This window comes from Cnephaeus nilssonii (genome assembly GCF_951640355.1).
Source record: "Cnephaeus nilssonii genome assembly, chromosome: 1".
Lineage (NCBI taxonomy): Eukaryota > Metazoa > Chordata > Mammalia > Chiroptera > Vespertilionidae > Cnephaeus > Cnephaeus nilssonii.
Genome location: NC_137072.1, coordinates 91,052,969 through 91,125,057, shown reverse-complemented (window position 1 = coordinate 91,125,057; position 72,089 = coordinate 91,052,969).

Below are 72,089 nucleotides of genomic sequence, written 5' to 3'. Positions count from 1 at the left end.
TAGAGAAAATGAAACAGTATTTGTAATCTTCAGGTTTGAAACTGATTATTTTTGTAAACTATATTATAGTTATTATTGTGCAATCAAAGATCCTGGTTTCATGTTTATTTATCAGTAATTCCTGGCTGAGAGCCTTACAATATATAAAAACTGCTTCTTTCTATTCTGCCAGCATAGTTGTTCATCAAATTGAATTATGAACAAATGGAATTTTCTCTATGAGACACACTTTTTCATTTTCTGCATAGCTGTTAGTCAATGTTTAGATAATTGAAATCTCCCATGAGCAGCATTTTGACTTTTTCAGACCTTTTCTGATCTATACAAATATTTTACAGTTTGATTTCACTAATGTGCTTTTGCAGATCAATTGGGAACCAGAAGCATCTTGTTCCCTTTTCTAATGTTACATTTTCTCTCTATAGAAAAGAGAATCTGTCAGTCAAGATGTTATGCATCCATCCATCCATCTGGCAATTCACAGTTTCCATCACAGACCCTGACAAAACGTCAAAATCCCCATGTCAGAGAATATAACACTCATTTAAAAAATGCATAAAATGTTAAATGTCAGTATTTATAAAGTCAGAATGCAAGTCTATCTTTAAGTTAAGAATATGTAGGTTTCCAAGCCCCCCAAGTCTCCTGAGAATGAGTTAGGGGTGTGATAGGTGTGCTGAGGTATAAAATATGGCAGGGATGTTGGCAGTGATGTTGACATGCTTTACTTGCATTTAATCCAGAGCTCCTTCCCTGACTCCTAGCACACGATTTTGGAAGGCGGTCTAGAGAAATATTTTCCTCCACAGCTTATTCCATCCTCCTGTTCTTTTCCTCATTTTGAAATGGCAATGATGCCATCAGCTCAGCCTGCTCTTCCAAAGGAGCCTATTTGTCTTTGTTGTAGTTTGCAAACTTATCCTCAAGAAAAGAGCAATAGTTTTAGGAACACCTAGGGTGACAGAAGGAAAAAAATGTGGATTCTCTCCCAACCTGGAACTCTTTTATATCTCCACAGCATGATATTTGATTTGAATTTTCATATAATAAATAATTATGTACTTGACTTAATGACCCTCTAGATGTAGGTTTCTGAAGAAAAGGTTTGATTATTGCCCCCAGAATCCCATGCATGCTGCCTTGTAATATATAGGTAACATATAAAACTGTGTTGATTGAGTTAAATAGTTAAGGTTTCTAGGTTTGATCGATACCACTCTTATTTCACTCTCCTAGACCAATTGCTTTCAACTGAGCAGTCAGCAATGTATTGATATGTATAAATTTAAATATATTTTCACATTTTAAGTATTTAATTTTTAATTATTAAAACTAGAGGCCTGGTGCGTGAAATTCGTGCACGGGAGGGAGGAGTGGGGGGGTCCCTCAGCCCGGCCTGCAATGACTCCAGTGGCTCCTCCCTCCCTCCACTGGACAGGGGCCTGGGACACTGGGCTTGTGTCTCCGGAGCAACTCCACTAGCATCCAGCCCTGGCCGTTATGGGTGCTGCCATCTTTGTGTCAGAATGATGGTTAATTTGTATATTACCCTTTTATTAGATAGGCTATTGTTTGACTATAACAATATTAGCTTTAAAAATATATACAAATCAGCCCTAGCTGATTTGGCTCAGTGGATAGACTTTTGGCCCATGGACTGAAGGATCCTGGGTCGGATTCCCATCAATGCCATGTGCCTTGGTCGCAGATTAGTCACCAGCCTAGGTGGCACATGAGGGTGGGAGGCAACCAGTCAATGTGTCTCTCTCATACCGATGTTTCTCTGTTTCTCTCTCTGTCTCTCAACTTCCCTTCCACTCTCTACAAAAATCAATGGAAAAATATCCTTGGGTGAGGATTAACAAAATACATATATATATATATGTGTGTGTGTGTATATATATACACATGTATGCATACACTTTGTGTATGTTTCATAATATATATAACATTTATTTTTATAGAATGTGTATAATATTTATAAATAAATATATATGTATTAGAGATATGTATTCATATTATTTACTAAAATGATCACAAAATTATAAAATATTGGAAACTATTCTCCTAGAATATAATCCATAAGGAAAGTGAGAGGTTGAGCCTCCCAGATGAGGACAATTTTATGGGAACATTCAAGTTATGTTTGGATTGTTATATCTATTTTATTATTTTTTCCTGGAATAATAAAAGGTAAAGGGCTTGAGACTGAGATTCAAAAAGAATTCAGATTGGCTTCTTTCATTTGGTAATATGCATTGCCAAGATTTGTTTCCTCTTTGTCTTTCATGGCTTGATAGCTCACTTTTTTTTTAGTACTGAATAATATTCCATAGTCAGACTGTGCCACATTTTATCCATTCACTTACTAAAGAACATATTGGTTGCTTCCAAGTTTTTGCAATTATGAATGAAACTGTTATATACATCCTTGTGCAGGTTATTGTGTGTGGCCATAAAATTTCAGCTCCATTGGGTAAATACCAAGGAGTGCAATTTCTGGATCTTACATTAAGGTTTATGATCCATTTTGAGTTCATTTTTGTGAGGGGTGTAAGATCTGTATGCAGATTCATTTTTTAATAGGTGGATAACAGCATTTGTTGAAAGACTATCTCTTTTCCATTGTATTTCCTTTGCTCCTTTGTCCAAAATCAGTTGACTATATTTGTGTGAGTGTTTTAGATCATTTAATGTTTATTGTAAACACTCAGTTTATTTACAGGCTTTGGATTTCTTATCTGACTCTTATCTAATTATTGATGAGGATATTTAGGCCTAGAGGTATTCTGAAACTCACTTACCATGGCCAATACATGAATCAATTTTTCCCCCTCTCCAGTCCATTTTAAAATCTGAATTCTGTAGTTATAAAAATTTATTTTTATTTTATGACCTGATATTATCATTCAAAATTTGAATGTTAGTTTATTGTAAATATAGACAAAAATGTTATATTGCTTTGGCTAATAAACAATTATTTCAAGAGTGTTAATCAGGCTGGTGTGAAGGCCTTCAATATTTCTAATATAATTAATTCCACAAGGTCTCTGATAAAGGGAAGCAGGATCATAAAGCTCATTGGACAATGCCAGCCATGGTCTGGTCTGATTTTTTTCTAGTTGCTGCCCTGGCCTTTGCTTCTCTCTGATTGAGGTGTGTAAATTGCATCTCTTTATGTAATCTTATATTTGAACAACACCAAATGTTCCTTCTTTTTTATAGTACTAAACATCTCCAAGGCAACCAAGGCCTTTAGTTGAATAGAAAGTGATGTAGAAGGAAATATTTAAAAGAAAATCACAAATATACATTTCAAAAAAAATGTACCCTTCTTAAACTGGTCATTCTCCACTTATCTGACACGTGGCTTCAGCTGGCTATGCTCCACCTCTGAAATCTAAATATCTCAATCTTTGACAGCATCCTTGTATTTAAAGTGAGTCTCAGATACACAGCATATTTTTCTTTAAAATCTGACAAATTGTTTTTTAATTGGATTATTCAGTATATTTACATTCAATGTAATTATTGATATGGTTGATCTACCATATTACTCCTTGCTTTGTTTTTGTGCTCACTTTTCTTTGTTTATTTGATTTCCCTTTCTTGCCAAGAACAATGCATGCATTCAATTCTTATTCATTCTCACTTCCAAATAATCCCTAATTCCTTCAAATATAACTCTTTTACACTTAAAATTAGGCTAGTTCCTCAACTATTATTACTACTTCCTTTGTTCAACAATTTCCAGTTCTTGCTTGGTTACCTCAGTAGACTTATCTTTCCTGCACCTTCTTTTGCCTTAATTCACCACATTGCAAGATCTTTCTAAAATGCCAGTTTTAGTATATCATCTTCTATATACAGTAATTATTCAATGGCTAAACATTATAACATCAGTTTTGGAAAAGCTTGAGTTACTTAGGAAGAGCTCAAAAGTTTATCTTCTTCCCACAACCTCTTCAAATCCTACACAACAAATATATTAAACTACATGATATATTTCATACATACCATGTTATTTCTCTGCTTTGAGCCTGAAGAATACTCTCATTTTCCTTGTTAGCACCTGTCCCCAAATCTTCTCCATTTAACCTTCCTCAAATCAGCTTCCAAAAGAAAGCTAATCACATTTTGTTCCAAACACTTTCCTTCCACATATATCTATTTTAAATGAAAATGTCTTGTCTGTTCCATGTTAAAGAATAATGGCTTGTCTGTTCCTTCTCTGAACAATGCCATTCTTCAGGACTTAGGAATGAATCTTGTATGTAAAACTCTTGCAACATAATAAGTATTGTATAAATAGTTGTTATTTCCTGTCTGTAACAAAAGCATAACACCTACCAGACAGGAGGGGCACATTAATGTGTTAAACAAACGTTTATATGAATGTATAAATCAGTAAAGGGTAAATAAGTGAAAAATGTGAGAATATGTACTTAAAAGATTACTACACCAGATGGTAACAAATATTTCACTTCATCTTTGGAATATCAGAGGCAATATCAATGTTAGCATGTAATCATGATAATATTTCTTATTTTGCATAGTTTATGTTGAGAAAGTTTTCCCTTTAACCAATATTTAGAATTGGAAAACAGCATAGGGCTCATGACAATTTTGGAGAAACAATCTTTGTTATATTGACACTGCATTGAAGACTTGCTGAGAATAGTTGTCAGTTACTTACATATAAATAAGTTTAGGAAATGAAAGAATATTTTTCCCTTTTTCTTTCTGAGCTGGAACTCTTCTATAACAAAAGACAGATTAACAGTAGAAGTACAAACAAGTTCATTAAAGTGTGTACTTAATATATACATAGGTGATGCACAGGGGGAAATTAATAACTCAGAGGTTTGGTTAGAACTTGAGTTTATATAGTATCTTAGTATAAAACCAATACATTTTTAGAAAAGTGACAAGACAAAAGAAAATACCTCAAGTTTCTTGGGCAACAAATTGTGGGAAGGCAAATATATGAAAAACTAATGGTAGATAAAGACTAGCTAATAAATTTTTTTATATAGATTCTGCTGGTGCTTCTCCAGGCTGATGGGGTCTAAAGTTGTCTCTGTTGATTAAATTTTGTACGTCCTGGTAGAGAAGGGAGGAAGGACCTCTTTGAAAATGTATGTCCTGCTTCTGGGCAAATAGGAGGAAGGCAGAGAGCTTTTCTTGTATCTGCTTCTCAATTGCTTGAGCTCAAAAATAACCCTTATCTCAAATTAGCATATTTTGTGGTGGCATAGCTGCCATTCTCCTAAAGAAATACACTGGACTCAGCTGTGTGTAGTGAATCCTTTTGTTAGCAAAACAGATAAAAGTAAAAATAACTTCAAATTCTCTAGTACATACACATATGTAGTTTCCTTCATCATATAGTCATTATACTTTTTTTGGCCGACTTACTGTTGTCTTTGCAAATTCATAAACAGATAAAATTACATTCTATATTTTAGAATGTTCTTGTTGGATGTGAGCACAATGTAAGCTAGAATACGAAACCTCTCTTTAAATATGAAAATTTTTACTAAATGAAGGAATTTGTCATTATCTTGACTTTACATAGGTCTGTCTTTGTGTGTTTTTTCCCCAGAGGCCACAATTTACAAGTCTATGTTTATTATTTTTCAGTGTAGATTAACACATATATAAAACTCAACTTCTCTCCCTCATCTTTATTTTTTACTATGTATCTAACTTTGACTTGACTAGTAGGTTTGTATTTTCCCGAGCAAAATATTTATGGAAAAATCAAAGTTATAGGCATATTCATTTATTTCTTAAATTTTAAAGAAATCAGATTTTAAAGATTAAAATAAAAAGGCCTTATAAAGAAAACATTGTTGCTAAAGTGAGAACCCTAAACTAAGGGAAAAATGAAAGGAGCTGGATTCTAAAGTCCCAAAAATTACGCATCTGACCTTTGCCACTCAGTAGCTGTGTGACATAGAAAAAATTACAGTATTCCTCTGACTCTTGGTTTCTTTATCTAGAAAATGATGCTAATGGTTCAAACTTGTTGAGATTAAATATTTATAATGGGACAGCTGAGACTGTTATCCTAGAACATACATAAGAAGAGAGACCTTGCCTCTCTCAGTCACTGTGTGTCCAACAGATAGCACATAAATAGTGCTCAATAAGTACTTATTTAATAAATAATAAATTTGGAGAGTTGTGGTGAGGCTTGTGTAAACTAACCAGCACACTTGTAGGCCCTTTACACAAGTATACATTTTCTTCTGGTTAATTTGAGTTGGCCCTTTCGGGTTTTTCACTTTTACCATCCTATACAATAAAAGCCTAGGTAGCATCGCACGACGCCCTTGGACAACATTGTCACAAGATGGCTGCCGCGATGACACCACAGGATGGCCGGCAGGGGAGGGCAGTTGTGAGCGATCAGGCCACCAGGAGAGGGCAGTTGGGGGCAATCAGGCTGGCAGGGGAGGGCAGTTAAGGGTGACCAGGCCAGCAGGGGAAGGCAGTTAGGGGCAATCGGGCTGGCAGGAGAGCAGTTAGGCGTCAATCAGGCCCGCAGGGCAACGGTTAGGGGGCGATCAGGCTGGCAGGCAGAAGTGGTTAGGGGCAATCAGGCAGGCAGGCAGGCGGTTAGGAGCGGTTAGGAGCCAGCAGTCCTGGATTGTGAGAGGAATGTCCAACTGCCGGTTTAGGCCCGATCCATGCAGGATCGGGCCTAAACCGGCAGTCAGACATCCCCTGAGGGGTCCCAGATTGGAGAGGGTGCAGGGTGGGTTGAGGGACACTTCCCCATGCACAGATTTTGTGCACCGGGCCTCTAGTCTATATATATAAAAGCCAAGTGACCAAATGGTGGAATGACCAGAAGGACTGGTGGCTATGGGTTGCACTGTGGCAGCCAACCGGCCCTATAGGGGGGTGAGGCTGGCCAGTCAACTGCCCATGGTTCCTCCCCCTGCCAGCCCTGCCCCCATTCAGCCCTCTCCACCCCAATCACTGAAGTGTGACCTTACAATGCTCTCCAGCCTTCATAGACCAGGAATCTGAATGACAAGTGATCAGGAGGAAAACTGCTCAAGGTCTGGACCATAAGTCAGGTGTGCAGGAGAGGTGCCCAGCACAAGCTCCATCTTCCTGCATTCTCTCTCCACTGCTTACTACCAAAGAGGGCAGCCATATCACACCATGGCCTCTCTTTAGAGGGTTTGTCAGCAGGGAATTAAACCACATTACCTGTCTAGGGAGAGGCTTAGAAACAGAAGCTCTAAGTGTCCCTTACACTAAAGCACCTTAAGCTTCAACTCATCCAAAAGCCAACAGCAAACGTGTATACACCCTGCAAAGATATTTGACATTAATAACTCCCCAAGGCCAGCCCTGCCCCCAATCGCCCCCCCCCCCCAACCTGAATGGGAGCAGGCTGGCCAGACCCCACCTGTGCACCAATTCAGGTACTGGGCCTCTAATTTTGTTATAAATGTGTTATCATCTTGTTGAGGTTGTAGCTTGCTAAAATTATTAACATTTTTGGACATGGCTGGTCATTGCAATGGATAAGATTATTATGTTTATCTTATATTGGAAATTTATCTTACAGTTGTCTACTGTCATTAGATCTTACATAATATAAAATTCAATAGGAAAAATAAAATGCATTAAGGACAGAAGAGGAGATTTTCATGGATTTTCTTTAAAATTACTGTACTGAACATATTATGTGCTCAGAAATGACTGCGTTCAGCATAAAGCTGCTTTTATTTCCTTTCCACTTCTGAAGCCTGAGGGAAGCTTACAGGTCTCCTGGCAGATTATGGCTCTATATAAACGAAGAAAAGAAGATTAAAACTGTGAGAGCTTTCCCACCCCATGAGCAGCTCTGTTTAAAGAAAAATAAATGGCTTTCCTTACTTGCATGTCACAGAGAAACAGGTTTCAATCACTAGAGCTATGCCATGTGAGACATGAAGAAAAAGGCCTTCCATTGTTAAGTAGCAGCATCTGATTAACACAGCTCTCCTTCTAAAGTGTCTAAATGCTCCCTTTACCTTAAAGAGAAGCTCAGATCATTCAAAAAGTTCAAAAACGCATGAAAGCTTGCTTTGACATCAATCCTTAAGAATTAGTTTTAAATTCAGTTCCCTTGTTAAACATGCGTATTTGCCCTCATCCTTGAGTTTTCTCTCTTCAAAGGTGTAACTTACTTAAATTTGGAGAGAATAAACTTACATCACAATATTCCAGGATACAAAAGGATTAACAACAGCTATGAAACCAAATTTGTAACTTCTTTTTTTTTTGAATGGACTCAACCATAATGGCCACATAAGATTTAGCACTTGTTTGCATGCTTCTAGAGAGAGGGCAAGCTCACTATTTGTCAAAAAACAAAGCAAAACACAAAACATAGCAGAAACATAGCAGCATTGGATACTCACATTTAAAGAAAAATTACACTTCTAGTAAATTGAAATTTGGCTCCTTTTAATTGCCAATCATTAGTACATCTAAATATATAAAAGCCTAAGTGACAGTTTGACTGTTTGACTGGTAGCTAATGTAAAAGGACCACCAGAGGGCAGACGCTCAACGCACAGGCATGGAAACATAGAACAGACTGAAGAATCTCAGAGGGAATGGGGGGGAGAGGGAGGGGGGGAGATTAATCAAAGATCTTATATGCATACTAGAGGCCCAGTACATGGATTCGTGCACCGGTGGGGTCCCTAGGCCTGGCCTGCGGGGATTGGGTTGAAACTGGCAGTTCGACATCCCCCGAGGGGTCCTAGATTGCGAGAGGGTGCAGGCCAGGCCGAGGGACCCCACCAGTGCACAAATCCGTGCACCAGGCCTCTAGTTTTTCTTTATGTAGCTATCCAGAACAAATATACGTAATATTTTTCTACATTATAGAGTCACATTCTTTTCACAATGCAGACCAATGGCTTGGTAAAGCTGTCTTCAGTCTAAATAAAGTTATTTTGACAGTGTTTTTCCCTCTTGATCATGCAATAGAAAAATTGTACCACAGGATTGCCTATAGTGCACAAGTAAGTAACAAAAACAGCATTACAATGAATTCCTCTAATTAGTTAGTATACTTTAAAAATAAAATTTCATTCTTTCAAGTTTCCAATTTATATAATTTAAGATGACTGAAAGCAAATGTGTATTGATCATTTTCAAACAAGATGGTACCTATGTATGCTAGGCACTTTTCTAAAGACTTTACAAATATCAAGTTATCGAATTTCCATAACAGTTTACAAAGTAGATACTTTTGTGATCCTTATTTTATGGATGAAAAACAGAACATTTGAGGATAACTTGTCTAAAATCATATAGCTAGTAAATAATCAAGCTGGGATTTGGGTGTAGTGCTGGCCTCCCTCCAAAGCACTTTCTCTTCACCAAGCAATCTTATAAGAGGTTACTAGTCTTGTTTCACAAATGCGGAAACTAGGGTAGAGAGATAAAATACTTTTCTTATGCATGTGGGAATCTGGAAACCAGACCCTGTAAGAAAGAAAATGCAGGAGAAAATTTGAAAATGTAAATGAATAAAAATAATCATAAAATAAAAATAAATGAAAGGTAAGCCTTTGCTAAACTTCATCCAACTGAATTGATGAATTAAATCTGGTGGCATTAATAGTATAGAAAAGGTCACAAAGCAGTGTGTGCCTGCATCCACTAACTAAATAGCTTTTTACCTTTCAAATAGCAGAATTTCAACTCACCTGTCTTTTTAAAAATATCTTAGTAGGATCTACTAAAATGTAATTCCCATTGGTGACTTTATTTCTAATTAGTGTTTCAACTGTTCTTTCTTTCCAATACTACTCCGGACTATTGACCTATTTTTCTCTTCTCGTTTCTTTCATGCACCAATCTACTGGGCTTCATGTCCTTGTTCAACTGCACACGCTAAAACAGAGGTCTGTCCTCACTTTGATTCACCTGGAAGTATTTTTTTTCTGTACTTCACAAATTACAACTGTGTCTTTAGATGCTCCTGTACAAAGAAGAGGCTGTTGGAACTAGGGAAATACCGCCTCTATCTCTTGCAGTATTGCATAACAGAATAGCTCCTGTCCTGTGTAGAGGCAAATGTTGACTTTGTAGCAGTCACTTGCAAACAAACTTCAATTTCCCTCTGGGAAACACCATTCACCTGCTCTTAGACCATTACGGTTCAAGTGAAGCTGACACCACTTTTAACTCACACAATGGGAACGGGACTGAAACTCACAACAATGTGGTTTGCTTGTTTTTTTACAATTCAGTACATATTCCCCCACCTTTTTTTTTACACCCCGATGACCAGACATTACATAACTTAATATGTGATCATCCCAATACATCCCGCACCCATCCAGCACCACACCTAGCTATTAGAGTATTATTGACTGCATTTGCTTTGCTGTAATTTATATCCCCATGACTATTCTGTAACAACCCATTTGTACTTCTTAATCCCTTTAGCATTTGTGCCCACCATCCCCAAATCCCCTCCCATCTGGCAACCAACAGAATTTCTATGAGTCTGTTTCTGTTTTGCTTGTTCATTTTGTTTGCAGATTCAATGTTGATAGATATGTATTTATTGCCATTTGATTGTTCATATTTTTGTAATGGAAATAGGAATCAATCAAGATAATGGGACACACACAGAGAACTGGTAGAATTATGTAGAAGGGTCTCTTAATTTTTCTCTGGGACCTGTCATTTTAAGAAGAATACCTCAGTTTTCAATATTTGATCATGCTTGATAACTGATCACACACAATATCTGATCAAATCCCTCATCCCCACACTCCCCAGGTTAGATCTGGTCACCGTGGCCTGCCATCAGCAGGAAGTCTGTCAAGTCAGGTTAGCCAGAAATCCCACTTTAACCCAAATGTTTCCTGTTAATAAATTTCCATCCACTGGCTTCCCCACCCCTTGGCTATAAATTTTCAGAATTATGTCCAGTTCAATACTGAGGTCTTCTTCCCCCTGTAACAGTTCCTGAGTGAAATATATATTTTACCATTTCACTGTCAGGCTCTGGTTTTTCTTTGACAACATCAACAGGAAAGTCTGGAGTGGGAGGTGAGAGGTTTTGGTGATGCATTACCTTGTTGACACTGATCAATGCCCTCCTTTAGCTGGTTATGGCAGTGGTGGCTGGATCAAGAGTCAGGGGCTCCAAGAGAATCTGAAGTGCCACAGCAGGTGCCTGATTGATATATGCACCCTAGTGATTTACCTCTTGTGGTTTTATTACATGGCACTGGGAGGGTCCCATCATAGAATTGTCTGAGCTGTGAAAGTAACCACTCTTTCAATTTTACTTCATTATCATCTCCTTTCTAGGCCACATTGGAATGTTCCTTGACAAAGAATGTCAAAACAAGCCAAAGGAAAATCGTTTGGGCAAAAAATGAAAAAGGATCGCAAGTCAAATTTATAGAAAAGATTCCTTTATTAACTTTTGGTCGAGAATATGTTTGTATATTTTCAGAAAACAACTCCGAGACCGTGTGGATTCCTGCAACAGAGAGGAATTGACAGGAGTGCTCCAGCCATGAAGACAGAAGAAAAACAGTCCAGAGATGGAAGACGCTGACGATGCCTTGCCATACTAGCAGTCAGCAGCTGTGCGTCGCTGCAGGTTGCCCAGGACCAAACCAGAGAGGGTCGGACCTGCATTACCACCATTTGTCCACCATCCAGAACTGAAATATCATTGCTGACATGTATACATAAGGAACTGTTTGACATAGAAATTGGGTCTCAAAAGAACTGTTGGCCCAGAAAGAAACTCACTATAGACTGATTCATTTGCCTCTCAGCATAGCCATTATTGCTTGTCTCATTTTCGGTTCTTATAAGTGTATTTCTAGTATCACATGAGCTCACTCATCTAGGGGAAAAGATGAACAACATAGACTGAAGAACAAGAACAGCATTGATCTGACCTTAGAGGGAAGGTAGGGGAGGGTGGGGACAAGGGAGATAGATCAACCAAAGGACTTGTGTGCTTGCATATGAGCCTAACCAGTGATCACGGACAACAGGGGGGTGGGGGCATGCGTGGGGAGGGATTTGGGATGGGAATGGGGGAGGATGAGGACAAATATGTGATACCTTAATCAATAAAGTAATTTAAAAAAAAACAAACGCCAACTCATTGGCACTGAAATATACATGTAACCAGTAAAAAATAAATAAAAAAATAAAATAAAAATAAATGGTTTGTTTCAAGTCACAGAGTCATCAAAAGGGAGTGCTTGATCAAAGTGTATATGTTGAAATTATGTATGGATATTGTTAGTTTGCTTCATTTTAAAAAATATTTATTTCCATCACTGATAAAAATTTTTGACAGTAAAAAAAAAAAAAAGAGTTAGGTTGGGATTGGTTTAAGTAAATGTGGATCCTGTTATTTGAATCCCTGGTCTCTTACTACATCAAGATACTAAGGCACAGCTTTCGTCACCTTTGGCAATTTTTGTATTATAAACTTCATTTATTTTTAATTTTTTGTTAATCCTCACTGAAGGATATTTATCCATTGACTTTTAGGGAGAACAGAAGAGGGAGGGAAAGACAGAGAGAAACACCGATGTGAGAGAAACAGATCCATTGGTTGCCCCTGCACAAGTCCTGATCAGGGCCAGGGCTGGGGAGGAACCTGCATCAGAGGTACGTTCCCTTGACCAGAATGGAACCCGACCCTTTGGTCTGCAGGCCGACGCTCTAGCCACTGAGCCAAACTGGTTAGGGTGTATTATAAACTTTATTGTTCAGTAGTCTTCCTTCCTTTAGGGCCCGTCCCCTACTCCTCAATTCCATAAAGCATATGTGTGGATAACTAGAACCTGATTTGAACAGGGCTCATTCCTGACCTCCCCCATCACCCTGGAAGTCTGGCATCCCATAAAAATCAGTCATTTTTTTCCTTATGCACCATAGACAATAAAAAATTTGAGCAGTATTCCATTGATTACATTTTTAAATAGATAAAAATTCAAATATAAAAATAAATATATACAGTAAAGAGAGTAAATCATAGTAATAAAATAAAAAATACCTTAAATGATTGACTGTAGACAAAATTTAAAAACCAATACTTTTAAAAGAATTTGAAAGAAAAATGAAGTGAAGAATGTATTAACAGTGACATATAAAATGATATACAGTTTATTCTCAAGATTTGTGGTAATTATGTTCTGTAAAGTCACTGAATTAGCAAGTCCTGAAACATTATTCACAGGGGAAATACAGGGTTAGATTCCTGTTAGTATCTAATCACATTTTTTTTCGATCAATCCATGCATAATATTGTTTTAGATGTGTTTCTGCTTAAAGACACCACGTTTAATATATGTTCTACTGATCCATTTAATTCATAACTAATAACAACATTTATTCCTAAGTGAAGCTTACCTGATACACACATTTTCTTGGAAAATCTTATCATAGACTTATTACACTTCCTGACAGCACATCTGTACTCTGCTTGGGGCCGTTTTAGATAACGAGATCACCAACAAAAAATGTGGCACTCACCGGAACCGCAGGAGTTAAAGCAAAGCAGAATATTGCCTAGTGCAACCTCGGCAGCTGGGAACATGAGCATCTGGCAACTCAAAATTTCCTCCACTTTGCCCACGTTTGCAAATAACCACAAAAGCACCATGGGGATTAATTTGAGGGTTACAAATAAATATTAGCAAGTTGGCACATTTACAAATGTGGAAACTATAAATAATGAGGAGCTACTGACATAAAGTAGAATATGATAAATTAAGGAATTCAAATATCAGAAATCCCGTGCATGTAAAGAAATCAAGAAAATGAGGCATCAGTGAATGCTGTGCAGAGGCAGCTCTCTCAGCTTTGGGTAAAGAACACAGAGGCAGAGAGCAAACGCTTTGGCCTTATTCGCGTCTCTGCTTTAGGAGACTGAACTGCTGAGGCAGAGGAAGGGATTGGGCACTGAGGACAGGGCCTAATCCATACACCGCAGCAGCTCCTGTAGACAAGCCTACGTGAGGCTTTACATAAGGACACAGGGAATATTATCCTGGAAAGAAAAATCAATGCTGCATCTACCTTGAATTTATATACACTTATAATGTGATTTGTATTTTGAGATTTTTAGCACTTCTTGAGATAAAATTTTCATGAATATTATATTCATCCTCAATTTACCTATTTCAGGTAATGGAGACTTACTCCTTTGAGCAAACTTATGTCTTCTTTTAGAGATACATGCTTTATAAAATTGGTAAAAGCCAAAGATTTGATTAGAATCGAACATATATTTGGATACACCTGACTGTGCAAATAATCAGGAGAACTAAATCAAAGTTAAAAAGAGGTGTGCAGCATATAATACATCCTCCACTCTAATTATTTCTCTTCTGAGTAGTCCTTCCACATTCAGAAATTGAAGTAAGTAATCACTCCACTCTGTTTCTGAAGCATCCTTATTAGTTGAATAAAAAACGATGGCTATGTTTTAGGACACACCAGTGTCCTAATTTGACTAGTTTTTACTGTTTTTCTTAATGAAAGCAAATTATTTTGAAGTTATATTAAAAGATACTCACGGCATTTTTTTTTCTAACCTACAATATAGCTATCAATAGAAGCTATTAATGGATAATTTTATTTTTTTCTTTGTTTATAATAGCCACAAAGAACACATTTACAAATATGTAAAGTGTTTGAAACAATGCTGGACACATTGTATGGATCAATACGTGAGTGTGATAAGAAGCCAGGCTTAATAATAAGTACATTTTTATTTTTATTGGAAAAAGACATTTTTGGAAAGCTTTTATTTTATGTACATACAATTGATTAGTAAGATGAGGGATGGTAACTCTCCAGGTGAAAGATTTCAGAAGTTCATTCTGTTCAAGTTCATATAATGAGAAGAAAAACCAATCAAGAGAATAACAAACCAGGATTTTGAACACATTCCAATGAAAAAGGAACTCGCTCAGAAATGCAGTTACAATATGTGATGTTACAATGGTCTTGATTCAGCGTGGAATCTAAAGAGAGAGAATACCAAGAAATGAAGAAGCTGCACCAAAATTGAATGCGCCGAAAACACTTCAGAGATATTACCTTTTCAACCTGTCAAAGTAGTCAAACTGAGGGCAGCATCTGTAATTTAACAGGAAATGAGTTGGCTAGTCTGTCATATATTTCCCAGTTTCTTCCACCATATTTAGACTAGCACTTCTCATGCATATAACAGTGGTAATACTATCATTTTTTAGAATTAACATGAAAGTTATTTTGTTATCATATTAAAATATAATACTGTTATGACGTAAGTTGCTTCAAAGCAAAATGTCCTGAGGTTATAGCTGAAAACACTCTTCATCCTTATGTGCGGTGATGGGAACATTTTAATAGAATGCACTTGAATTTTAGGTAGTTTGCACAGATTTGTAAAAGGCTTTTATCTTCTTAAAGCCCTTGTTTCCAAAGGCAATGCGTTTGAGATATTGACAGGAGTGCTCAATAACCTAAGGTTTTGTTCAGGATCATACAAATGATAACAATGAGTTGTTCTCTTTTTAAAAAAATCTATAAGCACATACTTGGAAGATAAGTTTGAAGTTATATTGATGCAGATTCATTATGCTACACCTCTGAAAATAATTTCATTCTCAGAATCATGAGCCTTGCAGGCACTGCAACCTTCTTAATCAATAAAGATAAACATCTATATATTTTTTATATGTTTTAACTTTATTTTTATTAATGACATTATTACAGGTGTCCCTATTTTCCCCTCCTTTGCCCACCTCCACCCAGCTCTTGCCGCCCCTTACCTCTAAACATCACGACACTGTTGTCTGTTTCTATGGGTTTTGCATATATTTTCTTTGGCTAATCCCTTCACCTTTTTTCATCTACACCCTTCCCTGCTGACAGCTGTCATTCTGTTCCATGTACCCATGCATCTGTTTTTTATTTTGTCAGCTTATTTTGTTCATTAGATTCCACACATAAATGAGATCATATGGTATTTATCTTTTGGCTTGTTTCACTTAGCATAATAATCTCCAGGCTTGTTTCACTTAGCATAATAATCTCCAGGTCCATCCATGTTGTTGCAAAGGTAGGGTTTCTTCCTTTTTTTATTTCCAAGTAGCTTCCCATTATGTAAATGTACCAGCATTTTTTATCCACTCAGCTACTGATGGGCACTTGGGCTGTTTCCAGATCTTAGCTACTGTAAATTGTGCTGCTATGAACATAGGGGTGCATACATTCTTTCTGACTGGTGTTGCGGGTTTCTTAGGATATATTCCTAGGAGTGGGACCACTGGGTCAAATGGCAGTTCCACATTTAATTTTTTGAGGAAACGCCATACTGTTTTCCACAGTGGCTGCACCAGTCTGCATTCCCACCAGCAGTGCACTAAGGATCCCTTTCTTCCACATCCTCACAACACTTGTCATTTGTTAATTTACTTATTGATGGTAGCCATTCTGGCAGATGTGAAGTGATATCTCATTATAGTTTTAATTTACATCTTTCTGATGATTGGTGACATTGAGCATTTTTTCATGTCTACTGGCCTCTTCGGAGAAGTGTCTATTCAGGCGCTTTGCCCATTTTTTAAATTGGACTGTTTGTCTTCCTCATGTTGAGTTGTATACGTTCGTTATATATTTTGAAAATTAAACCCTTATCAGATGTATCATTGGCAAATATGTTCTCCCATACAGTGGGGTCCCTTTTCATTTTGTTGGTGGTTTCTTTTGTTGTGCAGAAGCGTTTTAGCTTGATGTAGTTCCGTTTGTTTGTTTTTTCCCTTGCCCTAGGATATATACAGGCAAAATATTGCTCTGAGAGATGTCTGAGATTTTGCTGCCTACATTTTTTTCTATGATTTTTATGGTTTTGCAACTCACATTTAAGTCTTTTATGCATTTGGGGGTTATCCTTGTGTCTGATGTAAGTTGGTAGTCATTTCCTTGTTTTTCTTGTCCCTGTGCAATTTTCCCAACACCATTTTTTGAAGAGACTTTCAGATTCATTATGACACACCTATAAAAACAAATTCATGCTCAGAATCATGATCATCGCAGGCACTGCAACTTTCTTAACCAATAAAGATATATTTTAATGTTCCATGCTCTTTAAAGCGGAGATGTGCATTTGTATATATTTATCAAAATGCAGGAATCCCTGCCATGTAGATCCATTAAGGCTTTCACTGAATCCTATACTGTTTTACTTGTGAGGATTTCATTGCCCTGGACTATATGCACTGTACCATAGACAGGTCCACAACTTTGATTTTTGTGAGCATTGTAGTAAAAAAATTTGGAGACCAAGAGCAGAGCCCAAATACTCAAAACCTGGTATAACGATGGCAAGTTTTCCTGCTTAGCTCATGGGGACAGGAATCAAATGAGAGCATGTGTTTACACTTACCACATCTTTCTCCCCGTGAAACTCTATCATTAATGGAAAGTCTCCCTGACGCAAAGAATATGATGGACCTAACAACATGTTACTTTTGGTGCTACAGTGAATTTCTATATTTTTAATGTGTTTTTTTTTTCTTCTTCCCTGTTTTCCCAGAACTTCAGAGACTGCTTAGCCATACAACATTTTATTTTGGAAGATATTCATGTTTTGATTAGGATTATATAATTACTTTGAAATACCGTCTTCTGGGATTCAAGTGGGCCTTAATATACAGCAACAGGAATGCAATGTTTTCTCAAGAATTGTAAAAGAACATAGGGAAGAAATTGCTTGTTGCTCCCAATATCAGTTTACCTCTTCTATTTGTCAAATTGATATTCGTTTTTGAAAAGAACTGCTCCACAACAAACCTACATTTCCAAGCCTTCATTTTTGGCCAAAAGATTAAGAGATTCTGGCCAGTGAGAGGTAGGTAGAAATTACAATGTAGTAGATTTTCTTAAGATAACGTTATTAAGGTATACCAGGCATAAGTTTTAAGATGTTGTTCTTCAATTCTCCATCCTGCTGCTTAAAACATGGGTACCTGGAATGCTTAGAATGTAGATGTCAGCCTCCTGAACTAAATCACTGAAGCATCATGAGTAATAAGATTGAAGAAGTCTAGTTTCTTGTGTCCTTGGAGTATGAAAATAATTCATAATTATTTTTCTGGAATTATAATTTAAGATTTTGTAAATTGTTTTATGATAGCGATTTTTTGTGTGGAAGATGATAGAGAATAAGAATAAATAAAATACTCACCTATTATTAGAAGCAAAAAAGTGTCCCCATCACAAATAAAAATAAATACTCCCTTGAAATCGTATGCATTAAAATTTATAAGTTGTAGACATCCTTCAGAAGTCATTTTGGGGATAGTGTGGTTAATATGTCATTTGACTGCCTCTTGAATAGCATTTACTAATTTGAACCCCCATTTAGTCAGAATTTGTGATAATTTGAAAGGAGCTCATCATTACCTAGGGAAGATAAGTTTCTTTCAAAATTGACAACATAAACATTGTTAACAGGTTTTTATGCACCATTTTATATGTAAACAAAGATATTCTAATTCTAATTTCCTTCATCTGCTGAAGCAGGTCCCCAAACACCTAATTGAGGCAGTGCTTATTTATGCTTGAGTTCCTGTGTGGCCCGTATAGGAAGAAAACTCAGTTTCTTGTGAAACATTCCCTGATGAAAATATTTTAATAGTTTAGAAAAGTTTCATTTTACCCAACATGCACAAAGAGAGAAAAATATCTGAAAATTTAGCTACTTTTCAAGAAAAACCTCTCACAACATATTTGGCCAAAGTGTAACCTAGAGACTTCCCGTTCCATCTGGAAGGTATTTGCACAAGTTGGAAGCACTGGCCAGAGGATGCTGCTAAGATTGTGCTGCAGCTTCCGTTTATAAACTGAGGTTAGTAACTGACAGGGCAACTTAAAAAAGAATCTTACCTATTTCCTTCAAAATAACTAATACATTAACACATGGACCCAATAACGCCACTTCCAAGAGTATATTGTGAAGATACTATATTATGTAATTAAAATGCATTTGATCATTTACGAATTGGTCCTTATTCATAATTCTAAAGGTTTGATAACTCCCCAGTATTCACGGATATGGAACTGATGGAGACAACTATGAATTATGCATGCAATGCAATATTCTGCAACAGTTAAAAACATGAAGGAAAGAAAAATAAAGAAATTCTCCATGTGCTATTGTGGTAGATTTTAAGTTAGGCTATATGAAATTGGTAAGTCAATATAATAGTACTTGGGGGATTTTTATGTGGTTTATATTACTAATTCTAAAGCAAGCAAAAAAAGGCACAAAAATGAGAATATTATGTTAACTTTTGTGAAAAAAAATAGAAGGAATTTATGATTATGCATGGTCACATTTTTTGGAAACAGAGACATTAATAAAATTACCTAAAGGTAGTGGAATGGGAGGGGCAGGATGAGAATGAGGATTTTATCTGTTCACATTTGTATGTTATTTCATTTTTTAACTAAGTGAATGCATTGCTTGCTTTAAAAATACAAACACACTTTATTTCTTGCCTATTTATTTTTCATCATAATGCCTGGAGAATTTTAACTCAGGCTTTTACATTCTTTTTTTTTTTTGGAAGAGTTTGTGTTATAAATCCTAAATAAACAAGATGAAACAAGAATTAAAGTATTATTTGCTTCCAAGATGTCCCTTGTCTAATCAAATATTCATTATTATAGCTTTTAAAATTATATAATGCCAGAGCTTTTAAATACCTTACCTGAAAGTGGCATTCTCTTAATACAACCTTGTGGTTGGAAAGTATCTATATATATAAAAGCCTAAGCAACCATGAAGACCAAGCGACTAGAACGACCAGAATGACCGGTCAACCAGTCGCTATGATGCACACTGACCACCAGGGGGCAGACACTCAATGCAGGAGCTGTCCACTGGTGGTCAGTGCTCTCCCACTGACAGTCTGACCCGGCAGTCTGACATCCCCCGGGGGGTCCTGGATTGCGAGAGGGCGCAGGCGAGTCTGAGGGACCCCACTCATGCACAAATACATGCACTGGGCCTCTAGTGTATACATAAGACTTAACTTTCAATATTCATGCCTGAGAAATTAAATTTTTTACTACAGCATTAATGTTATTCTTCACAACCCCATGAGCCTCCCTAACAAAATGCTTAATGCAATGTTTTTCTTTACTACCTATGAACATTACAAGGGTGTAAATGATTATCAGGAGTAAAATCTACCATGTTTAATGAGCACCTGCTAAAACTCTGGGTCAGTTTGTGATGAAACATTTACCAGCTACTTACTATAATTTGCATCAGTAGGCCTATTGAACGGCTGTTCCCATGAAAGAAAAACATTTTCTTAACCTACCTTATGCATGTTTATAAAACCTGCTGGTTTTCAGCTCTGAAGACATAATTTCTAATATTCATAGGTTTTTGTGGAGAATGAGGCTGGTACAAGCAGCTTTTCTATTAACATTCTTTCCCATTTTATCATATGGGTCTGCACCTAGAGCATACAGAAAATGTGAACTAATTCAGCTGAAAATGCCTCCCTTTAGGTCTTATGCCCATGTTTTGTGAGTCTTCTTGGTGCCTACATTTTTATATCTCAAAAGAAAATAAATGGAAGAAATGGGGGAAAAAGTGTGAAAGTTATGAAAGGTGATGACTGCTCCTAAGTATTAAATAACTACACAACAGTATATTTTACTTATAAAATACCTGGTATTCTGGATGGTTAACTTATAGCAACATTATTTAATGCTCTTTAGAGACCTCTAAGGTCTGTATGAGGTGCATACTAAAGACAATGCTCCTACTCATTATGTTATAAGGACTTATTGAATAATTAATAAAGTAACACTACACTGATTTAGTATATGAATATACAAATGAATGGATGAATGAATGATTTAATGATTGAATGAATAACAATTTAAGGCAGTGGAAAGAACAATCCTATGTAATAAAAGGCTGATATGCAAATAGACTGAAAGAACAACTGAACAACTGAACAATCGGTTGCTATGACATGCGCTGACCACCAGGGTGCGTGTGCAGAAGATGGCAGGTGTTGGCCATGGAGGAATGCTGGAGCAGGTGAGTGGGGGCGCCAGACCAAGGCGGGGCACCGGTTGCTATCATTGGGGTGAGCCTCTGGTGCTTACTGAAAATTCTTTGCTCCCGTGCACACGGTCCTGCCTGACGCTCACATCTGCTGCTGGCACTGGCCCTGCTTGCACCCACTGCCAGCACTGGCCCTGGTCCCACCCGCAGCCGGCACCAGAGCCACCATTTGAACCCGCTTCTGGTGCTCAGTGCCAGTCCCAATTACTCGGCTCCATCAGCAGGTGCAAGCAGCGGCTATTGGCCCTGATCTCCCCTGAGGGCTTCTCCACCTCCCCCTGCTCCTGAGGGCAATTGGGGCAGCAGCTGCCACTCGCACCCACTGCCAGCGCTGGCCCTGGTCCCACCCGCAGTCGGCATCGAAGCCACCACTTGCACCTGCTGCCAGTGCTCAGTGCCAGTCCCAATCACTCGGCTCCATCAGCAGGTACAAGCAGCGGCTGTTGGCCCTGATCTCCCCTGAGGGCTTCTCCACCTCCCCCTGCTCCTGAGGGGCAATCGGGGCAGCAGCTGCCACTTGCACCCACTGACAGTGCCAGCCCCACTTGAACCTGTTGCTGGTGCTGGCCCCAATCCTTCCGCACCATCAGCGGGTGTGAACATGGCCAGCACCATTAGTGCATGGGAGTGGCAGAAGTGGGAGCAGGCATCTGGCAAAGGACCAGGGATCATGGTGAGAAGGGTGAAGCGGGGCATGGAGGATGGGCCAAGACCTGCCCCTGTGCAGCCTCGCAGCCCACAGTTCCTTTCAAGGTGCACACATTCATGCACTGGGCCCCTAGTTCTATATAATAAAAGGCTAATATGCAAATTGTCCCCTCGACTGGGAGTTCAACCAGGGGGCAGGGCCGGCAGCTAATCACCCGTAGCCCCTCCCTCTGGCTTGCCCTACCCCCAATCAGCCCCCCAAACCCCCATCAGGGCAGGCGGGTCAGACTCAACCCATGCACAAATTTGTGCACTGGGCCTCTAGTACTACACAATAAATTGAGGGCCAAGTCTAGTTCAATATATTTTCTGAGCTTTAACCATTTCACCTTCACAAAGAGACCCTTAGTTATTAGATTCTCCCTTCCTTTTCTAACTGCAAAGATTCTATGATTCCATAGGTGAGGATACATTTTTTTTCAAACCCAAACTTGTTCTCTACTACCAGTCTTATTGGAGATATTACAAAATGGGTTAACCAAATCTATTTTTATTAATATAATTTTAATAGAATACCCATTATGATTCAGGACTGTGTAATGTCAAAGGCATAGCCTCTGCATTCTAGGAAATTTGTGTAATCAGGGATTTATGAATCACCAGGATGTGTCTCTTTATTGGCAGAATGCCTGGGGAACACATAGGGGTATTTAAACAGTTTGAGGAGTGGGTGGGGGCAGAGGAATTTCCCTGAACAAAAGTCTTGGCTGAGTTCTGAAGTGTAAGTAGAGCAAGCCACCAAAGAAGAGATAAAGCACAATGCAAGCCCTAGCTGGTTTGGCTCAGTTGATAGGGCATTGACCTGTGTACTAAAGGGTTCCAGATTCAATTCCAGTCAAGGGCACATGCCCAGGTTGTGGGCTTAATCCCCAGTAGGGGTCATGCAGGAGTCATCCAATCAATGATTCTCTCTCATCACTGATGTTTCTATCTTTCTCTCCCTCTCCCTTCCTCTCTGAAATCAATAATATATATATATATATGTATATATATATATACACACATATATATACATATATACATATATACATACATATATACATATATATACATATATGTATATATATGTATATATATGTATATGTATATATATGTATGTGTTTGAATATATATGTGTGTGTGTATATATACACATATATATTCATATATACATACATATATACATATATATGTATGTATATGTATATATATGTGTATATATATATACACACATATATATATATTCAAACACACACACATACACACACACAATGCAGGAATTAGAGTAGCAAGTGCAAATCCAAAAGCAAAAGAAAGTGGGTGCACTCAGAGAAGTGGGTTTTTTTGTTTTTAATTTTGTTTTGTTTTAATTTCAAATTGATTGAAAATTTTGAAATTTTCAGGATCTAAAAGAGCTAAAACTAAAATATATTTTTCTTGAAAGAGAAAAATAAAGTTAGAGGGCTAACTGCCTGATTCCTGATTTCATAAATAGTAACATGGTTATTATAAAGCTGCTGTGATCAATAGAATACCATATTGGTGCAAAAGTAGTGAAATAGATCAAAGGAACAGAATAGAATCGCCATACAGACCGACAAATTTATAGACAACTAATATCTGACAAAAGTTCAAAGGCAATTAATTCATCATAGAAAGGATTTTTTGGCAAATGGTATTGAATTGATAGGATATGCATATACAAACCAAAACACAACTCCACGCAGTCTTCACACCACAAACAAAACTAACTCAAAATGAATCATAGATTTACATATAAAACCTAAGACCTAAGATATAAAACTATCCAATTTCTAAAAGAAATACAATTTTGTAACTTGAATTAGGCAAGATTTCTTAGCTACAACATTACAGCACAATTCATAAAAGAAGAATTTGCTAAGCTGGGCTTTTTCAAAATTAATAACTTTTGAAGTTCCTCAAAAACAGTATTAAGAGAATAAAAATATAGGTCACAGATGGGGAAAATATTTGTATAGCATTTATCTGAAATTAGTTGCTTTTTTTTCCCATTGTTGTAATATAAGCTACCAGAGGGCCAGTGCCTTGTTTGTGCCTTTAAGTGTTGTGTGTCCAACATCTAGAATAGTGCCCTGCACACAGTAGGTCCTCAAAAAATATTTTTCTAATGAAAGAATTAATGAACCACAAACAAATCAGCACGTAGTGGAAACTGAAGCTTTGTAAGTCATGGAAGCACCGGAGGAAAGGCACAGAGAATTGTTTCTCAAACTGTAGTGTGAAATGATATCATTTTGGAATCTTGTTAAAATGTAGATCCTAATTCAGTCAAGCTCTGAGATAGGACTTGAAGCTCTTCCTTTCTAACAAGCTGGAGGTGCTGGCAACGCAGCTGGTCCTGGGACCACTCTTTTCCAGCCAATGGCATAGGTATAATTCCGCTCAAGACACAAGCAAGAATTGACCATTTCCTCATTAAATTGCACATGAGGTGACCTGCTGAGGAACAATGGCATGGACAACTAGGAGAGTATTCAAAAGAAGGGAAAGAGGAAATAAAATGAGAGTTGTTTTCAAAGTGGGAAAACAAATAAAATAATTTCAATGAATCTTGGAAAATATCTATTAATAGAAAAAAGAAGACTCTATACTATGGAGAGTGAATGTGCAAACAAACTAACCCATTCAAAACATCATCTACAAATTTCAGGTGTTAGTTTTTCCCGCTGCTTTCTTCCAAACCAGATAAGTGAGGAAGCTCTGAAATGTCAATCAACTTGGTAGGCCTGCATGTTAACAACTCCAGGAAGATTTTGATAAGGGAAGAAGGTTGGAATTTAATTGTTCAAGTGAGAATTAGGGATTTGCTCTAAGTTTCATTAATGTGCTATATCTACCTTCCATATCTATAGGGAATGGAGAGTTTAAAGTAATGAACACATATTTGATGTTCAGGATGAAAGAAAAATCAAAGTTGTCACCAAAGCATACATTTTACATGGTATTGAATTTTATATAACCTACAACGTGTTTTATTGAGGAGACAAAACATTTCAGGGATGAAGCCCTCCCAATCATTTAAGCAGCTCATTACACTGCTGAATAGCTCTGCTGGGCACCTTTTCCTTAATATACATTCCAATTCCTCTTCCAGGTTTCAGATTTTCAAATACTTAAAAGCAGAAATCATTCTGCCACCGCTCTGAAGCTGGATATCTTCAGCACCTGCAAAAATCTCAACAACGAGCTACAAACGCTTTATAGTCACACTGCTCTTAATTTGTCTTCATTGCCTGCGTCATATTGAAAATCATACCGCCTGGCTGGTGTGGCTCCATGGTTGAGCTTCTACTTATGAAACAGGTCACAGTTTGATTCCTGGTCAGGGCACATGCCTGGGTTTCAGGCTTGATCCCCAGTAGAGGGTATGCAGGAGGCAGCCAGCCAATGATTCTCTCTCATCATTGATGTTTCTCTCTCGCTCCCTCTCCCTTCCTCTCTGAAATCAGTAAAATATTTTTTTTTTAAAAGATAATCATACCAAGATCAAAAAATACTACTTTCAGTACATTGGAGCAAAGGACTTCCTTAACCCAAACACTATATATGTATCAACATAGTCCAAGTTTATAAGTAGTTTTTACACCACCTATAGGCACCAAGTAACAATCAATTTAATTCAGAACTGCACTGCTCATTCATGTCAGTGAAAAACCTGGGTCCACGTATATATCCCCACACATTCTCTCATGTAGACCACAAAATATATGGGAAAAATGTGAGACTATATTCACCAGTGACTATATAAATTCGGAAATACATAGCCACATACTGTTTTTAACTGCAGTTGTCCCGTTATGCAGATGAAGTATGCCTAATTCCATTTGTCTGTCCACAAAAATATTTGTATACATGAAAACACTTTTTGTAAACTGTCACAAAAATATAGTATTTACTATTTGTTTCCAATTTTAACCAATGTTACTTATAATAATTAAACCTGTATGTTTTCAAATTAGACAAATCTAGATTTAAAATATAGATCTACTATTCTCTCTCTCTCTCTCTCTCTCTCTCTCTCTCTCTCTCTCTCTGCAATTTTCTTAACCTTTCTGACTTTCAGTTATGATGCCTAAAAATGTATTATCAATACCTAAGTTATATGTTTTTGAGGAGGATGATACAAGACAATCTGAGCAAAGTGTTCAGTATAAGCCATGGCATATACCAAGCAAATACTAGGAGATACCCATAGTTTTGACTCCTTGTAAAAAAAACACAAAACTAATCATCAAGAACAATTTTAATTATTTTATTTTATAGCTTGTTATTTATTGGAAAGGAAAAATACATATGGTACATTTGTAAAAGAATCCAATTTACAATACATTTTTAAAAATTGACTTAAAATAAGGTTTGGTTAGTTAAAACAAGTAGATTAGCTCATTTATTAGAGTACCAGGTGTTACTATACACCTTGGTTAGAGATACAGATCTCAAATAATCCTCCAAAACCTGATGTAAAAAATAACAATATGCAGTTTTGTAAAATCCTTACCTTGTGCTTGGCACTGTGCTAGGTAAGGTATGGACCTTCATGTGAACTCGAGATCAACCTGTGGGGCAGTGATTACATTTATTTTACAGAGGAATAAGCTGGAATATAGAGAGTTTCTAGCCATACAGTTTGAAATATGAGAAAGACAAAACTTTATAAAATGAGGGCTATTAAAGCATGCCTTGTTTTAAAAAACTATGAGCAAGAATGCTCTTCAATATCTAAGATCACACAGGGGATGAATTAAAACTTTGAGAAGAAGCAAAAGGGCAATAATTACTCACTGTACTGAAAATACTTATTTAATACGCTTAGAGGTAAGGGAATAAAGTCTTGGGACTCAGGAACAACAACAAAAAAATCAAAAACCCAATAAGTAAGAGCAAGAGGTTATATTAAATTTTGATATGGGAATAGATGTCCAAAAGAATTAACTATAACTGCAGTGACATCTTACTATAAAACGAACAATATTATTAACTGGAGGCCTGGTGTACAAATTCGTGCATGGGGGGGAGGAACCGTGGGAGGTTGGCCGCTGACCCCAAGGAGGGAGACTGTCCTCGGCCCCCCTGGGGAAGGGGCCGCGTCTGCCGCCACCCACACCCAGTTCCCTGTCCCAGTCTGACCCGAAGGCCCCAATGGGGTCCAGAGAGGAGGCAATGGTCACCAGGCTGAGCGCTGAAGGAACAGACATCACCCCGCCACCGTGCAGTTCCCCATCTCCCCCTCCTCCTTCCCTTGCCACCGCACTGCTACCGTGGCAGGTGGACGACCCCCAGGGAAGGAAGAGGACAGAAGCAAGACAAACCCTTGTGTCCAGGGCTGACTTTCAATAGATTGCAGTGAGGGAGCAGCTCTATTACGTACGAAACCCCGACCCAGAAGCAGGTCTCTACGAATGGTTTAGCACCAGGGACTGATGGGGGCCAGCCAGCCGGGGGGAAGGGCTGTGGGAGGTTGACTGTGGGAGCGCACTGACCACCAGGGGGCAGTTCCTGTGTTGAGTGTATGCCCCCTGGTGGTCAGTGTGTGTCATAGCAACTGGTCAACTGGTCATTCGGTTGTAACATCTGCTTAGGCTTTTATATATATAGATGTTTTACAGGCTTTCTATTTTAAATTCAATACAATGAAACTATATTAGGCCATGAAAATAGTCTTTAATTTTTCCATTCAGGCTACAGTTACTTAGACAAACTTAGGGCTGATTAACTTTGCAAAACACCATGTGTATAATGCTTTTGTTTGTTTGGTATTTAATATTTTTTTAAGTTAAGTGATAGTTGCTGTTGTTGTTTTTCTTTAGGAAGTACGTAGACAAAAAAAGGAAAGAGGGGAAATAAGACCCAGCCCCAGTCTGTTCTGGGTGTTTACAAAAGATGTCAGCATTCCTTGGCAACTACAATTTACATTTCTAGGTGTAGGAACCATGCCAGGTCCCTGGACAGTCAAGGCTGGTGGGAGCCCAGAGACCTTGTTATCAATACACCAGGATGACTAAAGGCCTCTCTGGGCATGAGCCTGATTGTAATGTTAAAAACTCTGAGCCTGGGAATCCTAATCAGGCCAAGATACCATGAGCGGGCGCAAGGACACAGGGTACCCTGTGTCCTTCAGTAGCCAATATGATTAATGTAACTATTGGCACAAAGCCTTCTTGTCTAAATAGTGTAAAAGTAGGTTACTGGCCAGCTAGTTGGCTGGAGTATGGAGAGAGAGCAGCAGGTTGGATGGAGTGTGTGCAGAAGTCTGCTAAAGAGAGCAGCTGGGCAGGAGAGAGGGGAGAAGCTGCCGAGCTGGAGAGCTCAGGTACCGCGACGATGTGAGGCGGTGAGTCTAGGGCAGCGTGCAACTGCTCAGACAAGGACTGTGGGCACCGAGACTAGTCCTACAATGTGAGAAAGATATCTATTCACCAGCCGGTGTCAGCCTGCCTGACTACGTGGACTTTGCTGTAAAGGCCTGTCTTGTCTGATGGCTATGTGGCCACTGGCTTCTGCTCATTCTTATACACCCACAACTTCTCATGGCTTCTCCGCCTGCACCACCACCAAGAATTGGCCTGTGTCTCTATGAGCAGAAGATAAAGGAGGAACTTGGACTAAGTGCCCAACAGTTAGTGCAGTGGGCAGGGTTCGAGAGGGACCTTCCCTGGTGTCGTCCAATGGGAGAATTTAGGAGAATACATGGTGGACTCAGCACAACTCAGAACACCAGAGTTTGTGCAGGGCCTGGCTGTGCTCTGACACTGGGCTAAAGGAACTCAAGTTAAAATAGTAAATCCCCACCGGAGAAGCATCACTTTAGCCGGGCTTTCCTTTTTGTGTCATCCTAAATTCTTCTGAAAGATTAGATCTCCCTGACTGATACATTTTTGTGTCAGCATCTTACAAAGGTTAATTTAAAAAGTGCAGAAAGCTCTATGCATTGATGGCATCTCCCCGAGGCTGAACACTATGTTCTATTTGCTTTCTTTCATGTATGAAAATTAATCACTTCAGGAGCATTCAAGAGCTCCTTTGCAGGAAGCCAGATTGCATTTCAGGCTCCTAGTTTACCGCAACACTAAAGACAAGTCCGTAGGTGAGTGTTTGTGCTTTACAAAATTCATTTTCTGATTCCCTTGAAGCATTTTTGAATTTTCTGTTCTTGTTGAGCTGCATGTGTCTGAAGTTTTAAGTTCTGTGGTTTACTTGAATTTTTAATCATGCATTTTTTTATACCAATGCTTAATATCCATAGCATGTTCAGTTCTCCTCTACGAACACATATGTAGTGCAGGTAGAATTTAAAGAAAGAAAGAGTTTTGATCAAATCATTTTCCTTAAGACATGATACATTTTCTCTTACTAGTTAATCAGGTTGAAAGTTTGCAATAACTTAGTTATAAGAATTTGAATTCTTTAGAGAATTCGAGATTGGCACTCATTTGTGTGGGGAAACCAGCCCTAGTTTTAAGCAAGATTTTCCTTGGGAGCTTGTGATTTGTGCAAAGTGCACAGAGAGGGGAGAAACAGAAAAGTAAGATTGGCCTTAACCAGAGCAAAAATACGATAATCATAATTAGCACAATTCTCCGTGAAAAACATCAGATCATAATAGAAGTCATTGGTATTAAGTCTCTTGCTGATATTCTCCTGCCAGTGAATTCTACTGCCAGTGAGTACTAAATTGAGTAAATTTTTAAAAATTAATTCATTACTTTATTTATATTTCATTGTTGATAGTATTGCAAATGTCCCCCTCCTTTACCCTCCTCCAACCAGCTCCTGCCCCACTCCAGGCCTTCCCCACACTATTGTCTATGTCCATGGGTCATGCTCATATGCATATGAGTTCTTTGATTGATCTCTTCCAGTCTCCCAAGCCCTTCACCTCTGAGCTCTATCAACCTGGTCCAAGCAGCCATGCCTCAGGGCCTGTTTTGTTTGCCAGCTTATTTTGTTCACATATAAGTGAGGTCATGTGATATTTGTCTTTCTCTGACTGGCTTGTTTTGCTTAGCATAATCATCTCCAAGTTCATCCATGCTATATCAATGGGTAAGGTTTTCTTCCTTTTTACAGCCATATATTCTTCCATTGTGTAAATGTACCAAAGCTTTTTCATTCACTCATCTGCAGAAGGGCTCTTGGGCTGTGTCCAGATCTTAGCTATTGTAAATTGTGCTGCTATGAACATAGGGGTGCATATATCCTTTCTGATTGGTGTTCGGGATTCTTAGGATTCCTCAGAAGTGGGATTGCTGGGTCAAATAGCACTTCCATTTTTAAATTTTTGAGGAAACTCCATATTGTTTTCCATAGTGGCTGCACCAACCTACATTCCCATCACCAGTGAACTAGGGTTGCCTTTTCTCCACATCCTCGCCAACACTTGCTGTTTGTTGATTTACTGATGGTTGCTGTTCTGGCAGGTGTGAGATAATATCTCATTGCTATTTTAATTTACATAATCCTAATCCATTCCAGCCAGTCACTCAGATAATATTCTCTCTTGGATCCTTTGATATCCCTCTCTCCCTCTTTTATTGACTTGCACCTCCTTCCATTCTGTAATAGACCTCTGGCCTGGTTATTATCTTGGTCCAACCTGGCATCATCTCTCTTGAGAATGGATTTCTGTTGAAACTCCATATTCTTCTCATCCTTCATATGTTCTGAGAAAGATTAATTGGTTGCCTACTGGATGTGCCCCAAGGTGGGAGTGAACCACAACCTAGGTACATATGTGCCCTGATCGGGAATCAAACTTTTGGTATATGAAACGACACTCCAACAGACCCAGCCAGGGCCATTTGTTAATAATTTAATGAGGAGAAAAAAAAACTGAAATAAAAAATGGGAGGGCAATTTTAAATATCATTTGCTGTTTCCTAAGAGTATTGGGAAGATACTATTATTACCACAGTGTTATTCTTACTTCTAAAGCCCCTCCTCCATGAAGACACTGCATTGTTTCCTGGGAGCCAGTCATACCCTTTGGTCTATTGCCTAGAATTATCTAATGTTCAACATGGCTACTCATTCTGATTTATGGACAAAAAACATCCTCCAGCCACAAACTATTTATCCTCACCAAACTTCTTATACATCCCAAATACTCAGGCTTTAGGTTAAACCATCAGAGCCCAATAACAAAATGCAAATATGTTAAAAAGAAAAGTAACCATCTAGAAAAATAGCATACTTGACCCTTGCCAATACATACAGATTTTTTTTTTCTAAAAAACTCACCTAGCTAAATTCTGGGTCTCTGCCAAACCAATAATTTGACAATCATTAATTTTGTGCTCTGTAAGTAGTAACTTTGTCACTGAAGCTGTAAAGCCTGGTTTTCAAATTGTGCCATCCTCTAATGTATGAATTTAGTAATTAATTTACATCTATAAACCTCCAGGATTGAGAAGTTATCTTTGGGGTTAATCTAAATTGGTAGTAATTTATTTATGATCTATCTTCATATTCAAAAAAGTACACTTCTATGAATTTATCAATAGCTTTGTTTATGCAAGTACATAATTCTTTTATAGGAGATTTTTGAAAAAAAATTTTTTTTTAAATTAGAAACACAAAACCATTCAGTATGCTCCACTGGCTGTGAATAGGAATTCTAAAATAGGCTGCAATGCACCCTTGAATGTCACAATCATTTGTTTATAAGTTTTGTCTCTTATGGACCTTTGATCTGAACCCTACTTCCCATCTTGCAACTTCAATATATATAATACTGATTCATTATTTTCTGACATTTTGCTTCCTAGTGAGCAGATGAAAGTCTAAAATGCTATATAAAAGCAATTTCTAATGGTGTTTCCAACACCTAAGAGGCAGCCTATTTTTCAATGGTTCATTTGGATTCAAAATCTCAGGTTTTGAGGTTTTAAATTGGTGATTTCAAAGAAATGTACACTTTTTTTACCTTACTAGTCAAAGGGATTTCGATTATTTAAAAAAATCTTATCTAAGTATGTGCATATAAATTTTTATTATGAGAATTGTAAAGTATTCAGAATGAAGCCTATTGGCTGACACAAAGTTTGGGAAGCCATTACTATTGCCCTAAGCATGTTTATTATTTTATAGTGAATAATCATAAGTTTATTTTATAAGCTTGTTCAGATTTCATTGATTGCAGAGAAATGAAACATAAGGCAAATCACATTTGATTAAATATAAAAATAAAAATAGGTGATGCCATTATAATAACCTGGTTATTAGTTAACAGGAAAGGAATGAAGGGGACAGTAGATCATAGAGGCATGACATTGTACAGCCTTGCCAGAAAGCTGCATTTAACACTGTCCAGGTCTGTTCTCTGCTGGTTGATGGGGGGAAGGGACTGGACAAAGGCAGTTTAGAAACAAATCTAGTAAGGTCTGAGTGACTGAGAGGTGTTTGTCTGTCTGTCACACCTGAGAACAAATTAGTGGCCAGGATGAGTGTGGCCACCGCAAGCTTGCAAAATCTGAATATTTAAACTTCTAAACAAAGGAGCCACTCTTTCTTCTCTCTCTGGCCACTGGGCTTCTGTGACTCCTGTTGCAAGGGGATGACCTCCCCTGCACCCACGTGGTTCGTGGCCACGTGGGACTCCACACAATATACTGATGGGCTTTCATTATCTTGAATGCTGAACTACACCCAACTGCAACGTGGAAGGGAAACTCTGGATACTGGCCTTGCTTTGGCTGGACTGGAAGCCCGGGTGTAACTCTTCCAGCACTGGCTTAGGGGCATGGATTCTCATTCTTCCTTGGGGGCTTTTGAAATTCTTATTTCATCAGTACCTCAAGAACCTCACCCCCACTCCCATGAGCAAGGGAGGAATTTGATCCTCCAGCAACATACTAGTAGTAATTACCATTTAATAAGGCTAAGAGGAAAAAAAAAAAACACACCCTTTAGAATTTGAGATAAGGCAAAGGGAGGATAGCATGTACCTTCAATATCATAGTTAGGCATTGTTTAACAGGTTTACCTGGCTTATTCACCTTTCTATGAGCATGCATCATTGTTTGACTTTGCCATTTACTCTTGATTAGAACCCACACTGCATGGAATTATAAGCTAGCTAAAAGACTATTGTCTAAAAGTTATGCAAATGATGTCTTTATGATAGAAATAACCTCAAAGGTTATGGTTATGATTCCATTGCTTTATAGGTTATTAACTAGTTTCATTATATAATGTAATAATTTTATTCTCGTGTTTAATTTTCATTGCTTATTAATTGCTCATTTCAAAAAACAATATTAGGATCAGTTTTACAATCTTGCTGGTTTCTTCATGAGTAAGGTAAATACATTTGTGACAAGTTTATGAAATAACTTCAATATGGTACATAAAAATTAACAGACATTATTCAGGTCATGCTACATTGATATAAGAATCTTTTAAAACTTGTTTTGAAAATTATAATATGGTGTTTTCCATCATATTACAGTAATTAAATCTGTTTAAATTTGGTGCAGCCTTTCTGAACTTATTTTACCATGGAACTTCTCATGTAAAATACATGAAATTCCATCTATTGCCTGGAATATGGTTGAAAATGGCTGCCTACTGACCACACAGTGTTTGTGATACCATTGTCACCGTAATGATTAAATGCCTAGGTTATCACAGTGTATCTCCTAATGCTTTGCTCATTACTTGCTCTTTATCCAATGTCATCTTACTAATAATTTTTATAATTATTCCCCCACATGCAGGGATTACCAGTGTATCTCATTTCCCAGTATGGGACCCAGTTGATGCAGCCCACCAAGGTCAGCTTCACAGGACCTGGAAGAGTGTAGAGAGTGGAGCTGTGTGTGCAAACAGAGACTATCCAGGGAAATTCTTTATTATCTGAAATTTGCACAAATTCCCTTTGTCAAATAGCACGTCCTTATTTTTATTTCAGGTCATCATCACTAGAGAAGTCCATCTAAACTGAAGCCATCATTTTATACTGTAACTATGATTCATAAATATCCTGTCAATTTCAAAATGAATAACATTTCTTTGAATTTTAACTAATGTGTTGACTAATGTTTTTGACTGTGACCTAGTATAAAAAAATCAACAGCTATCAATAGCTGGCTGAATTGGTAAGAATCCTTCCTCTGGAACCGCACATCTAAGAGAATTCCAGAGAACAGAAGGAGCAAGGCAAAGCTCCTCCCCATTATAGAAAGAGAGCCCTTTTCTAAGATAGGAACAGAACTTAGCAAAATGCTGAGATATTTACTGGGTTGATTTTAAGGAGGCCCTGGGTGGCTTTTGTTGCCTGAAGTTTATGTTTGTCTTTTGAAACTTCTCATTTAACATGAAAAATTTCTCCTTCTTAAAATGTTAATGATTGGGATGCACACTGATGTTAATGAGATACTAGTGGGGTGATAATGGAGTTGTAACAAAACTAGCTTAACTCTTATGAAAAAATTTCATAATGTGTTTAGTTTTTTCTCCTTTTCCACGGATATCTTCTAATATGACTCTTACTCACCCTATGATTTCAAATTTTCTGGAGTTCAAATATCATATCCTACAATAGCATCAAACTCAGGTGTATACCTCTAAGACTCTCCTAGAGCCCAAAACATTCTTGAACCCACAGTATAAGCAAAACTGCACAATTCATATGTGTGAATACACCTTTCATAATTTATTCTTATCATTATTATTACTAATTATTAATGAGAATCCTTTGCAGGTGAATGATATGAATCAGAGAACTCTCAGCAGAGATATCTCTTCTAATGTCCCTTTACTGGTCTCATGGCCCATGTATTCCTACACTCCCCCCAGCACATTTCCAAAAAATAAACAAATACAGTCAGTTCTCCACATCTGCAGGTTCTACTAGTACCTTTGTGAATTCAATGAACCTTGAATTGAAAATATTTATTTTGAAGTGGCACTGTTGCTGACATGTACTATGTACCATAGTTAGGCTTACAATGATTATGTTTGTATTGAACATGGATAGACATTTTTTTCTTATCATATGCCCTACACAATATAACAACTACTAACATTGCATTAGTATTATAAATAATTTAGTGATTATTTAAAGTATATGGAAAGATATGCTTAGGCTATATGCAAATACTATATCATCTATAATAATAAAAGCACAATATGCTAATTAGACAAGATGTCCTCCAGACGACCTTCCAGACAAAGCCGGAGCTGTGAGGGAAGCCCGGGGCCCGGGTGCCGGAGGGAAGCTGGCCCCAGGAGCCAGGGGAAGAAAGGCCTACTCTTGCACGAATTTAATGCACCAGGCCTCTAGTTTTATATAAAAGACTTGATCATCCTTAGATTTTTGTATCCATGGGATTCCTGGAATCAATCATCAGCAGATACCAAGGGACAAATGTACTTCAAACAAAACAGGCTTGATTGAACAACTGTTAACTGTGACATCAGGGGAGAATTTTGCAAGAGTATGAGGATTCTGTTTCTCCAAGGTACACTGAATGTTCTCTGCATCCTTTGAATAAATGTAGAATACATTTTGTACTGAGTTTCTGCAAAATTTTTCCTAAACGTACTTATATTTGAACATATGTTATCCAGATATGCACCATATAGATATAAGTATTTGTGCTAGGAGATATATAATTGGGTGTCTGTTATTTTTATTGTAAGCATGTTTGCCACACATATCTTTGCCACAAATATTTTCAATGCAGAACTAATTAGCTATAAGTCAACTTCTCAGAAAAGATAAAATAAAAAATGAAAGACATTTAAAGGGATATAATAAAACATAAAAATTAATATAATTAAAATACTTTATTGCGAAAAATAAATATACATAGTCTTCAAAGTCTTTGGTTCATAATATAATACTTTTTTTGCTTATTGATTGATCTCCTCATTTGACATCACACTGTTCCCCTCTGACTATAGCTTTTTTCTTTTTTTCTTTATTAAAACTGGTATCAGTTTCCAGCTCTGATAGCATGTTGTTAATTAGTAGCCACTTTTTCCATATTTGCCATAGTTTGGAAAACTTTTGGTTTTAAAGGATGGGAGGGATGACTGCACTCAGAAAGGATTTGAAAAATAATATCTTTTCATTTTTTAGCATAGTATGAAATCTGGCTTTACATGCAGAATTGCAATCTGGCTTTTTATGTAGTTGTTATCATCCACTGTTTTAAGATTACCACATATAGTCTAGTCATTGCTGTATAGACCACAAGGTGGGCTAAGATTTATATATTATAAAAGTGGGCGTACTGCAAGAACTTTGTCAATGGAGAAATAAAACCTAATTGACAAGGTTTAAGTACATTAAGCAAACCAAACTGTCAGCCAGTTATTTTATCTTTTACAACAAAATTGCCTCATGGTCAATTAGTTGTGCTATGAAAATGTTTGTGGCGTAAATACTTGCAGTGAAAATGGTGTGGCAAAGATGTTTATGACAAAAATGCTTAAAGTAAAAATATCTAGAACCATATAATAGTCCTGAAATTGGCTATAATGCTAAGATATCAAATTGACTACACAAATGTATAATTTTTCTTTAACAAAACAGGAATCTAAACTTCAATTTAAGTATTTCTCATACCATTTAATGTTAAGAATAAAAAATATAAAATTTCTTTATAAAAACAAAGGAAAAGCATAACAGATGATGGGACTTTAAACTTGAATTGATGATCTGATTTCTTAATCAAGGGAAGTGCATATACGCAAACCCCAAGTGTCTTAAAACAGTAATATAAAGAGAGAATTGCAAATACTAGTATAACAGCAGCGTATGGACAATGTCTTAACTAGAAATATCTGCCAACAGAATTCTAATCTATACCAAAATGGCCCTGATTAGGAGCTATCAACCAGGGAGGGGAAAAACAAAACAAAACACAAACCCGTGTTTTAGTTGATTAACCTTTTTCACATGCAAACAAAAAGAATCTCAAGCTAATCAAGAACATCTCTTTTTAATATAACAGATTGCTCATTTCTAACAGCAATATTCTACTAATGGATGATGACAAGAGATGAATGCTTATCTATGAAGTAAAACAACATGTTGGATAAATTAGGAAAGCTATCACAATTAGTGTGATTTAATGTTCATATGAAAATTAAACAGGTTGGGAGAAATATAGAAAAATGACGAATAAATATAGAAATTGGGATCTGTGAAATGTCTTTGAAGTATGCTCACTAGCTCATTTTCTTTTTGTCATTTAAACCTTTAGAGTTAAAATATTTAAGAAATAATATTTGAAACCAAGATCTTCAGAGCAGCAGGCCATACTCTTCTGTTTTTATTTCTCTGGCTTCCTCTTTCTTCATCTGTAATGTGTACAAATCAATCTTATCATCAAGTATCTGAACAAATTAAAAATGTACGAAGCCCTAAATTTTGACCAGTTCACCATTTCCAGCCAAAATGGTGATATAGGTAAGATTTGCTGTAGGACACATTCAGATTTCTCCAACCCTTGCTTGGTATGACTTTTCTCTATTTTCATCCCCATAATAGTTATTTCATGTCATTTTTCAAAATGTCCTATGCATTCCAAATATATAGTCACATGCCATATAATGATGTTTCCGTTAAGCAGAACGGCATATGTGATGGTGATATGCAATCTAGCCTAGGTGTGTAAGTACCATCTAGGTTTGTGTAAGTACACTCTGATCTTCACATGACAATATTACCTAATGCCCAATTTATCAGAACATATACCCATTGTTAAGTGGCCTATGACTGTGTTAGAATAAAAAAATTTCAAACTAATATGTTTAGGACCCAATTACTATTGTCCAACATAGCATTCTCCATCTATATTTGCTAGTCTTTGAAGATGAAGTTTAGTAGTTGGATATCACACTGTTCCCCTCCGACTATAGCTTTTTTCTTTTTTCCTTTATTAAAACTGGTATCAATTTCCAGCTCTGAAAGCCTGTTGTTAATTAGTAGCCACTTTTTCCATATTTGCCATAGTTTGGAAAACTTTTTGTTTTAAAGGATGGGAGGGATGACTGCACTCAGAATATAAAGATCATTAGGGAAAAAAAATCTGTAGGAAAGGGCTGTTAAATGGAAAAGGCTCTTTATGGCCAGTAAATGCATGAGCCTGGATTTCATTCCGATACTACAAAGATCTGAATTCTTAACAAATGATAAATCAATAGAATTCAGAAGACAATTAAAAACTTGTCTGAGCCCCAGCAGAAGCTGGAATAGGACTTATAATTAACGAAGGCAAACTAGGAAGAGACTGGTATCACAGTAGTAGGACCAGGATAATACAGAAATGAAAAAAATATGTCATCGTGCAGTTGTGCTTAGAACTACCAACATGACTTCCATAGCCTGACCCAAGGGGTGAAAGCTGATATTGTATGGAATTGACAGAGACCTGTTCTCCCATGCCAGGAACTATTAGGAGGTCAAATATTGATAAAAACAAAACAAAACACAAACAAACCTTTAAAAATGCAAACCACTTAGACAATTATCTTTTGGTTTAAGTTCTTTATTTAATACTTTTTAAATATTCTGAGCTCTAATAAAACAAGCAGTGTGGGCTAAAATTAAAATAAATATAAAAGGTATTTCTAATTTAAAAGGTATTTCAACTATGTATCTTCAAATTCTGTGTTGCCTGTTCTTATTATCTTCTTATTAAAGATGAAAATGCAAAGTCCATGGCTATTTGCATTTGGAACTACAGTGATCTTATTAGTTATCTACTAGAGGCCCGGTGCATGAAATTTGTGCACCGGGGGGCGGGGTGCGTTTCCACAGCCTGGCCTGCAATGACGTCAGCTTCCCACGCCCCGGCCTCTGGCCAGAGACCCCTCCCTCCCTCCCTCTGCGTGACCCGAACACGGGATGCTGGGCTCGCGTTGCCGGGGTGATGCCACCAGGGTCCCGCCCAGGCCACTGTGGGTGCCACCTTCTTTGTGATGGAGTGATGGTTAATTTTCATATTACCCTTTTATTAGATAGGATTGCTGGATAACAAATTCCTTCTGTACTCAATGAGTTAAAACAATAATTATTTATTATCCCAAAGTGTATGAGGCCAGGAATCCTGGAGTAAGGTAGCTGAGTGGTCCTTTCTGAGAGGATCTCCTGAGGTTGCAGTCACTCAGTCGTTCACCTGGGTTGCATCATCTGAAGTTTAACTGAGGTTCGAGAACCTGCTTGCAAAAAGGCTCCCACACATGGCTGGTCAGGGGTCCTCAATTCCGGCTGACTTTTGGCTAGAAGCCTTAGCTTTCTTCCAGGTGGGTCTCTCTGCAGTGATGCCTTAGTGTCCTCATGATATGGCAGCGAGTTTCCCTCCGAGCAAGCAATCGGAGAGAGAAAGAATATGAAAGCATGACAGAAGCTAAAGTGGCATTTATTATCTAGTCTCAAAAGTGACATATCATCATGTCTTCCATTCTATTGATAATACAGACCAACCCTGGTAAAATGTGTGAGGAAACTACCCAAAGGTGGAAATTCCAGGAGACTCAGATAATTGGGAGTCATCTTATGGCTGGCTACTATGGCAAGAGAATCAAATAAACATTTTGTACTAAAAAAATACTTATTAAAGTCAGCCAACAAACCAATTATCCTAAATAGAGTAAGGATTAAAAGAGGAAGATATAATGTGGCTCGTGTGCTTAAAAATTAATGTACAAATACAGCTAATCACATGGTAAATGAGAGCCGAGTTAATTCCAAACGTTACTGTTCTGAGCACATGAGTTAAACTGAATTAAACACACAAGAACACACACACACACACACACACACACACACACACACTGTAAGTGCTTAGTTTGTACTTCTGTTTCACTAACACTAGATACTATTTCAAGTTGTTCAGATTCTATTTTATTTGGCAGGAATTAATTTTATACTAGATATCAGAATTTAAGATGATTTTATATGAAGAAATCATATAGTGATTTCAAAACAAATCAATAAAAAATTTCAACGTAAAGGATATAAACAGAAGAAATAAGACACACACACACACACACACACACACACACACATGCACAAATAACTAACCATCTTCCTTGTAATTTGTAGAATAATGGGCCTCCAATGATGCCCATGGCCTAATTGCTAGAATTTATAAACATATTGCATTATATGCAAAATGGCAAATAAGGTTGCTGATGGATTTAAGGTTGCTACTCAACTGACCTTAAATTAGAGAGATTATCCTGGATTATCTGTTGGAGCCCGATTTAATCACAAGGATCATTACTAGTAAAACTAAAGAAAGTGGCCGAAGAGGCGCTCAGAGTGATATGTGAGCAGCCCCTGAGCTGATGCTGCTGGCTTTGAAGGTGGATGAAATAGGATCGCGAGTCAAGGACTGCGAGTGCCCTCTGGAAGCTGGAAAAGACAAGGAAATAGATCTTATCCATCACCCACAGAAAGAAATGCAGCCCTGCCACCATCTTGACTTTAAACCCAGTGAGATCTATATTAGATTTCCAACCTGCAGTACTGAAAGATGATAAATTGGTATGCTGTATGCCACTAAGTGTAGGGTAATTTTTTACAATAGCAACCGAAAACTAACATGTTGCCTTGTGTAGAAAAGAACTCAGTAGTTCACCCCTCCTGAGTTAGATAAAAGTTTAGTCTTCCTCCGGTGTCTTTCTCCTTCACTTTCACATGGAACACTTCCCTTTTAACACTTCGGGTCACTAGATGTGTGAGTCTTCTCCCACCAGCAATTCTCTGTGACACCAGCTGAGTGTCCTGCAATTTAACTGAATTATGATACTAGGTGCCTGGAGATAGCTTCAGATCCCACAGGTTAAGTACTTGGGGGTTTATGGAGTCTTCCTCACATAGTTATGATTAATCATTAATTCCATTTTCAGCCCTTTTCCTTTCTCAAGAGGATGAGGGGTGGAGATAAAAATTCTAAGCTTATAATTTTGGCCTTGGTCATCAGTTCCTTGAGGCAGAGATCAATATATATATATATATATAGTTTTTATTGTCTTACATTCCCCAAAGTAGTAACTAAATGAATGCAAATAGAATGAGAGAGAATTTCCAGTGTCGGGTGAGCAAAACTTTGAAAGACTGATAATACCCATTGTTAAAAAGAAATGTGGAGAAGAGCTTTATGTTCCCATATTATTTTATTGTGAGTGTAAATTCATTTACATAAACCAACATGATGTAATTCATAATTCATATTATGATTTAATTTTAGAAAATAATATTCTCTCTCAATAATGAATTTTGTTATCTGCTAATATCACATTTGAAGCCAGACTTATATTAAGGATTACTCTTTCAACTTAATGATTTGAAAATGATTTTAATTTATGATCTTCATAATTGCATACAATGGATGTTTTTACATCAATTACATAATTGTAAACAAGTGATTTTCTATATTTCATCTGTGATAAATCATCTTTTCCATTCTCTGAATAAATATTTACAATAAAAAGGTCTCCTTTCATGTTTATCTGACATGGGTTGAGATATCGGCAATAGTGGTTATGAAGATGAAAGCTGTTTTTTCTAAATTTTAAGTTCCTAAGCATTGTCATACTTTTAGTAGCACTACAAGAAATATACATTTTTGATTAAAATCTTTACATATATTTAATTTTAATGGTGACTTTATGGCCTTATGTTTTGCCAGAATCCATTTTATCTACATATACTTGAGTTCTGTACCATCATTAGTACTGTAGCTTTTCATAGTAGTGGAATTCTGGTTATTGTATTGTAGAAATAGCTGCTTTGTAATTGAAGTGCTTTATATAGTAATTTTATTCTTTTTTCTTTCTTTTTTCTAGCAACTTTATTTTTTAGATTACTCATTCATAAATTCATACAAGCCCATTTTAAAATTCAAGGCACCAGTGATTTTTGAAATTCATTTCAGAGATATAATACACTCAATATTCTGTAAAATTTTAAGATATAGAGTCAAATGATTATGCTCCAAGAACATTATTTTACACTCTCACATAAACTGAATATTTTATTACTACATTTATTCAATCCTATTAATATGGTAGGAATAGTACTGTACATAGAAGTAGATATAGTTGCTATTCTGTGGTTTCTTGTTGGAAAATAAATCCAGACACATTTATCTTTCCAGATGAATTTAATTTGTTCTTCACCTTTTTTCCTTTATTATTGAACCTATTTTGAATTTTTTTATGTCAATCAAATATTGTACTGAATTTAAAAAGTATGTTTTCCCCCAGTAGTGTTTTTATTGTAATTACCAAATATTAACTCTCTTTATTAATCAAATTAACAATTTTTTATGGTATTTAAGGGACCTTAAAATAATTCAAAATATTATCCTGGTCTACTCCTTTAAAATATAGAGTAAGATTCACAATAAACACAGAAGAACATGATGGAAACATAAACGTAAAAATGATTTTGTAACATTGGATAGTACTGAAAAAAATTTTTTTTGCCTCTATAGACTCAGATCTGGTTTGTGGTTATGATACAGAAGTTTTGACTATACACTAAATCTATGCTTATTAAAAGAATAAAACATATATAATGTATACTGTACCCACTTGACAGATGTTTATGCACAAGATTAAGCAGATGGTAGTGGTGGTGCTGAAACACAAATCCAGTTTTTTGCATCCCATTTCAAGAGTCTTTTTCATTATGACTTTGTGGTGCACAAGCCCAGGTTCAGGAAAACGTGCCACAGAAGCCAGGACAAGGGTCAAAGGTGAAAGACAGTAAGGTAACCAATCACAGAGGCATGGAGATTCTTGGAAGAATTGTACTAGGAAATAAGGAAGAAAACATAACCAAGAGCAGATTACAGAAGGCTTTAAATACCAGCCTTAAGGGCAAATAATAAAGGACAATTTTCCAATGTATAAATTCCTCCCTATGCATCAGTCATAATCTTTCATGCCATCAAGAAAAATTATAAACTACTAACTGATACTGGAAAGAACTTCCCTAAGTATTCAAGTTAACTGATATAAAGCAAGGATGAATATAGTTAACCCTAGGACTCTGTTTTCATTTCCTTTTGTTGTCTTCAATATATTCTTTGTAAGCAATACAAATCATATGATGAAATATACCACGTTGGAAGTAAAAGAAAGAAAGTAAAACTTAAGAAAAAATGTAGTAATGAAATCAGAAATTGAGGATTTTTTTAATAAAGTCATTAAGGCTTCCTACAAAGTTTTGTTTTCAAAGATGCCTGAGGATGAGAGTTATTATTATGTGTCAACTTTACTGGCCATGACATGCCCAGATATTTGGTTATCCTTGTTCTAGGTGTGTCTGTGAGGGAGTTTCTAGATGAGCATAGAATTTGAATAGGTTAACTTCCTAAAGCAGATTGACCTCCTCAATGTGAGTGGTACTCACTCAGTCCAATGAGGGTATGACTAGAACAAAAAGGGAGCAAGGAAGAATTAACTTTCTCTGCTTGACTATCTTTGAGCTGATATATTGATTGGTCTTTTTCTGCTCTTTGACTCACAATGAAAAATGATCTCTTTTTGGATCTCAAGACTATCAGCCTTCAGTCTGGAATGTATGTATCTGTTTTCCTGATTCTCAGAGGCCTTTGAACTTAGACCAGACCTAAACCATCAACTCTCCTGGGACTCCAACTTGCCAAATGAAAATTCGGGTATTTCTCAAGTTCCATAAACATATAAGTCAATTTCTTATGATAAATTTCTGATAGATATTGATATAATCTCTAATTGGTTATGTATTTTGTGAGAACCCAGACAACTACTCTGAGAATCTTATTTGCCCGATTATCTGATGCCTGTAAAAGGTTGATTATCATTTATCCTTCTACTGAACTTTCTCAGATATTCTATTAGATTAAATGCATGGATTATTTTTATGATGCAAAAAAGTAAAAAGTGAAAGATTCTGAAATTGCAAAAACATTTTTTCCATCACCTGGTCTACTATATGTTTTTTATGAATTTAAGGAATTTTTAAATTGAAGGAACTTTACAAGTCTTGATTGACATTTTATAAACTATACTAGAGGCCTGGTGCATGAAATTCATGCACTCAATAGGAGGGAGGGTCTCTCAGCCCAGCCTGCACCCTCTTCCTCTCTCAGCCGGAAGCCCTCGGGGAATGTCCGACTGCTAAGGAGGAGGGAGAGGCTCCTGCCACCGCCACTGAGCTCACCATCCATGAGCCTGGTTTCTGGCTGAGCCGTGCTCCCCCATGGGAGCGCACTGACCACCAGGGGGCAGCTCCTGCATTGAACGTCTGCCCCCTGGTGGTCAGTGTGCATCATAGCAACCAGCCGTTCCACCATTTGGTCAATTTGCATATTAGCCTTTTATTATATAGGATATTTAGCCCTGAAGACCTAGGAGATAGACATTGTCATTGTTATGCATCAAAGATGACTCAGACATCTCTTGATTTCTCCTACTCATTTGCCCATAGTGGGGTAAATGTCTCTGTCTCTGGTTCGTTCTCCTACATAGGTTTGCTGGGTCACACAAGGGGCCTTTACCACTGCCCAGGCTATGCCTTCAAGAGCAGGTCTTTTTTGGCATTGGAGTAAATATGCATTTATTCTACACACTAATTGGTTACATCTTGCTTGAAATAACCTTATCTCACTATTTTGGTGGTGAGATACAGAATACCAAAGGTTATATGTGAGATTAGATGGAAATGAGCAAGGAAGCTATTCAGCCAACTTTGTATTTAGCTATCAGACTTAATCTTTAAAAAAAAAAGGGGAGAGAGACAGAGGAAGAGATGAGAATTCCAGCTTCCTAGGATTTGGGGCCTCAGAACTATAGGAAAGCCTATAAAACACACTGGAAGATAAATCTTTATCAGAACACAATCTGGTACTTGAATTTGAGAGACTTGTGATCAGTTGCCTTGTCCCCTGTGTTGCCCCTAAGTTTTAATTTAAGTGTAACAATCAAAGTGCAGTTGTTTTCCTGGAGATTAATGATCATTCAGCAGGCATCCATTTCCTTGGGACAGATATCGAATCTTTAATCTTACAGAAATGTAACGTACAAAAGTCATTTTATAACCATCAAATGGCAATTTTTATTTCTTTTAAGTGCTACTTTATTTCAAGATGATCAAAGGTCCAAAATGAGCATTTTGTAGGTAGACAAGCTCTATTAATTTGTTAAAGCAGAAACTATCAGATAAGAAAAAATAATCCTAAACAGATAGTGGCATAAATTGGACTCAACAGAAAGGAGTTTTAAATTCACTAAATTACACTGTTGAACAAGGGTCAATTAAAAGTTCTTCATCACCTACCATTCTTCTATGTTGTGATCACTGCTTATTTTCCTAATCAATGTGTTGTTAATGAAAAAGTGCTTTAATTCTGATTTTATCAGATTCAATATTTCCTATGCACAATGTCTTTAAATTGCCAGTACATTCTTTGGGAGTAAGTTTAAGACAACTTCTCCAATAATGGCCCCTTTTTCTGAGTGACTAGAAAGTGAGTGTCCTTATAATATAAGTGAAATTAAACTGTAATGTAGCAACAATAATATTTTCAGGTAAAAGTATAAAACCACATCAAGAAAATTAGTGAAATCTTTCTTTGTTTAGTATACATCTACTGAGCACCTACTGATTGGTAAGCACACTTCTAATTAAAGAGAATAGAACTGTGAAAAAGAGAGACACATATAAGTCCTTAAGAGTATATATTACTAGAGGCCCAGTGCATGAAGATTCATGCACTCGGGGGCATCCCACAGCCCAACCACCCTCTCACAATCCGGGACCCCTCAGGTAGGGTCCCTAGGCCTGGCTGAGATCAGGGCCTATCGGGTCTTTCCTTCCCAGGTCTGCAGGAAGCTGGCCCCACCCCCGCCGCTGCCACTGCTTGCCATCTGTGCAGCACTGCCTCCCCTCCCCTGCCACCGGTGGCCTCCCTCTGCAGGCGACAGGCTGGGGTGCAATGGCTTGGCTGGCCTGGGCCTCCCTTTTTCTTTGCTGGGGGGCGGGGCCAGCCATGCAAGGGGCTGTCTGCCTACCTGATTGCCCCTAACTGCTCGCCTACCTGCCTGATCACCCCTAACCACTGGTCCGCCTACCTGATAACCCCTAACCCCTCTGCCTGCCTGCCTGATTACCCCTAACTGCTTGCTTGGGGGCGGGGCCAGAACTGACTTCCAGTTGGTCAGCCTCTGGTTGTCGCAGGAGACGACCGCCAGTTGCCTGCCATCCATCGCAGGCTCCCTGCTGGTGCCCAAGGCCTCACCCCAGCATCCCGGCGACGGATCGCAGGAGCTGACTGCCAGTTGCCTGCCATCCGTCGCAGGCTCCCCACTGGTGCCCAAGGCTAGAAGAGCCTCCGGCAGGATGGTTTCCTGGTGGGCGTGGCTGGTGGGCGTGGCTGGTGGGTGTGGTGAAGGTATGGTCAATTTGCATATTACTCTATTATTAGGTAGGATTGTGAGGGGGGAAAAGGATTGAATAATAAGCCTATGAATAAAATATGAAATACTGCCAGATAATGAAAAATTCTGTGCATAAAATCAAACAGACTGGAGTATTTTAGGGTGGGGTGCAATTTTAGATTGGGAGTTCATGGAAGGTTCTTTGAGGTGATATTTGAATATTCTGAAAGTATGTGAATAAGAAGGTCATTGCTTCAGTGAATTAGAAAGTTGCAGGAAAAAAGAAGCAAGAACAAAAGACTTATGATAGTGCAATATTTCGTTTATTCAGTGAATATGGGCTGGCTGAAACAGAATAATCAGAGGAGAATGTTAAGAATGATTTAGAATGGACAGACTAGGGAAGATCATTAAATCCTTACATATCACATAAAGAAGGTTGATTCTTCTTCTTACTGTTATAGAAAGCCACTGGAAAATTTTTTGGTAAAAGGTGCTAAAAACTTAACTTTAAAAAATGTTTTTTCTCTGGCTGCTGACAAAGACTGTCCCCTTAGCCAAACTCTAGTCAGACTCTTCTGAGGTGTCCTGGCCTACAAATACTACAGATTCAGCACAAATGATCCATCCACCTTCTCACTCTCCCATACAGGCAAACAATAAGAGCACAGTTTCTAACAGCTCAAAGCTGATTCCCTAGAAGCATGACTACAGCCCCTTCATTATCTGCCTGGGAAGGCTTAAGTCTGGCAAAGAATTTTATGTTTTCTCCAGCCAACGCCTGAAGATAGAGCTTCTCCCAGTCTCTGTGGGAGGGTAATAGCCAAACTTCAATAAGTGCCGTTTGGCAATCCCAGATGGCCTAATCACATCCCCCTTCTCATTTTTTAAAAAGTTCCTCTTCCCTGATTCTGTTCAACTGCCTGCTGATCATTTTCTCTATTGCCTCACTTTTCCTTCAAAATGCCCAGGCACCTCTACACAAATTAAAGTTGAGCTCAGTCCAGGCTGCACCCTCTACCCTACTGTAATAGTTATTACTGAATACATCTATCTCACAGAGTTACCACTAGTATCTGGCTTTGTTTACTTTTGACATTACTTGAGGAATAAAATAACAGTAGGGGAGTAAGAATTGAAATAGTAAAATAAATCAATAAGTTAATGAAGTAGTTTAAGAAAGATATTATATTGGTAGAGTAATAATAGTACAAATGGTGAGAAATGGTGTATTTTGAGGGTAAAATCATGGTTAACATGGGTAATGGATTGGATCAAGAATGCTAGCGCTTTTATTTTTTAAATTATTTCATTGTCTATAAACATATTTCAGTAAATAGATAATATTTTTATTTTTAATTAAATTATAATTTACATAAAATGAAATACCTGGATCTTAAGAGTATAGTTCAATGAGCTTGACAATTTTTATATTTATACTAGAGGCCCGGTGCATGAAATTCATGCATGGGGGTGTGTGTCCCTCAGCCCAGCCTGCACCCTCTCCAATCTGGGACCCCTCAAGGGATGTCCAACTGCCCGTTTAGGCCCGATCCAGGTAGGATGGGGCCTAAACGGGCAGTCGGACATCCCTCTCACAATCCAGGACTGCTGGCTCCCAACTGCTCGCCTGCCTGCTGTCCTGATTGCCCCTAACCACTTCTGCCTGCCAGCCTGATCACCCCTTAACCACTCTCCTGCCAGCCTGATTGATGCCTAACTGCTCACTCGCCAGCCTGATTTCCCCTAACTGCCCTCCCCTGAAGGCCTGGTCACCTCTAACTGCCATCCCCTGCAGGCCTGGCCTTCCCCCCCAACTGCCTCCCCTGCAGGCCTGGGTCCCCCCCAACTGCCCTTCCCTGAAGGCCCAGTCGCCCCCAACTTCTTTCCTCTGCTAGCCTGGTCACCCCTAACTGCCCTCCCCTGCAGGCTTGATTGCCCCCAACTGCCCTCCCTTGCAGGCCTGGTCCTTCCCAACTGCCCTCCTGTGCTGGCCTGATCACCTACAACTGCCCTCCCTTGAAGTCCTGGTCCCTCCCAACTGCCCTCCCCTGCTGGCCATCTTGTGGCGGCCATCTTGTGTCCACATGGGGGCAGCCATCTTGTGTGTTGGAGTGATGGTCAATTTGCATATTACTCTTTTATTAGATAGGATTCTTATCAACATATGGAACATTTATATTCTTATCAACATATGGAGCATTTATATTCTTATCAACATATGGAACATTTTCATCATCCTAGAAAGTTCCTTTTTGCCCAGACCCCCAACACAATAGACAACTACTGTTTAAATTTCTTCTGGGTTTAGAAGAAATAGAATAGACAACTACTGTTTAAATTTCTATTGTGTTGGGGGTCTGGGTCCTTCCCAGACCCCCAACACAATAGACAACTACTGTTTAAATTTCTTCAATACAGATTAGTTTTGCCTGTCCTAGAAACTTCATACAAATTGAATCACATTGTATATACTCTTTTTAAAATATATATATTTTTATTGACTTCAAAGAGGAAAGGAGAGAGAGACTGAGATAGAAATATCAATCATGAGAAAGAATCATTGATTGGGTACCTGCTATACAACCCGCACTGAGGATTGAGCCCGCAACCAGGAATTGAACCATGACCTCCTGGTTCATAAGTTGATGCTCAACTACTAGGCAAGTATATATTCTTTGTACATGTTCCTGTTTACTCAGAATAATGTTTCTGACCTTTATCCGTGCTGTTGCACATTTTAGTAGCATATTTGTTTTATTGCTGAGTGTTATGGACCAAACGTGTCTCCCCAAAATTCATACTTTGAAGCTGTAACCCCCAATATTATGCTACTAGAGGTGGGGCCTTTTAGAAGTAATTCGATGAGGTAATGAGGAACCCCATGATGGGATTAGAGCCCTCATAAGAACAGGAGGAGTCAGAAGAACTTCCTCTCTTTGCTGGACACGGAAAGAATTGGACCATCTGCAAATTTGGAGGAAGGCCTGCACCAAGACCTAAATCTGCTGCATTCTTGATCTTGGAATTACTTCCCAACCTCTGGAACTATGAGAAATAAATGTCCTTTGTTTAAGACACTCAGTCTATGGTATTTTATTATAGCAACTGGAGTTAAGATACTGAGTACAATTACATTGCACGGGCTTAACACAATGTGTTTATCCCTTCTTTCCTCACAAACATTTGAGTAATTCAGTTTGGGACATTGATAATTATGACCTACCAATTCCATATCTTGTATAAGCTTTTTCTTGGATATGTTTTAATTTTTGTGTGAATATCTAGATAGGAAATTGGTAGGTCATAGGGCAGATGCATGTTTAATTATATGAAAAACTTCCAGAATGATTTCTCAAGTGATTTTGCAATTTGTCATTTACCAGTAATGTATGAGAGTTCCGGTTGCTCCACATACAAAAACACTGAGTTGTTGTCAGGCCTTTAAATTTTAACCATTTCTTTTTTGTGGGTGAAAAAGAGTATCTCATTGTGGTTTTAATTTGCATTTCTCTGATGACAATCCATGTTGAGCATTCCTGCATGTGCTTTTGAGTCATTTGTATTTTGTGTGTGTAGTGTCCATTTATAATAATTGACTGTTTTATTCAATTGTTTCTTTTTTATTATAGAATTTAGTTAAATAGTCAAAGTAGAAGCCCCTTGCTTCCACATTCTGTCAAAAAAAATATTTGCTGACACAGATTATGAAGATATTTTCTTATTTCCTCTTAGAAGCTTATCTCTTATAACTTTAATAGTTAGGTCTATAATTCATCTCAATTTATTTTTTCTGTTTTATATGTAATATGGTCAAGTTTCATATTTATCAATATACTAGAGGCCCGGTGCATGAAATTTGACATGGGGGGGTGTCCCTCAGCCCAGCCTGCACCCTCTCCAATCTGGGACCCCTTGAGGGATGTCTGACCGGGATTGGGCCTAAACGGGAGGTCGGACGTCCCTCTCACAATCCAGGACTGCTGGCTCACAACTGCCCTCCCCTGCAGGCCTGGTCCCTCCCAACTGCCCTACCCTGCAGGCCTGGTCCCCCCCAACTGCCCTCCCTTGCTGGCCTGGTCCCCCCCAACTGCCCTCCTCTGCTGGCCTGGTCACCCCTAACTTCCCACAACTGCCCTCCCCTGCAGGCCATCTTGTGGCAGCCATCTTGTGTCCACATGGGGGCAGCCATGTTTGTCCACATGGGGGCGGCCATCTTGTGTCTTGGTGTGACGGTCAATTTGCATATTACTCTTTTATTAGATAGAACTAGAGGCCCGATGCACAAAATTCATGCAAGACTAGGCCTTCCTTACCCTGGCTGTCGGCACTGGCTTCCCTCTGGCACCCGTGACCTAGGCTTCCCTTGCAGCCCCAGCTTCATCCAGAAGGACATCTGGTCTAATTAGCATATTACACTTTTATTATTATAAATTAACATTTTCTATACCATATGTCCAAATTTTTTTTCTCATTAAATCACTTGAACACATTTTATTAAAAAAATTGATCACATAACTGGGGATCTATTCTACACTCCCTATTTTCTTTCTTTTATCTATTTATCTACAATTAAGCCAATAGAACACTGTTTACTATAGGATTGCAGTAAGTCTTGAAAGCAGGCATTGTAATTCCTCCCACTTAATTTTTTTTTCACGTTTACCTTCTGGTCATTTCTCCAACTCTCTTAAACATCTCTCCTTTCTGGGAGGCATATCCAAGCATGACTTCTCCACTCTTCCTAGCAGAAAGACCCATGCAGTCACTCTCTTTCACTTGTAAATGGACAAAGACATCAGGGCTGAAATCCTTTCCCACGTAACTACTTGGTAAGAGAAAATAATGTCTGGACTCAGTCATATTTCTGCAGGCACATCTGAGCGTATTGATCCCAAGCTTTAGATGCCCAAGTTGATATCTATTTTCTGCTTTAGTCGTGATTTTTCTAATATACTACAAAAATTAGATCCCTATGGGGAAGAGAGGTAAGCTGCATCATGATTCTTCTCTTCCTCTAAAACCATTGCAAAATGCAGTAATTGTTTTTAACTATAATTTTCAGAACCATATTATAACAAGCTTACCCCAGAAACCAACATAAAAAAGAAATAATAACTTTATACAAATATCATGTAATTTTAAAAATGTGTTGTGTCTTCCTGCAAAGTTCTATTCCAGAATTAATTGAAAATCTAAATTCAGCTAATGTGTTTTCTATAAAAACCATGGGGAGCTTCTGTTGAGGATATTATAAAACTTTATTTATTTATTCATTTATTTGCAAATGCACATATAAAGATGAGAATGGCTTTGCTGTTCATAATATGAGCCATCTTTGGCAAATATTTAAAGTGGAGCATAAACTTAAAAAGATGGATTTTCTCCCATTTCAAACAGAGTGATCTTCAATAAACAGAACACTGAAACCCTAAAACAGTACCATTATCCACTTGGAATACAGCAGGCCCAAACCATCAGACAAATGAAGATATATATTTACAGCCCATAAATTTTGGCATTATGGCATTTTAAAATAATTTTTTATTTATTTCAGAGAGGAAGGGAGAGGGAAAGAGAGTTAGAAACATCAATGATGAGAGAGAATCATTGATCAGTTGCCTCCTGCACACCCCAAGCTGGGGATTGAGCCCACAACTAGACTGGGAATTGAACTGTGACCTCCTGGTTCATAGGTTGATGCTGGGCATGGCACTTTTTTAATTCACCACAAACTAGGGGGAATTAATATTTTGTAGCACTTGTGGCCAATACATATAAAAAAATCCCATTGAAACTATGAAAGCCTATAAAACACACTGGAAGATAAATGTTTTCTGTGCTTCTAAAATGCTTGCATCAGTTTAGTGATTTTTGTATCTTCTCAATTTGAATTTTCTATTTATGAAGCCATCAAAACCATATGATATTTTTTGACAGGTTCTAGTCACATAGTTGGCTGAGAATAATGAAGTGGAATGGGAGAGACAGAGATCCTGTTATATATGGCCATGGCCATGGGGGAAACAGGTAGCATAAGTAATAAGAATCTTTATTAAAGCAATATGTCTCATGTCTATCTTGTTTAAAACCCATGTCTTTTATAAGTGATGCTAAATTAAATGATTAGCTTTCACAAAGTGGTCCTGACTTAGCTCACCCACTCATGAAACTGTTAGTGAACAGTGAAATGGTAACAGTAAAAGCAGCAGAGAAAATAAAGAAGTTGATTGGGACAAAAGACTATATTTTGTTTATTTGGTTCATACTATAAGCATAGGTTTTGACACTGTCATAAAAAAAAAAACTAAGACATAGAATGTATTTGGTTCTATATGTTTTTCATATGGCTTTCAATGATGTGTCAGATTTAGTGAGATTGCCTTAGTATGTAATAATACATAACCTTTACAATCCTGAAAATGAGATATGTGTTATGCTAGGTGCTTTGTTTGCGTTATCTCAATTAATCTTTAATTATAGAACTGTAGAAGTAGGAAGGGTAGGGTATTATGTGATTATTAAAAACCTCTCCTATAGACAGATACCTATGTTAAAACCCCGGGTCCTCCATGTATTGGCCATATGATTGAGAGTAAATTAAACTGTCTTCTCCTCAGTTTTTTCATTCATAAAACAGAGGTAAAAATACTTTCTATATTGGGCAATTGTAAGATTAAATTATTATTGACATAAAGAATGTTGAAAATGTGCCTGATATATAATTGGCTATTAATAAATTATGTACAGATGCAAAAAGTTGGATCCATTTAAAAGAGTTAATTATAATTCTCATGTTTGCACAGGTAATTGGTGGTGAAAGTTCATGTTGAGCTAGTACCATATATTGTTATCCTCCCTTCATGTAGTTAAGCATCTGAAACATTACCTTACACAAATAGACTTTTTGAATGCATTTATAGAATAATGTTTCAAAAGAAATGAATGATTCTGCCGCACCAATTAATAAATATTACATGAGCAGGTTAATCCCTAGAAGAAATGCTATATATTTTCAATAATCCCAAGCCACTTTTTAATTCATAAATAATAATTATTTTGCAATTTATGTGGATGGCCTGTCAAATAACTCATTGTTATTATCTTGTTAATTATTATCTTGTTAAGGCCAATTAATGTCTTCCTTGTTCATAGGCTGACAATGCTCCAACCAGGAAGAGAGCATGTAGGGAGAACCCTTAGTCAGGTTGTCAGCACCAGGGCTTAAAACCTCAGTCTTCCACTAATCAAATATGGGCAAATACCCCCCATTTAAGGTACCAAAGAAAGTTTTAACTAAATTTTCACTAAAATTTGTTACAGGTTCTTCTAAATGCGTTCCACTAATATCAGGGAACACAGGAGGGGAGATGATGGCAGAAAATGTAGCTACTCTAACAAAATCACCCAGGTCACATGTCTAACCCAACAGATAACATCACTTAAGTGCCCACGTGTAATAGGATAGCAAGGATATTTAAGTAAATTATCTAGTATCAGTCTTAGATAAGACATCGATAACATAAGACAGTGTCTACATTCATAAAAAGATCACATTTATAAAAGGATTAGATGTAAAGCATATATTGAATAGTATATTTACAAAAATTATAAAGTGGCAATTAAGACCCCTTCTTTACAGAAAAACACGCACAGTATTTTCAGAAATTTCAAGATGTCTTTTAATAAGGGTTATAGTCAATATTTAAATTAAGTTTTTCAACTCTCAATCTAGTATGTGGCTCCCGCACTATAGCTGGCTGTTTGTAAGGTTAGCATGTTTCTGCTCCATAATGTTTTTCATCGGTTTTTATTATTTTTTCTTTTAAACAAAAAGCATTAATAATTTGGAGTCTGTATATTCCTGTTGTCTTAAATAACATGACAAGCAGAAGTTTAAAATCAATTGGGAAAGAACATTCTGTAAAGGTTAGAGGGTGAGAATGGCTTCTGGTGCAGATCGTCTGTTCCTACTTGCTGAGTCGGTGAGGCCATATCACTTACCTTGTCTCTTTCCTAACAACTGCTCCTGTGAAACTGAGATATAATACACCTTCATTTCATAGGGCTGAGCACTCACTTTTAATGTTTAAAATGCACTTAGCTCCATTACTAGCAATCCCTCAATAAATGCTAGTTGGCATTGTTATTCCTGCTGTTGTTGTTTAAACATATCCAAACCAAACTGTCCATTGTCATCTTGTTTATAGAATCATTGTCCTGACCACATTATATTTCAGAGTATTATACTGTACATATACCAAATTTTAATACAAAATGTGCATTGAATAAATAAACAGAATTTGCCCCCATAAATGTCCCGATGTATCCCAAGACAGGAAAATAGAACAGTTAGATATTTAATTTTCACAAACTTTAATAGCAATATAACTCATTTTCCTTATCTATAATGTAAAAGTTATTTCCTAAAAATGTTTAAAATCTTCTGACAAATATAATTCTAAAGGCTCCATATTTAAGAGATCTATTAAATAACAATGCCTGCACTTATCAAAACTATATTGCATATTTCAAGTTTACTAAGATTGTATGTTAAGTGTTTTTATCACAATGACAATAACAATAGCAATAATGGGAGCTGAAGGAAACTTTGGGAGGTGGTGGATCTGTTTATGGACTTAATAGTGGTGGTGGTTTCATAGGTAACTCATCAATCTGTATATGTAGTATTAAATATGCACAGCTTTTTATGTGTCAACCAGGCCTCAATAATACCATTAAAAATTCATATTATATATGAAGATCTCATTGGTAGCATAGAGATTAGAAAATTTGAACAGATTTTGAAATTGGCTGGTGAGTAAGTATGAGATCCTATTTCAGATGTGAAATTACACCACATGAAGAAATGTGTGGTGATATTGTGCAAGGAATTAAAAATAATTCCAGCCCAGCCAGTGTGTCTCAGTGGTTGAGCATAGACTCATGAACCTGGAGGTCATGGTTTAATTCCCGGTCAGGGTACATGCCTGGGTTTCAGACTTGATCCCCAGTAGGGGGAGTGCAGAGGCAGCTGATTGATGATTCTCTCTCATTATTGATGTTTCTATCTCTCTCCCCCTCTTCTGTCCTCTCTCTGAAGTGAATAAAAACATTTAAAATTATGATGATGATTATAATAATAATAATTGCAAAAATTTCAGGGCAATTCAAAGAGAACATCACCATGTTCATAGAAATTTGAAAACTGACTACTATGGAACCAAGAGAAACCAAGACTTCTTTTAAAGAACCATTAACCTTTTGCACTCAGATGTCGAGTGTGACTCGACACGGTTAGCATTAGAATAAAGGAATCGAGAAAAAAGCAAGCAAGTGCAAAGGGTTAATATATATAGTCTCCATTGCATATTAATTAAAATAAAGAATCACAGACTCTTTTTGCTGCTCATCAAAGCTGTGTGACAGAAAGATGGCGGCATAGGTAAACACCTATACTTGCTGCCTCTCACAACCACATCAAAATTACAACTAAAAGGCAGAACAACTACCACCCAGAACCACAGGGAAGCTGTCTGACTGGAAGTTCTACAACTAGAGAGGTGAAGAAAGTGTATGGAGACTGATAAGAGGTGCGGAGGCACAGAAAGTACTGGCACCTGGATGTGCTGCTCCTTTAATTGGGAGGGAGATACAAGCTCCTGCTTGCTCAGAACTCCAATTCCGGGGGAGACTCTGGGGAACCCAGACACATATGGGGAGAAACTGGACTGTCTGGTATCAGGACAGGAATGTGAGGGCAGCTTTCTCTCAGCTTTCTCTCACAGTGATCATTGTTCCTGCACAAGGGCACAGGACAAGGAGACCTGGGGACCTCTCCGGTGCGGGGCTGACTGGCAGCCATTGCTGTTTGCTCCACCTTGGTGATTCCCAGAGACCCCACCCCACCCAATTTACAACCCCACTCAAGCTGTGATTATCGGATTTTGTATATGAATGGCCTGTCCTTTTGCCTAAAACAAACTGCAGCTGGGTCAGAGAGCCCCAGAGATTCCAAAAGAAGGCCCAAAGCCCAGCCGGCCTTGCTTCACAGCTGGGCCTCATCTGGGCACTTCCAAACCCCATACAAAGAAGAGGAATCTGCAGATGTCTCTTTAGCTCCTGCTGGGTGGCCCCAGACAGTGGTTGACCTTGCACCTCCTTGGAGATCCAAGAGCCAGTGTACCCAGTGGTCAGTGTAAGACCATATTGTATTACAACTCTTCACATCCATAAGAGACACATTCAAGGGGCAGACTCAGTGAGCACCAAAGCCCCACAGAGGCAAGTCCTACACCATAAGGGTGTCTCCTGTGCAACAGATCTTCCAGTGTAGACACAGCTAGTCATCACAGCCAATTGGCCTGGAGGTCAATTCCTCCCAGTGATACCAACAGCAATCAAGGGTTAACTACAACAAGACTGTGCACACAGCCCACAAAGGGGTGCACCAAGAACATCCACTTCAGGTGACTGGGGAGGCTCAGCTACTGGGCCCTATAGGACACCTACTACACAAGGCCACTCTATAAACTCAAGGAGAATTAGCAGCTATCCAGTACATAGAAACAAGCACAGGGAAGCAGCCAAAAAGAGGAGAGAAAGAAACAAATCACAAATGAAAGAAATGGATGAAAGCAAAATATTGGATATAGAGTTCAAAACCATGGTTATCAGGTTACTCAAGAATCTTCTAGAAACCTCCGAGAAATTTAGTGGCATCTTCAAGGATATGGAAAAGGACCAATCAAAAATTAAGCATAGACTGACTGAAATAAAGTATAATATACAGAGATCCAACAGCAGACTTGAGGATCCCAAGAATCAAGTCAAAGATTTGAAATACAAAGAAGCAAAAAACACCCAACTGGAAAAGCAAAAAGAAAAAAGATCCAAAAATATGAAGATAGTGTAAGGAGCCTCTGGGACAACTTTAAGCGTACCAATATCCAAATTATGGGGGTGCCAGAAGAAGAGAGAGAACAAGATATTGAAAACCTATTTGAAGAAATAATGACAGAAAACTTCCCCTACCTGGTGAAAGAAATAGACTTACAAGTCCAGGAAGTGCACAGAACCCCAAATAAGAGGAATCCAAAGAGGACCACACCAAGACACATCATAATTAAAATGCCAAGGGCAAAAGACAAAGAGAGAATCTTGAAAGCAGCAAGAGAAAAACAGTTAGTTACCTACAAGGGAGTACCCATACGACTGTCAGCTGATTTCTCAACAGAAACTATGCAGGCCAGACGGAGTGGCAAGAAATATTCAAAGTGATGAACAGCAAGAACCTACAACCAAGATTACTCTACCCAGCAAAGCTATCATTTAGAATTGAAGGTCAGATAAAGAGCTTCACAGACAAGAAAAAGCTAAAGGAGTTCATCATCACCAAACCAGTATTATATGAAATGCTGAAGGGTATTCTCTAAGAAGAGGAAGAAGAAGAAAAAGGTAAAGATAAAAAAAATTATGAACAACAAAGTGACAACAATACATATCTATCAATAAGTGAATCTAAAAATTAAATGAATAAAAAACCTGATGAACAGAACAGACTGGTGAATGTCATAGAATCAGGGGCATGAAAAGGGAGCAGACTAACAATTCTCAGGGGGAAGTGGATGTGTGGGATGTGGGAAGAGATTGGGCAAAGAGCTTACACCTATGGTGGACGAGGTCAACGGGGTCAGGGGGAAGGCCTGGAGTGGGGTGGGAACTGGGTGGAGGGGAGCTATGGGGTGAAAAAAGAGGAACATCTGTAATAATCTGAACAATTAAAAAAAAGGCTGTGTGACAGAAGCATAGTACCCGTAACTGAGAGACTGCTAAATGAAACCCCATGGTCTTTTCACTAACAAAGTAATACATGCATAAGAGGACATTCAACTGTCTAAATCTGATAGACAACAGAATATAATAGTATATAAAAATTTTTAGGTAATTTGTGAAATGTGATTGCAGTTCCAGTTGTTATACTGTAATCATCACACCTTCTATCTGAAGATAAAATCTAAGAGCAAAGATACATCAGTGAGTCAATTTATTTCACACACACACACACACACACCATTACCACTGCCACCACCACCATCACCACCACCATCAGGCAGATAGCACTTGGCATATTGTGACTTTAGAAAAGTATTTCCTACTACAATTTAAAACTAGAATCTATCAGAAAATAATTAACAATTTGCTCTTATTTGAGTCTTCAAAAAAAAATTTTTTATTTAATTCCTTACTTCTCCCTAAAAATTTATTTTAGTGTCCTCCAAGAAAACATCCTATCTAAAAAAAGAGTAATATGCAAATTAACCATCACTCTGCTACACCCACAAGCCACTCCCACTGCCATTCCCACCAGCCAATCAGGAGCGAGTATGCAAATTAACCCAACCAAGATGGCTGTGGCCACAGAGAGAGCGGGAGGGAGGCTTGGGTTTCCCTGGCAATGGAGGAAGCCAAGCTTTCCACACACACTGCCTGGCCCAGGCCTCCACTTATGGCTACAAAGTTACAATTATAGAACATAAATAAATCCCAACAGAAATGGCTGCCACCATGGAGCAAGCAGGAGGCTTGGCTCCACTCCAGGCTACAAAGTTTCAATTGTAGAAGATAAATAAATCCCAGATACCAGGGCCTCCATGTGGGTCACCGGGGGGCGTGGCTGGCCTGAAGACCACCACAGGCCCCTCACCCAGGCCGCCTCACACCCCGAGGGAACCCCCACCTTGATCCGGGACACCCTTCAGGGCAAACCAGCTGGCCTCCACCCATGCACCAGGCCTCTATTCTATCTAATAAAAGAGTAATATACAGATTGATGATCACTGCAACACACAATATAGCTGCTTCCATGTGGACACAAGATGGCCACCACAAGATGGCCATCAGGTGAGGGGAGTTGGGAGGGACCAGGCCTGCAAGGGAGGGCTGTTGGGGGCGATCAAGCCATCAGGGGAGGGCAGTTAGGGGTGACCAGCTCAGCAGAATAGAGAAGTTGGGGACAAACAGGCTGGCAGGGGAGCAGTTAGGCATCAATCAGGCTTTCAGGGGAGTGGTTAGGGGGTGATCAGGTTGGCAGGCAGAAGCAGTTAAGGGCAATCAGAAAGGCAGGCAGGCGAGCAGTTGGGAGCCAGTAGTCCTGGATTGGACATCCTCGAGGGGTCCCAGATTGGAGAGGGTGCAGGCTGGGCTGAGGGACACCCCTCACCCCATGCACGAATTTCATGCACCGGGCCTCTAGTATATCATAAAATGCTTATGTAACTTTCCAAAAAAATGTCCCTTTTATGTGGTTCATTCATATACTTGAAAATGCATATACCCTGCGGAATTTAAATACATGAAAGATGTAAATCATTGTTGATTCTCATAAAAAATAATTGCCAGCAGAAATACAAGTTTTTTCACTCCCAGAGATAATATTACTAAGTCTCCTCAATAATCATAAGGTTTGAAGAGATCGTGGTGGTCCAGTCCATGCAGTGTGTTCAGGCATAGTCTTCTCTATATTATCTCGCACTGACAAAAATGCAAATGATCATCATGGAGACCTGATTTATTCAGAGAAATGAATTTTCAATATGAGTGGTCTAGTTCATTGCTGCACAGGAGCAACAGAGAGGTCTCTAAATTAAGAAGGTCCTTAATTAACATTTAAGAAAGCAGCTGTTGCCACTTAAGTACATTATGACATCAATCTGGAATGAATAATTACTTACTAGCTCTAACAATATTAGGTACCAATCCTCTGCCAACCTTTTCAAAAGATTAATGTATAATAATAACAAAACTATGGCCCTATTGATTCTCTTATACATGGCTCATGTATAACAGAGGAAGATGAATTTCTAAATGCCAGAAAACATTGCTCAGTAGTGATCAGTGCCCAAAACTCTCTCTAATTTCTTCATGACTCCATATTTAACAAAAGGACTACAATTTCAACAAAACGGCAAGCAATGCTAGTGGCTTACATGGCAGGTGATTTATTTCTAGAGGGTTGAAGTGAACCATCACAGTCCACGTTTGGGACTAGGTGGCGTAAGTATTATCTGATGACATGTAACATGGGAAGACCATGTTTATAGTTTCTTCTTTGGCGAATTATGATCAGGAAGAAGAACACGGGATTTTCTTAAGTTTCTAAAAACATGTTGTGACCCATTATTTATTCACCTGGCTTTAGTGAACACAGGCATTCAGAAATCAGTTTGTTGGCTTAATAGAGATTGCACATCATAGTGTGCAACTATTTGGTGTCAACCTTGGCTTTTAATAATTTTTTTTTAAAAAGCCCCAGGGGAAAAAAGTGAAAAAGGCCTAATTAAAATAGGAAGCAGTTTTTCCTCTACTGTGTGATTCGTAGGACTAGAGCTCATGTGTATATCTAAATGTATTGTATTTATATTTGTACTAAAGACCTCATTTTTTGGAAAAGCATTCATTTTTGCTCATTTTGAGTAATACATGGCAGACACTTTAAAATAAATAGCAGCTTATCAGGATGGCTTCTGGGTAAGAACCTTCCTCAGTGTCAATTGGAGATTTAGGTGTTTGACTTTGCAGAGAAATGCAAGGAACTAAACCACTTGCATACCACCTGGGGAGTGGAACCTCATTAGGAAGAGATGTGTTTACAGAGGGAGACATGACCAGGTTGAATCAAGTTCTGGGGCTTTTGAAAATGCAAAGACTAGTGAATGGTTGTAGTAGAAGGTCAAATTTCTCTATGCTTAGCCATTCTGGTTTGTGCTAATTAATAAGAAATGTCCTGTAAATATACATTCTTAATTGCAAGTAAATTAAATATTCATTTGTAACATTTGCTCTAAAAATTGATTTCTTAATGAGGATGAAATGAATAGGTCGGACTTTCAGTGCACACAGAACTCTTTGTAAAAGGAGCCAACAGAAAATAGCATAGGTAATTTTTGAACTTTATAAAGATCACAGAAGGCTGGATCTTCACAAATAGGAAAGTTTCCTGATATTGTTAATACCTTCCTACAATATACATTTATAAAAATTAGAAACTCTTGCTCACTCTATAAACATTAAGTATGGTAGGTTGTTTCACTGTGTATGCTGGATTTGATCATCCAAACTCTCCATGTAATTGAAACAGACATAGGTCAGTCATGGTGCCTGCATCATCCGCAACTACATTGAGGAAAAATTCCTTGCTCTCATTCTTGCCACTCTGATAAATATGCCCACGGCCATCATAAGTTTTATAAAGAAAAGTATAAGTGAATCAACGCCACTTCTTTGCTAAAATGGGTTTCTGTCAAAAAACAAAAAGTAAAACTCAAAGTCATTCTCATGGCTTAAAGGCCTGGCTACCTTGCAGATCTCATTTTTTAGCACTTTCTTGCCATTCTCTGCTACAACAACATCGATGTCCTTAAACTTCCCAAGTATGCTCACATCACAGAATACCCAGAAAACCACTCCCCCAGGCAGTTGTAGGACTTCTTTCATCTCATCCTGAATGTATCTTTTCAAATGTCAATTTATAAGAAAATGTATTCTCTTATTAACTTAACCATATTGACAACCTATCGCTTTTCATACCTTTATCCTACTTTATTTTTTTTCCAGAACACCTATAACCTGAAATATTGAGTAGTTGCTGTGTGTCTCTCTCCTCTTAATTATAACATTAGAACAGGATTTTGTCTGTTTTGACCATAGCTATATCTCAGAGCCTGGAATAATGTCTGATACACAGAAGGTACTTAATTAATGTTATTGGACAAATAACTGAATAAATAGACAAACTCAGCTTTTAATATATCAATTATTGTCCCTTTTCCCTCAATAATCCTATCCTCTCTGACCATCTAATTAGACTACACACTATCTAATTCAAAGGTGGCTGATCAATAAGACAGTCCTATAATAGGACCTAATACAAAAACCTCCTCAAATATAATATTCTCATGATATTTCTAATCATATTCTCTCTAGTTTTTAAATTTGACCTAGCAAATATAAAAATATTAATAAAATTAGCTGCAGAGATGTGTTAGGAGGATTGGAGTACAGTGGGGACCATGTGCGGTAATGGAGAGCCAATGTTAGGGAGAAGCAGTAATCATAGGTAGACCTGAAGATCAGCTGAGATGCCATGAGTACATAGCACAAAGAAAAGAGAGGCATATAAGGATCATGTTCTTAGAATGCCTCCATTCCTAGTGTGGCTTTTAATTTTCATTTTAAAAAAAGTTCCATGAGTTATTGTCTACTATGTTTTATAATTCTTTTATGTCAATTTGGCATTGTATTTTTAAATAAAACTATCAATGCCAATTATGATTGCAGTATTTATTATCAAGTTTTACATTCTTTTAAAAATTTTTTCTGACTTTTTTTCTCATTTTTTTTTCAGAATCAGATTTACCAATCTCTGAATTTTATGTTTTTTTATAAATCAGATGAAGTTTGTAATAATTGACGTGGTGGAAAATGCTCATGAATTTCTTTAAGCTGAGCATTCATCCCTTCAAAATTAAGTCATTCTGCACTTTCAGATGTCAACCTATGTTGAGCGACAGTGTAGCATGGTATTAAATTGTAGAGGTTCTAGAGCCAAACTCTGTAGTCATGAATCTCAGCTCTCCCACCTACCAACTGTGTGATGTTAAGCAAATTATTAGATTGCTAGTGGCCCAATGAATGAATGAAGATTCGTGCAAGAATGGGCCTTCGTTCCACTGGCTGCCGGCACCAACTTCGCTCTGGCCAGAGCTGCCTTTCTGGCTTCCCACGCTGCCCAGAGGCCCCGAGCAGCTGGGGTGGTGCAGAATGCCTGCGTCATCACAAGCATCCTGCCCAGTCCCTGGTCACTGAGCACCTGCATATGCAAATTAACCCGCCATCTTTGCATATTCACTCCTGATTGGCTGGTGGGCGTTGTGAAGGTAAGGTCAATTAGCATGTTACTCTTTTATTAGGTAGATGTGCTTCAGTTACCTCATCTGCGAAATCCGGATAATACTAGGATTTCCTTTGTATGCTGGTGTCGAAGATTAAATGCATTGATTCATATACAGCATTTAGAGAACTGCCTGGCACAGAGTGCACACTTGATAAATATAAGTAATTGTATTGATTTTTGTTCTACTTGGTGACATAACAATGGAACAAATACATATGATGTGTAAGGGGATTGTGAATCTGACACCCTTCTGCTGCTTGTTTCACCTGCAGGTAAGAAAAATGTTCAGGGATCAAGCTTAAAGAAATGAACTCTTCTAGCTGTTTGTTTTCATGTGTGGGTTTAGGACCCATCAACATCTCTCTGAGCAATAGATGAGTGTGGTGACTTGTCAGCATTGCTCTGCATACACACACCGATATCCTGACAACAAAATGATAATACCTTAAGTCAAGGAGTATATGTACAAATAGTCACTCAAGTAAATGAAATAATATAGCACCTTATAAACTATCACTGTAGGTGACAAGGGAAGCAATATAAACAGCCCTTTGTTTAAAATAAAGTACAGTTTTAAGCAAATATAATACAACCAGATGCCTTGAGAATCAATCACAAAGCATAGAGTTTACCGGGTATAACTAGATGCTTATTTCTCCTGTCACCCTGCACTAAGACCTTCTAAAACTAAGCAGATATCACTTAGGTGCTAAGTAGGTTTCCATATTTTCTTATGATCAGCAAAGGTAGTTACTTAGTGCCCTAAGTGCTTTCAGGTTTGGAGGGTGATATGTCTGCAGACGACACAAAGTCAGGCTAATCTTCTTAGATGCAGGGCCAGATGGTAACAAGAACTCCATACTTCTAGGATGTGACTCTGAGGCTTACCCAAGACAATGGCGATAAATAATTTCTGGTGTTCATTTTTCAATCCTTTAGACTCCTTATATTTTACTTGCAAGTATGTGTCCCCTGTTTCATTTACTTTCCTAATATCATCTATACTTTAAGATGTTTACAACTTCATTGAACCTGTGGCCTATTTTTTTTTTTTTTTTGCAAAAGAGTAAACTGAATGAAGTACATCCAGTGGGTTAATAAATATTTGAAAATGGGTTGAAAATACACTTCAGTGCAATTACATTCCCTGACATGTACAAAAATAAATATGAAAATATGTAGCCAAGAATAATATTTTGAGAAGCATATTCACAAAAATACATAAACTATAAATTAATAATGCATTTATATTGACATTTTATTAACAGCTATTTTAAAAGTAATCAACAGAAAGAGGGCATTTAAGACATGTTTGTCTCTTTGACAGTTTTTCATGAAAGGGGAATCCGCTGACTCAAGTGTCTGTGTAATTAATCTGCCAGTCCTCAGTGAACATGAAATTCGTGATGTACAGAAAGTGTCAGACTCAACTATTTATACTGTTTGCCTTATGAATAAACTATTACTATTGATTCTTGCTATTCTGTGCTATTTTTCCAGTGTTTAAAAGCTCTAGTCATTGCTGTATCTCTTACCCTATGAAAAACACAAATTTACTCTAAGGAAATTTTAAGAGTGGATGCGATTTTTCCATAATTGGCTTTATTTTAGTCGGAAGATGTCCTGAATCTATCCAGTCTTCTCACTAGCACTTCTTTCTCTCTCCTGATTCCCATGACAGTATGAGAGTTAGTGAATGGCTTAGCTTCTTGGTGATAGACATGTGCTCAATATCCATGTGAGTGTATGTAAAAGCAGAAGTGAAAGTTTGCTAAATCACATCAAATATAGCTGATACAATGTAGAAAGTCATAAAATATAATAACTTTTTATATCAGATACTGAGCTGATAAAGAGAAGCCAAAATTTCAAAGTATGTGTCTGCAGACACATTCTCCCTTAGTAGTATATTTTCTATCAAAAGGGAAAGGCACCCCTGTCAACAAACTACTTGCAAATTCCAGGTTATATCCACTGTACAATGTTCCTTTCTAAAGAGGAATAGGACACCTGGCTGGCATGGCTCAGTGATTGAGCATCGACCCATTAATCAGGAGGTCACGGTCCAATTCCAGGTCAGGGTACATGCCCGGGTTACAGACTCAATCCCCAATGTGGGGAATGCAGGAGGTAGCCAATCAATGATTCTTCTCATCATTGATGTATCTCTCTCTCTCTTCCTCTCTGAAATCAATAAAAATATATTTTAAAATCTATATATATATATAAAATCCTAATATGCTAAGTGTCCAGCTGTTCATTCAACTGTTCGACCAACCAGTTGCTATCATGCGCACTGACCACCAGGGGGCAGACACTCTGACTGGTAGGTTAGCTTGCTGCTGGGATCCTGCTGATTAGGACTGGGTGAGAGGGGCTGGACATGCCCTGGAGCCCTCCCGTGGCCCCTCCCCGGCCCTGATTGTGCACCGGTGATGTCCCTCAACCTGGCCTGCACCCTCTCGCAATCTGGGACCCCTCGGGGGATGTCAGAGAGCCGGCTTCGGCCCAATTCCAGCAGGCCAGGCTGAGGGGCCCCACCAGTGCATGAATCTGTGCACCAGGCCTCTAGTAAATAAATAAAATAAAGAGGACTGGGATGTAGTCCATGTCTTCAAGGAGGTTTTAGTCAATTGCAACATTTAATAAATCAAGTAAAATTATCATGATTATTTAAAATCTATCTAGATACTAAATATTATCTTTATCTATAACCCTTCTCAATAGTCTCTAGAGTCTATCTGATCCAGACATAGGCAACACTTTCATCAGCAAAAATGTATCTCTTTGATTTAATTATGAAATGTACTTCAAATTCACTTCCTTTTAACTTCTAACTTCCCCAAATTCTGGGAGAAACAAAGGGTAATAATGTAGTTCTCATGAACTAAGGACTTACTATACCCTAGTTATAGGTGCTCTGTGAACATTTTCACTTACTTCTCTCTCTACTATTTCACTTCAGCAGCTCCACTATTTATTTGGTCCCTAGTCCAAGCACCTTAGCAGTCTGTTCCAAATTTATAATGTTTCTAAAGATGTGTTTTGTTTTTTCTCTCTCATCATTGATTTTCTATCTCTCCCTCTTTCTTCCTCTCAGAAATCAATAAAAATATATTTTGATAAAAGAATTGGCTTTTTGCTTTTATTCATAAATCCATTAGCTATTCAAGATGCTAATTGTAGAAGAGATTTCATCTCCACCCCACCAACCTACAGTATTTCCCCTCTATTTCTTCTTATCCTGGTACACGTTAGCCATGTAATCCAGACACTGAGGTTGGAAACTACAGAACCATCCTGCGTACAGATTGAAATATGATTGCTATTTTATCTTACAATAATCTGTTTTATCTTAACCTCTTGCTTCTGAGGATTCTTAACAATATTTGCACAGCAAGTTATTTAATCAAATTTAGAGGAATTGCTCTCAAAACCCCTCTTTGCAAAGCAATCATCATATTTAAAAGATAATGTTTCTTACTTAAAACAATAGCACATGTACATTAAAGAATTCTAAACCAGAATTAAATTATTGGAGGTGGGCTAGAAGAGGTCAAAGGGGGGAAAGAGGGGACATATGTAATACTTTCAACAATAAAGTTTTTAAAAAATGAATTAACAATAAATAAATAAAGTTGTTAATCGTCACCTGAGGATATTTTTCTATTGATTTTAATTTTTTAATTTTTCGAGAGTGTGGAAGGGAGGGCAAGAGACAGAGAGAGAGAAACATAGATGTGAGATAGACACATTGATTGCTTGCCTCTCAAAGTCACCTGTACCAGGGCTGGAAATCAAACCAAGGTGCATGCCCTTGACTGGAGTTGAACCCAGGACCATTCAGTGCATAGACCAACGCTTGATTCACTGAGCCAAACCAGCTAGAGGTAAAAAGGTAATTTTATGGTCTGAATAGTGTGTCTTTAAGAAATGAGACCATGGAGCCCTGGCTGGGTAGCTCAGTTGGTTAGAACATTGTCTGGATACACCAAGGTTGCAGGTTCAATCCCCAGGTCAGAGCACATACATGAATCTACCAAGGAATACATAAATAAGTGGGATAGCAAATCTCTCTCTGTCTCTCTCTGTCTCTCTCTCTCTCTCTCTCTCTCTCTCTCTCTCTCTCTCTCTCTCTCAAATAAACCAATAACATAAAAATAAAAATTAGACCATGAACATGAAAATTAATAACAATTACAGGTAAATTGTACTCTACTATTGTATGAATATGCTTTGAATGCTACTACGTAGAAAAGTCAATGGAGGTAAGAAACAGCATGATGCATCATCCCAAAAATGAGATTTAAGGACAATTTCCATTGCCTTGTTGCAAAAATCTAAATTTAATGGGAAGACATATGTGAGAATTTCTTGTATGATTTTTGCATAGGGATGTTAAAAGATTCTAATCATTATACATGTGTCATCTAAGATTTTAATAAAATTGTATCATTTATAAACGCATGATATTTTCAATTTCACATCCCTAATGATCCAGGGTTGTAAAATGAATTTGGTATGCTCTGATATAATTCTACTATACTACATTCTTCAGAGTAATTTTATTCAGATAACATAGCGTTGTCAACTTTGAGCAAAACTAAATCTGAATTCCATGAGTGTGGTGACCTTATGTCAAACAGTTAGTGTTTTGCCTTTGAGAAGGGAAAGTGATCATTTTTAGAGTGTGTAATGGGAGACAGTAAATTATGGGAGTGTGCTGCAATACTGTGTGGCCTTTTCAGTATTCAGTAGTTTGAATAGCTGGTCTTTTTACTCACTTGATTAAAACACCACTAATCATCAAGAAAGTGAATACAAGATAAAACATTTCTTTTTAAATGGCATAGCATTAATTCTTTCACATGGCAGAAGTTGAAATGGGAGCTGTTAGACATTTATAACAAATTTCAATGTCTGTGCTGTAGTTGCAAATCTTTCGACAGCAGCCATTGACTTTGGATGATGGAATTGTGACCTGGTAAAACCTTGATCCACCACTTTTTAGAATTATGGTAGATTACAAATGTGTCTGCCATACAGAGAGTAGACATGACCTTGGGAAATAACATAGATGTGTCCCTTTCCCTTAGAACATCGAAAATAAACTACATCTCCTGAGAATCCTATTTATAACGATATCCAATAATATCAATTTTATCATGTTTTTCAGTAATCCACTGCAAAACAGAAAATTCAATGAAAGAGAGTTCTTATTTACACTCAGTGAAGTAACTTATAACTGATGTAAATCTGTGTTGTACTGATAGGTAGTTTTGCTGGCTATTCAAGAAACATGTATTAATTGAGGAGTAACTAATGAAAAAATGTTTTAAATATGCTAGGTTTTTATATGTAGTAAATTTTTAGGATCATAGAATTTATTTCACTGATTAATTGTATCCAAAAATTTAGTTAAAGTAAGTAAATTTATATTTCAACACATTGGAGAACACAGTAATATAAATGGATATTCCCTTCTTATTTCACAGTATACTAAGTACTATTCTATTATAATCATCAATATGTAATATTTGGGATTTTAATGGAGGATAGAGTATTGTATTTATTGTTTCTAACAAACTTTTTAATGACTGACACAGACGAGGAACTCAATAAATGTATTGGAACAATAAGTGACTGAATGAGGAATGAGAACACAAAGATAATTACATATGTTAAACTGTGTTCATTGTTTCCATCATACTACCAAGTTAACATGAAATAGGCTTTAGTTGTGTTGTAGATTTGGAAAGTAGAAAGACCAATATTTATCGTGAAGAGATTATGTGGATGTTTATATGTAAGCAATTACCAATAGGAGAATGGATATATACATATAAATAATATATATATATATATATATATATATATATATATATATATATATATAAAACCCTAATATGCAAATAGACTGAACAGCGGAACAACCAAACAACTAAATAACCAAACAACCAGTCACTATGACGTGCGCTGACCATCAGGGGCACACATGGAATATGGTGGGTGTCAGTTGCAGCGGGATGGTGGAGCAGGTGAGCAGGGGGGTGCCAGACCAAGGCAGGACACCAGTCGCTGTCATCAGGGCGAGCCTCTGGTAGGTACTGAAAATTCTTTGCTCCCACATGTCACAGTCCCACCCAGCGCTCGCACCTGCTGCCGGCGCTGGACCCACCGCTCGCACCCGCTGCTGGTGCCCAGCACCAGTCCCGATTGCTCGGCACCATCAGCAGGTGCGAGCAGTGGCTGCCAGATCCAATTGCCCCTCAGGGTTTCTCCACCTCCCCCTGCTCCTGAGGGGCAGCAGCCGCTGCTTGCACCCACTTATGGTGCCAGCCCTAATCGCTCCGCGCTGTTAGGGTTGGCGCCATCGGCACATGGGAGTGGTGGCTGGCGCCATTGGTGCATGGGAGTGGCGGCAGACAGGGGACCAAGGGACACAGCGGGAGGGGCCGGGCAAGGACACAGAGGATGGGCCGAGACCCACCCCTGTGTCCACAGCAGCCTCAGGGCCCACAGTTCCTTTCAAGGTGCATGAATTCGTGCACTGGGCCCCTAGTTATTCATAAGAGAGTTAGTTCATCAGGTAGTTAATGAGGAGATTGGAAGTTACCTATGGTTCCACTGCATGATCAGAGTTTAAAATAAATTGGGAGTAAACCAGACTTCTCGATTGAAATAGTTTTGTTTTTCCTTATTTTATAGCAGACCTAACTTCTTAGCCCTTTCTTAAGGATTGGCAATCATAATATTCCTTTGTCCTTTTGTGCAAATGAGAATTTAAGATTTCAAAGAAGCAATACTTTTATTACAGTTTCTCAAAGCACTCTGTAGTTTATATATATATATATATATATATATATATATATATATATATATATATATACCCTAGAGGCCCAGTGCATGAATTCGTGCACGGGTGGGGTCTCTTGGCCTGGCCGGCAATCAAGGCCTATCGGGGGAGCCAGCTGGCTGGGGGAAGGGACCCTGGGAGGTTGGCCAGCAGTGGGGAGGGCCGCAGGAGGTTGGCTGTGGAAGCACACTGATCACCAGGGGGCAGTTCCTGCATTGAGCATCTGCCCCCTGGTGGTCAGTGTGCATCATAGCAACTGGTCAACTGGTCATTCCAGTCGTTTGGTCATAACCATTGCTTAGGCTTTTATATACATATAGATATATCACCTAGTTTGCATTTCCTTAATCAAGTGTATTATCTGGCATAATAGGTTTGGGATTTTTTTTTTTTTTTGCCTGACCTCTATTGATTCAGAAATCAGAAATCTAAACACTAATCCACAGGTAAAATAAGTCTTGGTACAGTGGAAAACTAAGCCTGTGTGTCTGATTCTTTTTTTTGCATGTCTTTTATAAGATAATATAATTCTCCATGTTTTATAAGACTACTTTGCATCTACTAGGTGCAAATAAATGTTTAAGAATGAAGAGTTTATGTATCCAGAATATAGTTTACTTCATTATCCACTGTTTCATTAAATACTATTTATGAGGCATCTAATATGTGCCAAAGTTGCCGTAGGTGGTAGAGACTCTTTGTTAAACAGAGCACAAAAGTGACCTGTTAGTTTCTACTTCAGTTGGTAAAAGCAGAATATAAACAAATACAAGATTAACAAATGAGACAATTTCAGCTGATGAAAAATTTATGAAGGCAACAAATATGGAAAATATACAAGAAAATAATCAGGGCTCGTACTCTATATCTGCATTTTCATTTAACGAATGAAAAATAACTACTATTCTTATTCTATAGAGAAGGAAAATAATTGTAATGGGATAAATCAGAAAGAGTTCATTGAAATTGCTTACAATTGAATTTATTGAAACTGGCACACCCTCAATGGTTTGTATTACGAAATGTAATTTGGTGGTGCTCTTTGACTATTGCTTGATATTAATAAATAATAATTCACTTTGCATTATAAATATTAAAAAGGAAGCTAGTGACTTCTCCATGCAGAGTGAGGTTAATAATTTTACATGGGTTGCATCAGCAATGTTAGTTCAATCACCAAGAATCTCTTAAATTTTGTATGCTTTTCTCTTCTATTGATATGCCAATAGAGGCAACTCACCATTTTAAATCATGAAGTGTGGATTAAAGTACTAGCAACTTGGTATCATCCTCTAGATATTGATAATATAGAACTAGCTAATAGTTGCCCAGATTATGCTGTCTGAAAAATATCGCTGAAAATATTAAATTCTAACTAAAGTTGCAAAAATATGGTGGCAGGGTTCATCAAGTTAAAGAGAAGGAAATGGTTATATGGTAAGCAAAATTCAAAATCCTCAATAGATTTTTTAAGTACCTTTTTTTTTAAGATAGGCTTCATACATAAAGTAAGTTGCTAGAGAATCTGGCATCTCATTCTCCATGGACATCTTAGCACTCTGATAAATCAAAACAGGGCAAAGACAAAACTAGGATTTATTTCTAAAGGATTTGTGCAGAATTCACATTAGTAAAAAATAATTTATATTCCACTACTTCCAAATCACACACATTATGGGGATCAGCTCTCAAAAATAAACTATAAATCAGAGATGGGGCTCTGACCACATTATAACTATAGAAATAACTAAACCCGTGTCTTGGGATCATCCTCTTCTTTCTTATTAAATTCAAGATTACCTTGGATGTTTTCCTCTGGTTCAATTTATAGACACTGAATATATTTAGGAGAGAATATTCTATAACTAATGGTATTGGAAGCAGCGAGAAAGAGAAAGAAAGAGGTAGAGGGAGAAATAGAGGGAGAGGTAAAGGGAGAAGTAGAGAGAGGGGAGAGAGAGAGAAAGGAAACAAAACTCTGTTATTCTCAAGATTATTTT